A 72089-nucleotide genomic window follows, 5' to 3' on the forward strand; every position below is an offset into this window, starting at 1 on the left:
ATACTAGGGAAGTAACATACAACATGATCAATAGAGTGAACACCGCTGTATATGAAAGTTATTAAGAGAGTAAATCCTCAAATTTCTCATACAAGTTAAAAATACCTTTTTTCTTTTGTTTTGTATCTGTATGAGAAGATGAATCTTCACTAAACTTCATCATGCTGTACACCTTATACTTATGCAGTGCTGTATGTCAACTAATCTCAATACAATGAGAATAAAATAAAGATTAAAAAAAAAATTAGCACAACTTCCCTAGAAGGAAAACTGATAAAGGACCGTAATGTTAAGGATGTACTTGGTAGTTACTGTATGTATACAGTAAGTACACACACACACACACACACACACACAGGTAATGATTCTCTTGTTTGTCAGATCTAAACTCTCTTTTTGTAACAAAATCACCCTCTTTTTAATTTCAGACAAAAGTCAGTATAATGCCATTATCTAAACATAAAAGAGAAATATCATCATAAAATATGTATTTTAATATATAGGTGTTTGGGAATAATGAAGAAGTACATACTTGCATAGGGCTTCCCAGATGGTGCAGTGGTAAAGAATCTGCCTGTCAATGCAGGAGACGCTGGAGATGCTGGTTCCATCCCTGGGTAGGGAAGAACCCCTGGAGGAGGAAATGACAACCCAGTCTAGTATTCTTGCCTGGAAAATCCCATGAACAGAGGAGCCTGATGGGCTGTAGTCCACAGGGTCACAAACGGTTGGATGTGATTTAGCAGCTGAGCACACATACATATACCTTCATAGATTATGTGAATGGGACTCTAAAAACACAGACTGTTGTTTTAGCCGCTCAAAAGTTAAGTTACTGTTGGTGATGTAATTTTCCAAAATTGGCAAGTTTTCTCAAATTAACAAAATTGTGAATAAAATATAATCTTTGCTCAATTTACAGTTATATGGAACATCCGGAGTATATGACAATAGTTTGTGTTTATATGTATAAAATGGAGTAAGGTTCTAGGTTTGGATTACTTACAAACAGGTTTTTCACTTACACAGAAGCCCTACTGGAGGATACAGGACAAGTCACTGTGCTTTTGACTTCAGCACAGGAAATGCCAAGAGTGCCACCCGATCATTGTGACAAAGTCTCCCCCACAAAATGCTGAATTGTTTACTAAGGGCTGATCCTGCCCCATTGGGAGCCACTGCTTGAGAAAACGTCTTATGTAGGCACAGGAAGAAATGTGAAGGCATTTTCGTTGCTACATTCTTTGTAATAGCAAATAATTGTAAACATCTGCTGACACAACAATAGTTTCTATATGTATGTATGTATCTATTTATCTATCATCTCTCTCTGGATGTGTGTGTGTATACTTTGGTATACTCATATAATGAAATTTCAGATATTGAAATAATAAATTAGAGTTTCATTAGCAAAATGGATATAGCTCCAAAATACAATGTGGTAAGAAAAAACAGGTTGCAGAGTACTGCAAATAATATGACACCACTTAAATAGAGTTTTAAAACATGTATAACAATAGTGTTTTTTAATATATCCTCTATATTGAGCAAAATCATAAAAAATGTGTATGAGAATTAGAAACATCCAGTTTTGGGTAGTGGTTACATCAGGGGAGGGAGGAAGAGAAATGTGATGGGTGGATAAGCAGTGGAATTTAGCTACATTCTCTATTCTTAGCAAATAAGATATTTAAAGAAAATACTGCAAAACATATCTCTCTATATTTGTCAATATACTAGTGCTATTTATTAGTGCTATTTTTTTCTATGATTTTTTGTTGGTGTGAAAATCATTCATAATACCAATTTTAATTGTCCTTTGATGGTAGCCTTTGATGTTTTATAGGACTTCCCTCATGGCTCAGACGGTAAAGCGTCTGCCTACAATGTGGGAGACCCGGGTGTGATCCCTGGGTTGGGAAGATCCCCTGGAGAAGGAAATGGCAACCCACTCCAGTACTCTTGCCTGGAAAATCCCATGGGCGAAGGAGCCTGGTAGGCTACAGTCCATAGGGTTGCAAAGAGTCAGACACGATTGAGCGACTTCACTTTCACTTTGATGTTTTATAGGGCATAACCATGTCTTGTTATTTCTTTGTGCAAAGAATGATGATGATCCAGAGTCTCTTTCAGACATTATTCCTTACTGAACCTCCAGCTTGAGAATGAGACAAAAGAACACTAAGAATCTCACCACCTCCCATAACTTGGTGAGGTTTGGGACCATTTGGCTGTCTTAAGCCATATGAGGGCATCTCACGGGACTGCGACACTTGGGTGTCCAGTGGCTGGGACTGCACTCTTCTCTGGTTCCCTTACTATTGCTGGGATGGAAGCCTTGTCCTGAATCCAGCTTTTGTGGCCCAACCCTGATGCTGCAGTGTCTGTTCCCTCTGCTCCTCACTGTTTTACAGAAAACCGAACAGCTCTCCTGTCATTGCATCATCATGACTGCCTCTACTAAGAAACCCTTCTGCCCCACCGTTAAGATGGGCTATCTTGTGCTCCAACACCAGCCAGGATCAGGTCTGATTTGTCACATACCTCAGCCCTCTGCAGCAGGTCATGCTTTTGGAACCCCCTTGCCACCTTGTTATTCCCTGAGTCTATTCTTATCACATTCCATGACTAGGCTACTGGGACCCTCCTTGTTTATGTTCGTTATTACAACATTGTTATTAGATCACCCTCTTAAAATGTCTTAGCTTGGATGACGAATTATATGATCACTCAATTCATAAGTCTTGACTTATGAAGCATCTTTACCAAAACACACTCAGTGCTCTCCAAAGTAGCTTCCAGTTAAAACAACAGCTTAAAATAAACTTGTGATTGGGGAATGCAGAATGCTCGTTTATTCTTTAGGTCTCCAAATAAAGAGCGTGCAGAAAAATCTAAATGTGGCATTATGTACACTGGAATTACAATGATCAGTGGTGAGGAATGTCACACATACTATAATAGTGTTTTATAGTCAAGAAATAATTTTAAAATGTTATTTTATAAATTAGAATTAACTGCAGATTAATTATCATCATAGCAAATACTCACTTGCATTACAGTGTCATTTTTTTGTTGGAATATAATTGTGTTACAATGTTGTGTTCGTTTCTGCTGTACAACAACATGAATCAGCTATATGTATATATATATCCACTTCCTCTTGAACCTCACTCCCACTCACCCCTCTAGGCCATCACAGAGCACTGAGCTGAGCTCCCTGTGCTATACAACAGCTTCCCACTAGCTATGTATTTTATACATGGTTTTCTAATGTTCATTGCAGCACTATTTATAATAGCCAGGTCATAGAAGCAACCTAAATGTCCATTGACAGATAAATGGATAAAGAGGGTGTGGTACATATATACAATGAAATATTACTCAGCCATAAAAAGGAATGAAATCAGGTCATTTGTCATGTTGTGGATGGACCTAGAGTCTGTCATAAAGTGTCATCTCTTTATAAAGGAGGAGAAGTTGCAGAATTACAGTGTTTGGCAATTCTGTTCTTCTAGCTCTTTGGGCTAAAAACTTGGAGTCATCCTTGACAGTTCTGTTCTTCCTATGCCTCAAATCTAATTCATTAGAAAATTCACCAGATTACATCCCAAATCTGACTACACCTCACCATGGCCGTGATGGCTGCCCTGGTGCAAGCTGCCATCATCTTTCTCGAAGGCTACTGCAGCAGCCTTCCCTTAGGAGTGCCCCTACCTCAGCCTTTGGTCTCCTCCAGGTTTTTCTCCTGGGTGAATAAATCGCAACACTCCTTGCTGTGACTACTCCATTGGATTCTTACTTTAATCACACTTCAAAGAAATCTCAAACCTCATCTCCTCCCACTGTTCTCTAGCAAGACTGGCTTCCTTGTTCTTCCTCAAACACATGAAGCTCCCACCGCAGACCCTTTGCTCTTGCTCCTCGCGAATACATCCCTGCAGATGTCTGTGTGACTGCTTCCTTACCTCCTTCCAGTCTCTTAACAATTTTCACACCATCAGAATGGGTGTCCATGGTGACTCTACCTGAAGTAGGACCCTGTCCCATTGTTCCCTCTAACTCCCACCACTGCTTAATTTTTTTTATAGTGCTTCCAACTCCTCACATGTTTGTTGTTGTTCAGTTGCGTAGTTATGTCTGACGCTGGGACCCCATGGACTGTAGCTCGCTAGGCTCCTCTGTCCAAAGGTTTTCCCAGGCAAGAATATTAGAGTGGGTTGTCATTTCCTTCTCCACCTGACATGTTACATTTTTATGTATTTATGTCTTGTCCCATTAGACAGAGACATTACCTCTTACAGAGCTTCCCTTGTGGCTCAGACAGTCAAGAATTGGCCTGCAATGTGCAAGACCCAGGTTTGATCCCTGGGTTGGGAAGATCCCCTGGAGTAGTGAATGGCAACCTACTCCAGTATTCTTGCCTGGAGAATCCCATGGACAGAGGAGCCTGGTGGGCTACAGTCTATGGGGTCACAAAGAGTCAGACATGATTGAGCGACTAACATTTAACCTCCCAAAGCAGAACGTAATAGCATAATAGCAGTGAGTGAAGTTGGCGAGTTGAGTATAATCCTGGTTGTGTCATTGAGTCAGTTCAGTGTCTCCCACATCTAATTTGTGTGTGTGTGTGTGCGCGCGTGTGCAACATTATAAGGTAGTATGCAGCAGGTGCTTCATTTGACCCCAGAAAATCCATGACTCATCTTGGTTTTGAAGTGACAGTATGGCAGGTGGATTTCTTGGCTCTGACGGCAGATAGCTGATCTGCCCTTCCTGCCATGCACACTGAATACTCTTGGAAGCATAAAAACTGATGTAGAGTTCCAGCAATGCTGGAAACTAGGAATATCAAATAATGAATTGCCAGACACTGGGAAGAATTTCAGTAACCACAACAGAGATGAGGCTGGATTGACCACCATCAAAGTATAACCACCATACTTTGAAATTGCTGAAACAGAACAGCAGAGTCAAGCAGGAAAAGGTCAGGACACCCAGGTGTCCAGCTTGGAAGCTGACAGTCTGTGTGCGCTTGCTGCTGATGGATTAAAAATGAGATATAAAAATGCGCATTTAAAAAATTAAGACCATTTCATTATAATCTGACTTATATTCAGTGCCATGCAACATATTGTTTTATTTTGTCTAATATTTATAAGTATAAAAGATATATTTATGATGTGTAATATGTAATATTTTATGCATAAGCTGTAATATGGGCTTCTCTTAAAATCATTTTCAGATTGTGTAGTTTTGATCTATACATTTTTATGAATGCATTTCAGCATACATATTCTTATCAGGTATGTCGGTATTTTTGCCAAAACCACATGACAATTCTAAGAAAGATGAGAAAAGATTGCCAGCCCTGGCATGTCTTGGGCCAATTCAGAGGTGAAACAAAGCAGAGACCACCACAGAGTACCACATCGCAGTGCCTTCTGTGGGTGGCCGCATCTGTGTTCAAGGCTAGCTTCATGAGTATACAACCTGTACTGTTACACGGGATGTCTTGCTCAGAAGCTCTTGATTTGCTCCTCTGCTGTTGCTATCTTGAAATTCTTAATACTCTAAAATTTGAGATTTTACATTTAAACTTGTGTTTTACAAGAAACAATGGAGTGGAACTTCCCTGGTGGTCCAGGGACTAAGACTAAACACTCCCAATGCAGGGGGTGTGGGTTCAATCCCTAGTCAGGGAACTAGATCCCACATGCTGCAGCTAAGAGTTTGCATGCCACAACTATGCAAGATCCTGCATACTGCAAAGAAGATAAAAGATCCCACATGCTGCAACTAAGAACCAGCATAGGCAATAAATAAATTTATATATATATATATATATATATATAATGAAACAATGGAGCAAGCGTATGTGTGAAGAGAGGAGATTCATGTGGTATGTCTGCTATTTACTGCCATGCCATCCTTATACAAAATCACATCCTCATCCAAAATCACTGTGGATGGTGACTTCAGCCATGAATTAAAAGATGCTTTCTCCTTTGAAAAAAAGCTATGACACACCTAGACAGTGTATTAAATAGCAGAGACATCACTTTACCAGCCAGGGTCTGTGTAGTCAAAGCTATGGCTTTTCCAGTAGTCATGTATGGATGTGAGAGTTGGATCATAAAGAAGGCTGAGCACTGAAGAATTGATGCTTTCAAATTGTGGTGCTGGAGAAGACTCTTGAAAGTCCCTTGGACTGTAAGGAGATCAAGCCAGTTGATACTAAAGGAAAGCTGAAGCTGAAGCTCCAATACTCCAATACCTGATGCCAAGAGTTGACTCATTCAAAAAGACCCTGATGCTGGAAAAGATTAAGGGGAGGAAGAGAAGAGAGCAAAAGAGGATGAGATGGTTGGATGGCATCACAACTCAATGGACAATGGATCTGAGGAAACTGGGAGATAGTGAAGGACAGGAAAGCCTGGTGTGCTGCAGTCCATGGAGTCACAAAGAGTTGGACACAGCTTAGCTACTGAACAACAACAACATCCTCCTACAGCCTGCTTCATGCTCCAGGAGCACAGAACTCCAGCGGGCTCAGTGTGTAAGAGCTCAGTGAGACTCAAAGAGCACAAGTATGTTATATTGAGTAAGTGGAGAATACAGCAGCTCCAGAGGCAACACCCTCCACTGGAACTTGCTTTGACTGCAGAGAGAAGGCCATGCTGGTCTAAGAAGCATGAACACTTAGAGACCTTGATCATATCCCTTTTGACTGTTCATGGGCTGCACTGTGACCCTTCCAAATTCATATGTTGAAGTCCTAATCCCTAGTACTGCAAAACGTGACTGTATTTGGAAATAGGTCCTTTGAAGAGATAATTAAGTTAGATGAGGTCATTAGAGTAGGCCATCATCCAAAAACCTTATAAGGAGAGAACATTTAATGCAAACATCAAAAGACATAGGGAATACCATCTAAAGATAAAGAGAGAAAGCACCTACGAGCCAAGGAAAGAGGTCCAAGAAGAAGTCAGCACTGCCATCTTGGTCTTGAACTTCTAGAACTGTGGGAAAAAAAGTATCAATTGCTTAAGCCACCTCATCTGTAGGACTTTGTTATGTTGGCCCTGGCAAACTGATATATTTACCATGTTACTTCCCTGTATTAGCCAGTAACTTATGTGAAAATGATGACATAGATGAAAAAGGAACATAAAGCAACCCATAGTTCCTTTTCCTTTAAGTTCTTTTTAACTCAATGAGAAGTCAAAAGGAGAAAGTGCTAGTTGAATGTGCATGAATCAAAGAGTGAAAGAAAATAGCTGAGTTAATTTTGTGCTACACGTCCACTGTTTTGATATATATACACTATCATGTGTAAAATAAATAGCTAGTGGGACTCTGCTGTATAGCATAGGGAGCTCAGCTCAGTGCTGTGTGGTGATCTGGAGGAGTGGGATGGGTGTGTGTGGGGGTGGTGCAGGAGGTCCAAAATGGAGGGGATATATGTAAACATGCAGCTGATTCACTTCCTTGTAGAGCAGAAATTAACACAACATTGTAAAGCAACAATACCTTAATTAACACATACATAATAACATGCATGTATTGTTTTGTTAATGTTAAGCATTCAATGATACAGTAAATGTAAAAACACTTCCTTCAGTGTCTAGATAAAATTGATGATAACTAAAACTATTTTGGTCTTGGGTCTAGTCAATAAGAATTAATATAAATAGAAAAAAATCTCCCTTAAAAGCAATTATATATCATGTTAAATATTGCAATATTAGGTATAAAGTCATGTATTAATGAAAATTTGGAACTTAATGGAAGGAATAGGTTAAAGAAAAGGTCTAACGTCTCTTCTTGTGTTGGGACTATCAGAGAAACTTTTTTCAAACTTGATTCAGATAAACAGCAAATCTTACCTCTTTCGCTCTGGATCCAAATCCTCTTGCCTTTCTAAGTATGTTAATTGATTTCCTTCTCTCCTAAGTCATCAGTGGTGTTCTTTATACCGGATCATTTCCATCAGCATGTATATACATTCTAGCGCTTCCATTTCAGAAAGCAGACACAAACTCAAGACAAACAAAGTCCTCTCTTGACCCAGCATCCCTTATCAGTATCCTTCGATGGCTTGTTCTCCTCTACTGGCCTTTAAAGTTTAAGGCATCTGGTCCTGAACCCTCTCATCTTCCCTCCTTTCCCCCTACTCCCTCACCCTCTTCTTCCTTCTCCTTTTGGTTTCCTCCTCCAGATGGTTTCAGATAGTACATGGGCTTTGAATGGCATCTAAAGCTGATGATGCCCAAGTTCTGTATCTGCAGTGTGGGCTTCCTCCCTGGTATCTGACTGATAGTGGGTAAGCTGCTCATGTGTCACATGGGCGTAACATGTTCAGGGCAGAGCTCTGCCTTCCATCCCAGTCCTCCTCTCTCCCTCTTCCCGTGCATGCATGCTAAGTCTCTTAAGTTGTGTCTGACTCTGTGCAACCTTATGGACTATAGCCCTCCAGGCTCCTCAGTCCATGGGATTCCCCAGGAAAGAATACTGGTGTGGGTTGCCATGCCCTCCTCCAGGGAATCTTCCCAACCCAGGGATCAAATCCGTGTCTCTATGCCTCCTGCATTGGGAGGCGAGTTCTTTACCACAAGAGCCACATGGGAAGCCCACCCCCTCTCTTCCAGTGGTCTTCACAAAAACTAGTGGCACCAGGCTACCTCTTTCTTTTTCCTCTCATTTGTTGTTTTGAAAATCCTCCCCTTTCTTTCCATTTTCACTGTCACCATTTTAATCAAAGCCACTATCATCCCTTAACTGAGAAACTGAAATTCTCAGCTCTGGTTTTCCTCTTCCACTCTTGCCTCTCCCCATCCCATGAGAATAACTTTTTAAAAGAGAAATTAGATTATGTCATCTTTACCTGAAACACTTTGGTGCCTTCCTATCCTCTATGGTGGTGGTAGTGGTTTAGTCACTAAGTCGTGTCTGACTCTCTTACAACCCCATGGACTGTAGCCTGCCAGGCTCCTCTGTCCATGGAATTTCCCAGGCACTGGGAGTGGGTTGCTGGAGTGGGTTGCCATTCCCTTCTCCAGGGGATCTTCCCAACCCAGGGATGAAACCCAGGGTCTTTTGTATTGCAGGTAAAATTTTCAATCTGGCATTAAAATATAAAAGAGAGAGATATAGTTAATTTTCACCTGGAGTCTCTTGAAAATTGAGAAAGAGTTTACTCCTTGGGCACTTGAATGGTCAAAATAAACACTCTTGCTTTAACTTTTTATTTTTTCTTTTTGGGTAGCTGGTTTCCTAAAGGATAAAAAAATGATGAAGGAAGCAGATATTATGCAAGTTGTCTCCAGAGAACATATTATGTGCATATCATTTTAGGAGCAAGAAGGAAAACTGGATAACCCACCCCCTCAGGACCACGTGTGACCCATGGACCAGCTGGAACTCTATTTGAAGAGTTCTTCAGAGGAAAATCACATAGCTCCTCTTGTAACTCAGGGGATTCTATCCTAATGTGCCTTTCCTGCTTCAAAGTGTGAGTAAACATGTTTTAAATTTCTCCTAGGTACCATAAATTGCACCCCAGGGGACTTCTAGCAATAAAAGGTCATGCTTAATTAGAGCAGCACAGAACTGCTATTAGCTGTGGTTTCTTTGAAAAAAAGAGATAAAATAATTCACCTGTAATTTTTAAAAAATTGAAGTATAGTTGATTTAAAATGTTGTATTAGATTCAGGTATACAGCAAAGTGATTCAGTTTGCTTTTTCAGATTCTTTCCCATTATAGGCTATTACAAAATATTGAATATAGTTTCTTGTGTTGTATAGTAGGACCATGTTGGTTATCTCTTTTATATATAATTGGGAGGTTTAAAACTTTAGGTTTGAGCTGGTGGGCACAATGTAGTCAGGGGAAGTTCTTGAATGAAGAAGTGATGAAGTGGAAGGTTTTAAGGACAGTCATCTCTGAGGGAAAGAAAAACAGCTGAGTTTTTGTCATAAGCTAGGCTTGAAAATCTGAAAAGGGAAGGGAAATGACTGAGAATGGAAAAAAAAACTGAACATTTTGGTTGAATTTGAGAGAGCTTATGGAAAAATACTTGAAAAGACTTTATTAAAGAATTATTTTGAAGTATGTGGGAAACCATTTTCAATTTTACTGTGATACTATTTCAAACATAACATTTTAAAGGTTATATTTTTGCTTCTCTTTGAAAATTAACTTGTGCTATGATTCCTCGAATAGTATCACTTTTTTTTTTTTACTTGAATGAAAGATCCTTTAAATTCTATAGCGCTTTACAAATTTCAAGTTTCACACACAAGATTTCATACAATCCTAAATTAACTCTTTTTTTCTTGCTACCTGTAGCCCTTCTCTTCATTGGTAACCATGGGTTTGTTCTCTATATGTCAGTCTGCTTTTTTTGCTGTTGTTGCATTCAGTAGTTTGTTGTAGTATTTTAGATTTCATATATAAGTGATAACATGCAGTATTTTTGTGATATCACTTTCTCTGTCTAATGTCACTTAGCATAATACCCTCCACATTCATTCATGTCATTGCAAATGGCAGAATCTCACTCTTTTTATGACTAAGTAATATTCAGTTGTATGTATATACCATATCTTCATTATTCATTCATCTGTTGATGGACTCTTAGTTTGCTTCCTTACCTTGACAACTGTAAATAATACTGCTGTGAACATTGGAGTGCCTATATCTTTTTGACATAGTGATTTTGGTATTTTTTCAGGTATATACCCAGAATTGGAATTGCAGGTCATATAGTAGTTCTATTTTTAGATTTTTGAGAAACCTCTGTGCTATTTTCCACAGTGGCTATACCAATTACATTCCCACCAACAGTGTATGAGGGTTCCCTTTTCACTACATCCTCGCCAATATTTGTTATTGGTGCACCTTTTGATGATAGCCATTCTGACTGGTTTGAAGTGGTACCTCAAGCAGCTTTGATTTTCTTTTCCCAGATTAGTAGCAATATTGAGCATATTTTCATGTGCCAGTTGGCCATCAAGCATCATTTTTCAAGATCTCCAAATTTTGAATTTAAACAATAAAATCATCAGTAAATAGTGGTGAGGAAGAATGCTGACTAGGGAAGTATAATGGTATTTTGAGTTTCCCACCTGCTGAGCTCCATATATTGGTACATACCATTTATTTAAAGTGTGACGCAGCTGCAAAAAAGCATGAGAAATACAGGTTTGTATTGCATGAAAACACCCAGCCTTATCTAATCATTGTTGAAGAAAAGACTTGGAAACAGAATTGTTTGGCCAGCCTCAGTTAGATGCTATAATGAAGAAGAGAAGCCAACAATGGAAAAACAGAGTAATCAGAGAAAGACAGCATAGTGAAAAGAAGATTGGATTTGGGGTTAATCCTGATTCTGCCCTCTTTGGGGCAGTTCTCTTAGGCTATCATTGGGAAATTTTCTTCCAAGTCCATGGAGTTGGACATGAGGAATTCTCATTCTCTTAGGGCATGAAGATTTGATGTTCTCAGTTAGAAAGTGTGAGAGAGTTTCAAGAATAAAATATTGGCTACAATTGTCAAAAACAAGGACTTCCTTCATGGTCCAGTGGTTGAAAATCTGCCTGCCAATGCAGAGGACACAGGTTTGATTCCTGTTTGTGGAACTAAGATCCCACATGCTTTGGGGCAACTAAGCCTATGTGCCTCAGCTCAAGAAAAGCCCACTGCCACAATGGAGACCAATCACAGTCAAAAATCTTTTAAAAATTGTCAAATACAGACATTCCATCTATCCACTCCCCACACTTCAAAATTAGAGTACCATAAAAAGACATTGATGATCATGTCACTAAAAGTAACTGCATAACAAATAATGTGGTATGCTCCATTAGAATTGATGAAAGAATTAAGTTTTATAGTCTGGCAAATTTTTCTTCTGTCATTTGCTTCCCAACTTTAAGGTGCCTGAGTCTCAGTTGGGCAGACATAATATTCCAAGTGCAAAAATAAATAAGGAAGACATATTTTCTGTGTACAGAGTACTGCCCTCTTGGAGATATTGCAGAAGGTTGTAGGTGGGAGGCAGTTTGACACAATAGTACCTTTGTTTTTTTTTTAATTTTAATTTTTTTTTTTAAATGCTTGGGTTTAATTTGGCTTTGGATGAATAACCATAATTAATTTTAATTTTAATTTTTTAAATTAGTTTATTTATCTATTTTTTAACTTTACAATATTGTATTTGTTTTGCCATACATTGACATGAATCCACCATGGGTGTACATGTTTTCCCCTTCCAGAACCCCCCTCCCACCTCCTACCCTATCCCATCCCTCCGGATCATCCCAGTGCACCAGCCCCGAGCACCCTGTATCATGCATCGAAACTGGACTGGCGATTCATTTCACATATGATAATTTACACGCTTCAGTGCCATTCTCCCATATCCTCCCACCCTTGCCCTCTCCCATAGAGTCCGTAATACTGTTCTATTTATCTGTGTCTCTTTTGATGTCTCGCATATAGGGTTATCTTTACCGATTAACTGGTGTTTATTGGAAGGACTGATGTTGAAGCTGAAACTCCAATACTTTGGCAACCTCATGCGAAGAGTTGACTCATTGGAAAAGACCCTGATGCTGGGAAGGATTGGGGGCGGGAGGAAAAGGGGACGACAGAGGATGAGATGGTGGATGGCATCACCGACTCGATGGACATGGGTTTGGGTGAACTCCGGGAGTTGGTGATGGACAGAAAGGCCTGGCGTGCTGCAATTCATGGGGTCGCAAAGAGTCGGACACAACTGAGCGACAGAACTGACTGAACTGAAATACCATATATATGTGTTAGTATACTGCATTGGTGTTTTACTTTCTGGCTTACTTCACTCTGTATAATAGGCTCCAGTTTCATCCACACAATAGTACCTTTGAAAACTTAAAATAATATCTTTTGACTATAGAGGATTTTATTTTCCTATGAATGGATTTGATTTTGCTAGACAGTCTCTGCTTGCAGGAGTTTTCCAAATCTAAATGCTCTGGATTTTTTCCCTCTGTTTCAAAATGATATTCAAGGGCCTAGTGTGTAAACATGATATTGAATCTACCTACTACCTAACCCTAGGGCTCCAACATATTAATCCAATTCCCTTACCAAAGGAAACAATTCAAACCTAATTAACATTGGTGTTTGACGGAAAAATGAATTTTTTTCTCAGCTGAATTAAAAAACATCTTGTTAGCAGCCTATTTAACAGTGTATTAATAAAGTTCTTAAGAGTCATTTATTTTTAATCTTTCAGTTCAGTTCAGTTCAGTCGCTCAGTTGCGTCCAACTCTTTGCGACCCCATGAATCTCAGCATGCCAGGCCTCCCTGTCCATCACCAACTCCCAGAGTTTACCCAAACTCATCTCCATCGAGTCGGTGATGCCATCCAACCATCTCATCCTCTGTCGTCCTCTTCTCCTCCTGCCCCCAATTCTTCCCAGCATCAGGGTCTTTTCCAATGAGTCAACTCTTCGCATGAGGTGGCCAAAGTATTGGAGTTTCAGCTTCAACATCAGCCCTTCCAATGAACACCCAGGGCTGATCTCCTTTAGGATAGACTGGTTGGATCTCCTTGTAGTCCAAGGGACTCTCAAGAGTCTTCTCTAACACCAAGGTTCAAAAGCATCAGTTCTTCAGTGCTCAGCTATCTTCAAAGTCCAACTCTCACATCCATACATGACCACTGGAAAAATCATAGCCTTGACTAGACAGACCTTTGTTGGCAAAGCAATGTATTAAAAAGTATTAAAAATAGCTTTTTAATATGCTATCTAGGTTGGTCATAACTTTCCTTCCAAGGAGTAAGCGTCTTTTAATTTCATGGCTGCAATCACCATCAGCAGTGATTTTGGAGCCCCCCAAAATAAAGTCTGACACTGTTTCCACTGTTTTCCCATCAATTTCCCATGAAGTGATGCGACCAGATGCCATGATCTTAGTTTTCTGAATGTTGAGATTTAAGTCAACTTTTTCACTCTCCTCTCTCACTTTCATCAAGAGGCTCTTTAGTTCTTCACTTTCTGCCATAAGGGTGGTGTCATCTGCATATCTGAGGTTATTGATATTTCTCCCAGCAATCTGGATTCCAGCTTGTGCTTCCTCCAGCCCAGCGTTTCTCATGATGTACTCTGCATATGAGTTAAATAAGCAGGGCAACAATATACAGTATTGATGTACTCCTTTCCCTATTTGGAACCAGTCTGTTGTTCCATGTCCAGTTCTAACTGTTGCTTCCTGACCTGCATACAGGTTTCTCAAGAGTCAGGTCAGGTGGTCTGGTATTCCCATCTCTTTCAAAATTTTCCACAGTTTATTGTGATCCACACAGTCAAAGGCTTTGGAATAGTCAATAAAGTAGAAATAGATGTTTTTCTGGAACTCTCTTGCTTTTTCGATGATCCAGTGGATGTTGGCAATTTAATCTCTGGTTCCTCTGCCTTTTCTAAAACCAGCTTGAACATCTGGAAGTTCACAGTTCACATATTGCTGAAGCCTGGCTTGGAGAATTTTGAGCATTACTTAACTAGCGTGTGAGATGAGTGCAATTGTGTGGTAGTTTGAGCATTCTTTGGCATTGCCTTTCTTTGCGATTGGAATGAAAACGGACCTATTCCAGTCTTGTGGCCACTGCTGAGTTTTCCAAATTTGCTGGCATATCAAGTGCAGCACTTTCACAGCATCATCTTTCAGGATTTGAAATAGCTCAATTGGAATTCCATCACCTCCACTAGCTTTGTTCATAGTGATGCTTCCTAAGGCCCACTTGACTTCACATTCCAGGATGTCTGGCTCTAGGTGAGTGATCACACCATCGTGATTATCTGGGTCGTGAAGATCTTTTTTGCACAGTTCTTCTGTGTATTCTTGCCACCTCTTCTTAATATCTTCTGCTTCTGTTAGGTCCATACCATTTTTGTCCTTTATCGAGCCCATCTTTGCATGAAATGTTCCCTTGGTGTCTTTAAATTTCTTGAAGAGATCTCTAGTCTTTCCCATTCTGTTGTTTTCCTCTATTTCTTTGCATTGATCGCTGAGGACGGCTTTCTTATCTCTCTTTGCTATTCTTTGGAACTCTGCATTCAAATGGGAATATCTTTCCTTTTTGCCTTCGCTTTTAGCCTCTCTTCTTTTCACAGCTATTTTTAAGGCCTCCTCAGACAGCCATTTTCCTTTTTTGCATTTCTTTTCCATGGGGATGGTCTTGATCCCTGTCTCCTGTACAATGTCATGAACCTCCATCCATAATTCGTCAGGCACTCTGTCTATCAGATCGAGTCCCTTAAATCTATTTCTCACTTCCACTATATAATCATAAGGGATTTGATTTAGGTCATACCTGAATGGTTTAGTGGTTTCCCCTACTTTCGTCCATTTAAGTCTGAATTTGGCAATAAGGAGTTCATGATCTGAGCCACAGTCAGCTCCCGGTCTTGTTTTCGCTTACTGTATAGAGTTTCTCCATCTTTGGCTCCAAAGAATATAATCAATCTGATTTCGGTGTTGACCATCTGGTGATGTCCATGTATAGAGGCTTCTCTTGTGTTGTTGGAAAAGGGTATTTGCTATGGCCAGTGCATTCTCTTGGCAAAACTCTATTAGCCTTTGCCCTGCTTCATTCTGTACTCCAAGGCCAAATTTGCCTGTTACTCCAGGTGTTTTTTGAGTTCCTACTTTTGCATTCCAGTCCCCTATAATGAAAAGGACATCTTTTTGGGGTGTTAGTTCTAAAAGGTCTTGTAGGTCTTCATAGAACTGTTCAATTTTAGCTTCTTCAGCATTACTGGTTGGGGCATAGGCTTGGGTTACCATGATATTGAATGGTTTGCCTTGGAAACGAACAGAGATCATTCTGTCATTTTTGAGATTGCATCCAAGTACTGCAGTTCAGAGTCTTTTATTGACCATGATGGCTACGCCATTTCTTCTAAGGGATTCCTAACCACAGTAGTAGATATAATGGTCATCTGAGTTAAATTCACCCATTCCAGTCCATCTTAGTTCGCTGATTGCTAGAATGTTGACGTTCACTCTTGCCATCTCCTGTTTGACCACTTCCAGTTTGCCTTGATTCATGGACCTTACAGTCCAGGTTACTATGCAATATTGCTCTTTATAGCATTGGACCTTGCTTCTATCACAAGTCACATCCACAACTAAGTATTGTTTTTGCTTTGGCTCCATCCCGTCATTCTTTCTGGAGTTATTTCTCCACTGATCTTCAGTAGCATATTGGGCACCAGGGTAATTTTTCAATTTAGTTACTTTTTTATTTGCGAAGAGAAATTTGACTTTGTTGTCTCTGTTTAGTGAAAGAATCTTGCTAATTAAAGCAGTCGGTTTCCTTAAAATTTTTAAATATTAAATGGTTTTATTCATTTTTTTAGGAAACAAGAGTCCTACTTTTGAGACAGTAAAAATTAAACTTATCAGCATCTCCTTTAAAGCATTATTTGAAAAGTATAGCATGAATCTGTATAAAATATTACTTTTTTGTGGGAAAAATTTTTTAATTGATGTATAGTTGATTTACAAAATTGTATTAGTTTCTGATGTACATCAAAGTGATTCAATTATACACACATGTATTATTTTTTATCATGATTTATTATAGGATATTAAATATAATTTCCTGTGCTATACAGTAGTGAACACTACAGTACAGTAGTGCTTTCTATATAGCATTATTTATCTATTTTATGTATAGTAATATAGCTGCTAGTCCTAAACTCCTAATTTATCCCAACCCTTCTTTTAAGGTTATTATTATATACTTTGGAGTCAGAGATTCAAATCCCGGCCCCAGGAACTTTCAAGTTGAGTGACATAGGGAAAGTTACTTAAATTCTCATGGTCCCATTTTTCCTGTGTATAAAATAAGAAAAATAGCATCTATCTCATCAGCTTGTTGAGAGAATACATGTATGCCATTGGCATAAAAAGTACCTCTCTAGTGATACTCTCATGATATTGTTATTATTAATACTGTCTTACATAAGCAGAAAATTAATAAGGAACAGCATAAAATCCAGAAAGTCAAAACTCAAAACAATCTCTTCAAACTAAACTGAACATACACTAGACATAGTAGTTTGTTTGCTTTTTTTCCTTATAAAATATCTGGAATCGTCACAGATGAATAAATGTTTCACATTTAAATTTCTTATTATATTTGTCATTATATTCTTGTGAATTTCTAGAGAACACTTGAAAAAAATGTATCACATATCTTGGACAGAGAAACAAGTGTGGCTTCACAATTGGCTGGGTAATGTTTTAATAAGAAAATATTTAAGAATATATACCTGTTCTTCTGTTTATTTATATACCTATTTATGTCTAGCCTCATTCTAAAAATAATGTGAGGTAGTTATTAGAAGATTAAAATTTGGCTAGTTAAACTTAATAACCAATCGAAATAGAAATTAGATGTTGCTCCAAAAAATTCTATAAGGAAAATATATTACACATGGAAACATGAAGAGTTTTAATTTACTTAGGATAAAATATGTTGAATTACTCTATGGAAAAACAAAACTTAAAATCTGAAGAAAACGTCTTACCAAAGTTCTCTTAGCTTTGTAGCTGTAAAGATTAATTTGGAATAAGACAGTTTTTCTGGGTACCAAGGAAATTCAGCAAAATACCTCCCTATAAAGTACACAATAGCAAAGATCCTCAGATAAGTGAGATGGCAATATGATAAATGTTTCTGAAAAACAAGCTTTCCTTACCAGATGAATAAAAACAGATCTAACAAGAACGCAAACTTAGTTGTATATTTAGTGAAGATTTGTGTCATCTTTAACTGTACCAAATGGTACTATTTTTTAAAAAACAAACAACCAACAAGGATTAAGGATCTTATTTGCCTTAAAAATGCTTGTGAGATTCTAGGCATATCCATCTAATGTACAGCCAGGCTTTGTACTCGAGTGTTCCAAATGTGGATTCAACCAACCATGGTTGGAAAATATTGGAAAAAAAATTCCAGAAAGTTCTGAGGAGCAAAATCTGAATTTGCCACATTACATTGTATTTGTATTGTGCTTATGGGACTTCCCTGGTTGTCCAGTGGTTAAGACTCACACTTTTGGCATGGTTCCATTCTTGATGGGGGAAGTGAGATCCCACATGCCACACAGTGCTGCCAAAAATAGTTTAAAAAAATTACACTTATGACTATATACGTATCATTTACATTGTATCAGAAGTAATCTAGAGATAATTTAAAGTATAAAGGAGGATGGGCTAGGCTATATGCAAATGCTAGCCATTTTATATAAGGGACTTGAGCATCCTCAGATTCTGGTGACTATACGGGGTCCTGGAACCAATTCTTCATGGATACAGAGAAATAACTATATGTGCTTTTGCAGAAGATGCTGTTGGAAGTTCTGCGGAATGCCAAGATGAAAAAAAAAAATCTATTTTAGAGTTGTAGGAAACAACAAAATAGGAACAATCAGTATGGTAAGTTATCTTCCCAGAAAGAGAAGTCATCTGTAGTTACCACATGAAGAATTAATTGTTTAGCTTTGTATTTAAAAAGATTCTCCTCACAAATTATTCTGCTAATATTAACAGCTATATGTAGGACAGTAATTGACTGAAAGTATTAAGATGTGAAATTCACAAAGGAAGTCAGAGTCAGACTTAATATTATTTATTGTACGTATATGCACGTGTGTGTGTGTGTGTGTGTGACAGCTGCCTGTAACTGGTTTAGTTTTGTAGCACTTACCATACTGATTGCTCCTATTTTGTTGTTTCCAACAACTCTAGAATAGATTTTTTTTCCTCATCACTAACCTAGTAGTGGTTGGGAAATTAAAGTCATTTAAACTGTTTATGAATAACTTTAATATGCCAAGCCCTATTAAGACCATTTTCACATTGTCCTAACCAAGCCTAATCCACTGGTTTCTCAACTGTCTTCCACCGTCAAGTCAACTGGTAAACATCCTCCATAACCTATCTCTCCAGCCCTGAAGATGTGCAGTGCACATTAAAATATTAAATGCTTTTATAAATATTTACTTCAAAAACTTGTTTAGCTTGGGGTTTCCCAAGCTTAATAAAGAAACAGCTTTCAAAGAATAGCTATTAAAGTATTATTGGACTTGGAGCTTTTGTGGAATAGAATCCAGATACTCTTGGCAAAGAAAATCAGTGCAAAAACAGCTATGCTGCAAAGTCAAATGTAAATGACCTTTGGCTAACATGTCTTTCTGTCATATGGGCACTCCCGCCCTTCAATGGTTGCAGTTAATCAAATTTAAAGAAGCTCATTTCAGGAGAAATAGCACTGTAGCTTCAGACCAAAGAGGAGGTATCTGTATTACAGGAGGCTGGTAGAACCCTACCAAAGGAAAGTTCTTTGAGGGATTTTGTAAAGGACAGAGAATGTCTATCCAGAAGGTGGTTTGCTATGCTTGCCTGGAGAATTCCATGAACAGAGAAGCCTGGCAGGCTACAGTCCACAGGCTACAGTCCAAAGAGTCAGATTCTGAAGCAACTTAGCACATTCTTGCTCTTGAGGGAACAATTGAGAGTTCAAATGGACAGTTTGGAGAAGGAGAGGGGCACTATTACTATTTGCACAGACCCAGGACTGCCCAATGCAAGCGTAGCCTCACTCCTCTCTGTACATAGAAGGACCACCACTTTCCTGGTCCCCTCAGGCAATTAAAAGGTTCAAGAGTGCTCCTGTTTTTTAGTTCCATCAGTGTATTAATGAAAGAAAAGTCAAAGAATAAACTATGAAAGAACATTTACAAGTGCATGCCTCTTCTCAGTTCACTAAAATTTGTGGTTTCCACAGAGATTTCTTTGATACAGTGACAACATTTTAGACGAAGAATGTGAATGTGGCATGAGAACAGGGAAGTGAAAAGATGAACAACTAATGGAATAATAAAACAGAAGTTTTTTTTTTTTTTAAAAAACTAATGGATGTATAGTTGATTTTCAGTGTTGTACTGATTTCTGCTCTACACCAGAGTGATTCAGTTATACACATAGACAACTGAGCGACCAAGCACATACATTCTTTTAAAATATTCTTTTCCATGATGGTTTATCCCAGGATATTGAATAAGAGTTCCTTGTGCTATACAGTAGGACTTTGTTGTTTATCCATTCTATAAATAACAGTTTGCATATGCTAATCCCAAACTTCCAGTCTATTCCCCTCACACCGCCCCCATTCCTCCTTGGCAACCGCAAGTCTGTTCTCTACGTCTGTGATTCTGTTTCTGTTTCATAGATAAGTTCATTTGTGAAAAAGAGAAGTTTTAAAGTTGATTTAAAAATGGAAAACAGCGCCAGGAGCCAAAGCTCCTGGGAGCTCCTAAATTAAAGGATGACTTGGGTTTTCTACATGTGCTATCACAATATGGCAGAAAATCTGCAAACTGGGAAACCCAGAAACTAGGCTTGAATTCTATTAGTTGCATTGCTTATGCAAATCACTTCTTCAAGTCTCTCTCTTCTTCTCTATGAAATAGAACCTTGATACCCCATAGGGTTGTTGTGAGGACTCAATAAGGCAATGTAGGTGGAAATGCATTGTGGATCACATAGGTGCAATATCAGTACTTGCAGTTTAATCTAACATTTTACACTAAGTAATGACATGACCACCTCTGAGGATTCCCTAGAGGTCCTTCTAGATTATTTTTATAAGCCAAGCAAGGAGGTTGAGAGTAAGTATTCCACCAAGTTCCCATTTCTGTTCCTGGTTATCACCAGAGAGGAACTTTTTTAAGGTTTTCTGTGCCTAGGGATTTGAAGCAATCTCTAAAAAATAAGCTATAACAGGGATACCAAACAAAGAATTGTTCCTGGGGCAGACCACTAGACTGGCAAATAGGTTGTGTGGACAGAAGAGCCACAGTCTAGATGGTGAACATAGTATTTTCACTCCATATGAGAGCTCCATTCAGAGGACTCAGTGTGATCCTGTTAGAAGACACTCTACTCCCCATGACATTAATGGCTCAATTCCTTGCCAAAATTCTGTGGCTCCTTGTGCAGAGTAAACCAGAGATTGTCTTCAATGTCTGTCTTAAATAGCTTGAAAAAGCCACATGAAAGAAAATACAAAGCAGGATTTAATATTTGAGTTTAAATTAACTGGTTTTAAACATGTTGGCTTTTTCTGTAACATATGTGTCTAATGAACAGAGCCTCCCCTACACCACAGCTTCCCTGCTTTCCATTCCACCCACATCCTCCTCACCAAGACAAAGATGCTTTGCCTTGACCTCATTTATTTTTATCATTTTCCACTTTTGCAATTTTCCAGATCCTGGCAGATATTCTATAGCTCATATTTGTCATTTTCCTGTTTGATGTGCATTTCAATCCAGAATGAGAGTCAGTGTGATGAGTGAGGATGAAGACTTATTTCCTATAACTTCTTTTTATGACTTTGGAAGGAAGGAACTGAGTTATAGTGGTTGTAGCATGGGATCAAAAATAAAGAGTATGAGAGAGTCATTTTGGTTTGAGATACAGGTAAATACTGGGCTTCCCTGGTGGCTTAGAGGTAAAGAATCTGTCTGCAATGCTGGAGACCCAGGTTTGATATCTGGGTCAGATCCCCTCGAGAAGGGCATGGCAAACCACTCCGGTATTCTTACCTGGAGAATCCCATGGACAGAGGAGACTGAGGCTACAGTCCTTAGGGTCCCAAATTGTTGGACACGACTGAGCACACATGCATTGGTAAATACTATGACTTCCAAAGTGTAATTTTTAAAAAAAATTTCAGCGTTACCAAATGTGCAAATTCTGTACCATAAGCTATTTGCAGTTGCTGTCTGTAAATACCCTAGAGCTAGTTTTCCCAAAATGTTAGCAAAATCTCTTCTTTGCCTCAGTTTTAGTTTCTACCAGCCTCTGGTACTATTGTTCTCAGATCCCCACAAAGAAAAAATTTTTTGTTTTGCAAAGACCTTAGGATTACTTTTGTAATAAAAGAAGACCATAGAAAGGAAATCTCAAAGTAATTAAATTCTACTGATAAAATGTGAGACATTGTGGAACTGGGATTCTGTAAAAAACTGGATTACTTCAATCACATCACATCACATGGGTAAACATTTATTCTCACTGCGTGTAGTTTAGGTGTTTCAAGTTCCACACCAAAAGCGTGTAGCATAGCATTTATGTTTAAGTTGTTGACATTGTCTAATGCTGGGAAATGTACCTGGTCTCAAGTCTAGGGTTAGGGATTTAAAAATGAATGAGGCATAGTCTCTGTCTTCCAAGGATCAAAATCTAATTAAATAGTAACATGGGACGATAAACATGGGTTAAATGATTGCCATAGAAACTATATTTTAGAGAGGGTGATGCAAGAAACATTTAGTGACAGTCCAGCTTGTGTTACATTCTGCAGCATGTCTTCTTGCAAAACACCCAAAACTACAAGGTACATATGATATATATGTACCGTCCTTAATTCTTACTTCAGGTACTTAAGACTCAAGGAGGTTCAATTTTCAGTTCCCGTGTTATAGCACACTCATGAATGTCTTGGGCTTCCCTTGTGGCTCAGCTGGTAAAGAATCCACCTGCAATGCAGGAGACCTGGGTTTGATCCCTGGGTTGGGAAGATACCCTGGAGAAGGGAAAGGCTACCCACTCCAGTATTTTGGCCTAGAGAATTCCATGGACTGTATAGTCCATGGGGTCACAAAGAGTCAGACATGACTAAGTGACTTTCACTTTCAAGAATGACTTAGGTTCATATAAGAAAATCCATAGTCCTTGGACAAAAAAATGTTGGGCTTTCAGAAAACTTTTGAAGAAAATAAAAATACTGCTTACTGCCTTCAAAATTTTTAATCTGGTTCCAGACAGCAGAGGGCTTCCCCGGGAGCTCAGCTGTTAAAGAATCCACCTGCAATGTCAGAGACCCTGGTTTGATTCCTGGATTAGAAAGATCCCCTGGAGAAGAAATAGGCTACCCACTTCAGTGTTCTTGGGCTTCCCTCGTGTCTCAGATGGTAAAGAATCTGCCTGCAATGTGGGAGACCTGGGTTCGATCCCTGGATTGGGAAAATCCCCTGGAGGAGGGCATGGCAACCCACTCCAGTATTCTTGCTTGGAGAATCCGCATGGACAGAAGAGCCTGGTGGGCTACAGTCCATGGGGTCACAAAGAATTGGACACGACTGAGCGACTAAGCACAGCACAGACAGCAGAATGTTATCCGTGTAAATGCTTAAATAACTGCATTGATAGTCAATAACTGTGCTTACTTTTTGTAAGCTTGCTTTAAAAATTCAAATCCAAAATTTTAACTCATATTCCCATACTACTTGATAAGGATTAACTTGTCCTTTTGCATAGCAAGTATAATATTGAATGTGATAATACTGAATCGCAATTTTCGCAAATAACATAATTAATTAGTAATGTCCAAATACTTAAAGTTATAAGTCAAGTTGTTAAGCTGTTAAGTATATTCTTCCTTTCTACCTTGACAAATAGGATTTAACATAACAAAATAAACTTTGTGTGATGTTACATTATTAATATGAAATTTGGAAAAATACACTTATTTTGTCATATTATAAATGATGCCATTTATTCTTGACTAAATATTCTATTGATAGGCTAGTGGTTTCTGGCTAAGTGATCAAATAAAAAGAAACACAATTCATAAAGTATTAAAATTTAATCCACAATTTATTTTTTGAGCAAAATCACTGATTTATTTTATTTTTTGCTCCACCTACGAAATTCCTTTATGCAAGAATCCATTACATTTAAGTTATCAGAGAGGAAGACTTTGAGAAACTAATTAACTTGTCCTTTTTCTTTCCTAAAAGTTTCTGCCTCTCAAATCTTGCCCGCACTCTAAAGTCAAGGTCTATCTCTGATGCCATCAGAAACCCAACACAGAAAACTTCATGGCATTTGGACACAGTCATCTTTTGTTTAGCAGACAGAGGGCAAGAGATATGGAGATAACCTGGCTGTATTAACCCTGAGATAACCCTGTCACAAGAGGGTATGGTCAGAGGCACAGCCACTGTGGGCTGGAGCCAGCACATATGATTTGAGAGAATCCATTCACGGCATCTTTCCCAGTTCTGAAATCGGTGACATCACATTGGGAGTCTGAAACCCGCCGTGGTTGGAGAATTTACACCTTGGGGATCAGCACATACTACAAATCAGGACGGTGAGCTGGCTCTTAAACATCTTACAGAACTGGTTATGGTTGCTCTGAATATTGGTTTGTGAGTGACAGAGATGTGCATGTGCCCATTAATAAACTTATTTTGTGCCTAAGTTTGTGATATACAGGGTCCTCTAAAATACTCCTATTTCTGTCATTTGGGTCTAAGGGCAGCTCTGATTTCCCTAGGTTGTTCTTTTTGAAGCTGACGTTTTCTAAACCAAAAATAATTTCGAGAGATCTTGACTTTTTTCTCCTCAAAGGAGATTACATTTTACCTGTTTGATACTCACCTTGTAGCTAAATGAAGTTATAAAGTATTGAGTTGGGCACCACATTGTGAAATAAGTATCTCTTTTCTTAGTCTAAATTGACATAATGCTCTCAATCTGTTTCTTCTTTTTCATGGTTACTAGAGCAAATTTTATCTTACAAGCATTGATCTAGTTAAGAAAATGAAATATTTCTGGATAAAAATACCTAAGGAAGTTGTGTACATATGTGCATGTGTATGTCTGTTACTAAAGTGACATTAATTGTTTACCTCTTAAAGACAGATTTAAAATTGAAAAAAATCTTGATTAGTGAAAAGAAAGATATCAATAAAAAGATGGAACATTGTAGGAAAAATAGGACTTATCAGATTAATTTTGTTAAATTACACCAATGTAGTACATTAAAAAAGTGAAAAAGTTCACCATATAATTCTTGTTCTAGATAACATAAAAAAGACAAAATATCTTGGGTTGCCAGCAATTCAGCATGGTAATTAAGAAGCTGATATATAATGCAGAGAGGAATTCATTTAACTACCCAACACAAAGCAGATCTTCCAATGTAGAATTATTTCCATCTTGTTCTTTATATGATAAGTATGCTTAGACCAGAGCCCTGTCAACCCTTATAACAAACTCAACTATTCATGCATTTCCCTCCAAGGCAAAAAGATTAGTCATTCATACTTGGGCTTTATGAAAATGCTATCATGAAAATACCCTGCCATCTGTTGACTATCAAAGCCAGGTACTGTATCTTTTCCTCTTAGAATGAATTCAGCTTGGTGGATTAAATATGTTTAATATATTGTAGGGTTTACATTTATAAATTAATTTAATTTCAGAATGCTTTTCTGTGCATATTTTTGTTTACAAAAACAAGCTTGGATAAAATTGTGCTTTATATTTAAAAATTGGATATGAAGTGAGCATTTTCTCAGTTTGAATTGGGGATTTGTTTTCATAGTTGAGCTGGAAGTTATTGCTGTTCTATGAGAAGCAGGGCAACCTAGGAGAAATACAGATGCTAAGAAACATACCAGAATGTGCATTTGTTCCTTGCTTTCTGGTGTAGAAGAATGCAAGAGACTATTTAGCTATAAACTTAATAATGCCTATTTACCTAAGCTTTTTTTCCAATGCATATTTATTCAGGCTTCCGTCTATGGGTTCAATTTTTGCTGGGAATTTCTTGGGCTAGAGACCAGGGACTTCAGGAGGACTTTCCATGGGCAGCATAGCATTGAGTTCCCATCAGAGCTCCCCAGATGGCACCCCTTTCACTCTCTTGCACTCATGCTCACTCAGTTGTGTCCTACACTTTGCAACTTATTTACATAAACGACTACTTTTCTGAACCTTTCCTCACAACCTTCTATTTCCCTGACTCTATTCATGAGCTATCTTTACACTGCATAGATATTATTATGATGGCAACTTTCCCTTGCATAATAATAATCACAGTGATAGTGATTATTATTATTTCACTAATTTTTACTTTTTTCCTAATAGACTTCAGGATTCTTGAAACCACAATCTATGTAGTAGTTATCTTTGTATTTCTCTTCTCTAACCTAGTGCAGAGTATAGATAAGGTGATCAGTGAATGTTGTTGAAATCTTAAGTAAAGGCATTTGTCTTATTAAGGTGGTGAATGAGACTACTTTCTATTACCTGGCAATTTTCAAGATGGGTTAAATTCGCATGATTGCAAAGGCACATAAGTAGAAAGAAATCACTCTGAATTAGTTGATGATAAATATTCTTATATTAAAAATACCATTCAGAAGCCTAGCTGATTGAAAAATAGTAGTTTCACTGTTATAAATAAACCAACATTTTGTACTGCATTTACTATTGGTGACTCCTGTCTACAGAAACAATGACTACAGAAAACATCAATTTTGTAAAAACTACAAAAAGAGAATTGGAAAATCAAGGAAGAGTGGACAAAAATCTAAAATCCCACACTCCACATGGGATACTTTTAATTCAGAAGTTATCTAAGAGGGACTACATTTACATTTCTATAGATGTTAATGTGTTCCTATGCTCAGAAGTAACAGATTTGTGCATATGATGGCCTTTGTCTTCTCAGGTTAAGTTCTGTACTCTGCTTTGGTTTGCTTTCCTGCTCTTTCAAAAGGAAGACTGCTCTCAGCAGGAGAATTTGATGCTGAGAAGCCAACAACACTAACTTGTCTTTCAGTGGAGTCCTATTCCATTAAAAATAAACCAGGGATTCATCCTTGTTGCAGTTCTCCACATGGGCCGTAGACCACAGGTCCAACCATACTCATCTTTAGTTTTAGTGAGACGGTGTTGTTGTAACTTATGGAAAGATTCAGAAAATTCTTTCTTCCCTGCTAAGTTTATTCTAACTGAATAAATCAACTTTTCATGTCATTAAACATCACTGTCTTGTGACAGATGAGAAACCAGAAATCTAAAACCATTTAATAACTGACTCAAGATTGTCGAGATGGAACTAATGTCAGTGCTGTCTCTACTACACCAAGTTGACTGGATCGTGTAAACTTTTATCTCCCTTTAAACACTGAGATCTTTTGAATTGTGATGCTGGAGAAGACTCTGAAGAGCCCCTTGGATTGCAAGGAGAACAAATCAATTCTAAATGAAATCAACCCTGAATATTCATTGGAAGGATTAATGCTGAAGCTGAGGCTCCAATACTGTGACCACCTGATGTGAAGAGCTGACTCATTGGAAAAGATGCTGATGCTGGGAAAGATTGAAGGCAGGAGGAGAAGGGGGTGACAGAAGATGAGATGAATTTGAGCAAGCTCTGGGAGATAACGAAGGACAGGGAAGCCTGGCATGCTGCAGTCCATGGGGTCGCAAAGAGCTGGACACAAATTAGCACCTGAACAGCAACGAACATCAAAACCAAAAACAATGTCATTGGTGGCATCTTGTTTCCAGTGTCCCTTGACGGTTGGTGTACGTCTTGGGGCTGAATCCATTTCCGAGGGGAGAGTAACAAAGCAGACTTTGGTGGTTTCTCCCAGTTTGGAAAATAAGTGAGATGTGAGAACTCTTCACCTAGATGAGGACACAGCCAGCCCACGACTGGCGGGGAAGCTTGAATCTGGATGGTGGAGGACCCTGGTCTTGCTCTTGCAGCATTGAAGTCCGTTCAGCGCCACAGCGCAGAACCACCACTTAAAGGAACACACTGCCAGAAATGTCAGGCCCATGAATGCATTACAAAGGCTAAAAGTGGAAAATGTGCTTTTCCTATTGACTTGCTTGTATAAATAGCTTAGAGATGTTTTCCAAGTGCAAATCCCTAACACTTAAAAATTTCACTTCACCCAGTGGGAAGAAAATACTCATTAAAGAACCACAAACCTCAGCTTCTTGGCAGGAATTTTCAGCTCATTACGTGATAATTAATACTAATCTATATGCTAAAAAAGTTAAAAAAAAAACCCAAACCTTTTTCCTTTGTTCCAATTTTTCTACTGCTGCACTGCCAGAAAAGTTAAAACAGAATCCTTCATTTTTTTTTAAAAGAAATTATATTGCAAATGAAAGTTTTCAGACTTTGGCTGAAGAGATCTTTACCTTTTTAGATTCCTGATGATAAAAGGTTGTTTTTTAAAATACTAACATTGCTGTAGGACATTGCTACAACTCTAGGCACCACAACCAGTAGAAATCATGCAACTACTAGCAGGAATCTGAAAGCTCTTTAAACCCACTTTTCAGATATGGCTTTATCTGGATTAGATAACTCACTCACGTGATCTTACTAAGCTTATATTTCATATCTGTCTTATATTCCAGATAAACATGGCTCATTATAGAACTTGAAAGCATGGTCTCTGATTATTATTCCAAACTAAACCATACAGAGTAAAATGAGAGACACATAGCTGGCTTCTTAAAAGTGTGAAATACAAAATGTTTTTGCCTGCGTTCCTGCCCTTATATTTTTTGAAAAAAATGTAATAACTTGGAAGAGAGGAGAGAAGGGATATATTTTTCATGTGATCTCAGGAAATAATACTTGGTGGTGACTATGGCAATGACTAAGAAAGTAAACAAAATATAATGATAAGAGGACTGGTTGGGAAGGAAATAAGCATTAAGAATATACTATAAATAAGGTGCTAGATGTGGGCATTGCATTTACTGTGAATTTGAATTATGTAAATTTGAAATGCCATGATATACATATTAAATTTCCAATTTATGCAAAGTTGAAATGATGCAAATTCTCCCAAATTAAAAATTCTTTCAAATATTGTATTCTTATTAAAGTTAAGGGTTGGGCAAATGTATTTATGCTGTTGACACCTTGTCTGGAAATAAAAATATCTGTCATCCTTTGTTAAGATTACTTTGGTTATTATGCCAGTTTTGATTTGTGCTCTTCAGAAATCTTTTTCATGGATTATGACGGCCATCCACTGAGTTTAGGGGATGCTAACTTGAACACACATCAGTCAATGCCGCTGAAGTTCTCCCTGTACAGTGAGAAAGGCAGAGAAATATACAGATGAATGAAATAACATGAGATATGGAATGACTGAGGCACACACAATATGTTTCCAAAGTCCAGAGAAAAGACACTTGACCCAACTTTAAAGGCAGGGAAGACATTCTAAAGCAACTGTCACCTGAGTTGATTCCTGTACAAAAGTGCAATTTCTCCTGGAGAATAGTTAACTGGATGTTGAGTGGACTGTATGAGGAAAAGCAAATTCAGATGGCGAGAACAGTATATGTAAAGGTATGCAGACAAAGAAACACTGTGGTTAGTCCAGAACACAATAAGCGATGAGTCTGGAGAGGTAATTGGCAGCTGTATTATCCAGGGCTATGCTAAGGAATGTAGACAAAATACTCACTTCATGGGCTTAGAGTATGACACAGCCCAATTTCTATTTTATAGGAATCATTCTGAAAGCAATATGCAAGATGATTGACAGGATGCTGAGCAAGGGCAATGTAAGATATGATGAAGGACAAAACTAAGCCCGTAGAGACAAGAAAGAAAAAAATGATTAAGCTGAGTGACCTCTATACAAAAAATGAATAAGTTTTGGCAATTGATTAGTTTGAGGATGGGATAGAAACTCTTGGGGATGAATATAACTGTATGGAGATATGGATGTATATACATGGATAGAATAAACAGAACTTAGAGACCAGCTGGATATGGGTGCTGGGGAGGAGGAAAAAGGGAAAGGTTATCCTACCCAGCAAATTTGGGGCTGGAATAGTGCGCAGTAAGCGCTTCCCTGGTGGCTCAGAAGGTAAAAAATCCTCCTGCAATGCAGGAGACCTGAGTTTGATCCCTGGGTTGAGAAGATCCACTAGAAAAGGGAATGGCTACTCACTCTAGTATTCTTGCCTGGAGAATCCCATGGACAGAGGAGCCTGGTGGGCTACAGTCTATGGGGTTGCAAAGAGTCAGACATGACTGAGTGACTAAGCATGAGCACAAGTGTGCAGTAAAGGATTGATTCAGTGGATCTGAACTGTTCAAACTCGGTATATTCCAAACAAAAGTTTGGCTCTTGTTCACCTCCTGGGAGATAACCTCTAAACCCTTGGAATATCTTGACTGTTAAGAGTGTCTTTGTTTACCTGAGGCCTTGGGCCATGCTAGGTATTGTAAGATGACAACTTGATCTATGGTGGGAACATTGGGGCATGTAGGATCAGTTTGAGCTCTGGAAGGAATGGACATTAAGTAACTAAGATCAGCCATGTGGGTGATCAGCATGCCTATGTGACCAATCTCCTACAAACACCCTGGACAGGCAGGCTTGGATGCCTCCCTGGAGGATAATATTTTGTGTGTGTTGTCACACAGCATCACCAAGAGAATTAAGTGCTGTCTGGAAGAATTCCCGGTAAAGAACAACAGGAAGCTCATTGCCTGGTCTCTCTCGGTCTCTGATCTGTGTCTTTTACCTCTGAGGATTTTAATCCATATCCTTTCACTACCATAAACTATAACAGTAAAAGTAACTAACAGCTTTTCCAAGTTCTATGAGTCATTCTAGAGAACTGTTGAAGCTGAGGGTAGTTTTGCGGACATCTGAAAGCAAGTAACCAATTGAATAAATAATGGCATGACTTAAAGAGCTAAGGAATACATGAGGAGAAAGAGATTTGAAAATATAAATCCAGTTTTGAATATGTTGAGTTAAAGTGCTTGGATTAAAGTGCTTGTTGAGTTAAAGACTGTATCCATGAAATTAAAAGACGCTTGCTCCTTGGAAGAAAAGCTATGACCAACCTAGACAGCATGTTAAAAAGCAGACACATTACTTTACCAACAAAGGTCCATCTAGTCAAAGCTATGGTTTTTCCAGCCGTCTTGTATGGATGTGAGGGTTAGACTATAAAGAAAGCTGAGCACCTAAGAATTGATGCTTTTGAACTGTGGTGTTGGAGAGGATTCTTGAGAGTCCCTTGGACTGCAAGGAGATCCAACCAGTCCATCCTAAAGGAAATCAGTCCTGAATATTCACTGAAAGGACTGATGCTGAAGCTGAAACTCCAATACTTTGGCCACCTGATGTGAAGAACTGACTCATTTGAAAAGACCCTGATGCTGGGAAAGATTGAAGGCGGGATGAGAAAGGGACGACAGAGGATGAGATGGTTGGATGGCATCACCAACTCAAAGGACTTGAGTTTGAGTAAACTCGGGGAGTTGGTGATGGACAAGGAAGCCTGGAATGCTGCAGTCCATGGGGTCACAAAGAGTTGGACGCGAATGAGCAAGTAAACTGAACTGAACTGAAAGTGCTTGGGGAATATAGAGGTGGAAATGTCCAGTAATAATCATGTATAAATATGGGTAGAGGAGAGAGGACTAAGTCAGAGCTAGGAACCTGGGAACCATAGCTAGAGGTGCTATTTAAATCCACGGTTAAGGACAAGATTACTCTGGGAATTTCTTTTTTTAAAGGGAGTTAAAAGAAAAATTTTGGGAAACTCTGACCTTTAAGGGAAAGAGAAGACACCGTCTAAGAACCAGAAAGAAACTAAGAAATCAGTGGTATCTCAAAAGCCAACAGTAAAGAATATTCCAAGCAGAAGATTTCTCTTTTTGATATAACAATATCAAAAGTCACAGAAAGACCAAGTAATACCAGGAGTGAAGAGCATCACCTAGATTTTATTTTATTATGTTGTATTTTTAAGTATTCTTTTTAAGATATTCTTCTCCATTATGGTTTATCTCAGCAGATTAGATATAGTTCCCTGTGCTGTACTGTGGGACTTTGTCATTTATCCATTCTAAATGCAATAGTTTGCATCTACCAACCCTGAACTCCCAGTCCATTCGTCTCCTTCCGCTCTTTGCTTTGGTGACAACAATTCTGTTGCCTATGTCTGTGAGTCTGTTTCTGTTTTATAGATAGCTTCATTTGTGCCATATTTTAGATTCCATGTATAAGTGATATCATATGATGTTAGTCTTTTTCTTTTTGACTTACTTCACTTAGTATGATAATCTCTACTTGTGTCCATGTTGCTGCAAATGGGATTATCGTGGCCGAGTAGTATTCCATTATATTTTAAAATGGTGACATTGATACTGTACTTTACACTTGACAGATGAAGAAACAGATGCTCAAAAATCATATGGTGATTTGGCAAAAGTCACATGGAGGGTAGCTTAGAATTTAGATCTGTGTGACAGGCTATACTGTTCCTACTAAACCCCACTACTGGCCAGTCTCACGAGAGGCAGATATCACTCTAGACCAGATCTGAGTCTCACTTATTCTTCCAGAGTCACTTCTTTCTGCATGAAGCATTCTCTAACCATGCCAACCCTCTCTGCTCCCTCTGTCACCTTCACTTCCAGTATTAGACACACTCCTGCACATCTCCTTAGGATGGAGGCTTGGTGTCTCCCACGGTGAGATTGTAAGTTGTCAAAGGCAGAGAATTACATTTCAAAGTATAGCTATACAAAGCTTTGAGTTATGGCATAAGATCTAACTTCCTATTCTCGTGATGTTGCTCCAGATATAAAAAGATGAATCGCACCCCAGGGGATGTATATTCTGTAAAAGAAACAAGAATCAGTCTGCACAGGTTTTATCATGCATTCAACCCATAGATCAGGGTAACATTTTATTTTTTCCCTCATTGCAGATGTGAGTAGGAATGTATAGCTAGACAACAAAACTGGTAAGGAAGTGAACAAGGAGTGAAGGCTCCACTTGCTTCCTCTGGAGGAGGGAGTGGAGCCTAAGGGGTGGTAAGGGGTTTATAGGAGATTAGCCTGAAGGAAGTTCATAGGACAATCAAGGTAGACAGTAGACAAAATAATATATTAAAAATTTAAAAGATGGCGATAAAATTATAAAGATTCTCTGTGAGATAAATAGAAAAATTTGTTCCTGGGAAATAAGTTATTTTCCTTTGTTAATGTTGTTTGTTGTTGGAAACCCTGAGTGTTTGTAGTTTGAGCTGGTGAAGTCCCTCTCATCCATAATGAAGGCACTTGTTCAGAAGTGGTTTCTAGGACTGAAAATATTCCCTGTTCTTGCTGGCCCATACTTCCTCATTTCTCTAAGCTGAGTTTTAAAGTTCTGAATGCATCCAGAGAAAATGGTGAAGTGTGTTACTCTCAATATATTTTTATTGTTGTTCAGTCGCTTTGAGACCCCATGAACTGCAATGCACCAGGCTTCCCTGTCCATCTCCTGGAGTTTGCTCAAACTCATGTCCATTGAGTCAGTGATGCCATCCACCATCTCATCTTCTGTCGCCCCCTTCTCCCTCCTGCCTTCTATCTTTCCCAGGATCAGGGTCTTTTCCAATGAGTTGGCTTTTCGCATTAGGTGGTCAAAATATTGGGGCTTCAGGTTCAGCATCAGTCCTTCCAATAAATATTTAGGGTTGATTTCTTTAGGATTGACTGGTTTGATCTCTTCGCTGGCAAGACTAAATATCAGTCATTACTGGGATACTTACCCAGCAGTCAAAGTCAAGTGAAGGTTTCAACCATCTTAAGTAATGCAGAATGTTAATGGAAGTTCTCTTAATTTGCAAGACTCCTCTCACTACCCCTTCCCCTTAATGGCCTTTGAGAGGCAGTATACTGGGCTGGTTTGGAGACCAAAGGTCCTGGAGGCAGTCTGCTTGGATTTGAATTCCAACTCCATTTCTTGAAAATAGTTTTAATGGGTTGAGTGGTGACCACCAAAAGGATTCAGATCAATCAGTTCAGTTCAATCACTCAGTCGTGTCCAACTCTTTGTGACCCCATGGATTGCAGCATGCCAGGCTTCCCTGTCCATCACCAACTCCCCGAGTTTACTCAAACTCAAGTCCTTTGAGTTGGTGATGCCATCCAACCATCTCATGCTCTGTCATCCCTTTCTCGTCCCGCCTTCAATCTTTCCCAGCATCAGGGTCTTTTCAAATGAGTCAGTTCTTCACATCAGGTGGCCAAAGTATTGGAGTTTCAGCTTCAGCATCAGTCCTTCCAGTGAATATTCAGGACTGATTTCCTTTAGGATGGACTGGTTGGATCTCCTTGCAGTCCAAGGGACTCTCAAGAGTCCACTTGTCCTCTCTCAAGAGTCCACAGTACCCAGTGGGGTAACTGGGCAAGTCAGTTACCTTCTCTGTGTCATTTTATTCCTCATGTATATTATAAAGATAATATTAGTGCTCACCCGATAGGGTAATGAGGATAAATAAGTCAGTCGACTGCTTAGAATAATACTGCAGCATAGTAAGACCTGGTAAACATTTGGTCTTGTGTTATTAGTCCACGCTGATCACCACTGATAAGTTCATTTTCCAAGGTTATGTGGACTCTTGAGGGCCTGAGTGTCTGCTTCTGCTATGCAAAGCTTAAGCAAAAGGTGGTTTGTGGATGAAAGGCCCTGACACCCTGCACCCACCTTCCCTAGGTGCTCCCTGCAGCCTGCCTGTCTGAGTAGGTGGGGGTCTCTTCTGACAAGACACAACCGCAGGCAGCAAGTTAGAGTTACAAAGCTGACATCTTGTTCCCTTATCCACTGTAAAATCATAGCGCTCGTCTTTCTTTCCTGGGGCAAAAATATTAACATTCATCAGTTTTTCTTACTAACTCACTATGAAAAACATTTTAAAGTAACACATTAACCAGTCCCCTATAAAACTTGGTGATCTTTTTACTTCTCATAGAAAAGGGTGGTTTCTTTTTAATTTGTCATGTGGTTGTGGATGGCTTATTTAAATTGTGACTTGACAGAAGGCAGTGGCTGTATCATGCATCTTTGTATCTCTTTGCTGTTTGTCTTGTACATGATAAGACAATCAGTATGCAATATGTGATTAGCTATGGAGTTATTGCTTCTTAGGTGGCTCAGTGGTAAAGAATCTACCTACCAAGCAGGAGACGTGGGTTTGATCCCTGGTTCGGGAAGATCCCCTGCAGTAGGAAATGGCAACCCTCTCCAGTATTCTTGCCTGGAAAAGTCTGTGGACAGAGGAGCCTGGTGGGCCACAGTCCACAGGATTACAAAGAGTTGAACATGACTTAGCAACTAAACAACAATAAACAATGGAGTTATTACATTGCAATGCTCCTGGGCTGTAAGACCTAAAAAGTTTCAGAGCACTGAGAACGAGACTGATTTTTCCCTGTAACTTGAAGCAGAGACTACCATTACCACTAAAAAAGAAAAGGTTTTAAAAGAATCTCTTCCTTTTTCGCCACTAAGTCATGGTTAACTTTGCAAGACTCTGACTTTTACGTTTTCTAATGTCATTCCCTCTGCTCACAATGATCCTCTCCTCCTTGGCTACCCATTCAACCTTCACATCCCAAGTCAAATGTCACTTCCTCAGTGAAGTCTTCTGGGCTATTCCTACTGTTAATCCTTGTTCCCACCACTTTCGTGGCACTTGTCATGTGGAATTGTAATTATTGAATTGCATTTCCATCTTTTAGGCTGAGAGCTTCCAGAGGGTCCTCCACCATTTCCATCTCTGTACACCTAGGGTAGATAGACCATAGTGCCTGGATGTACACTTGCTCAAAAATCATTAGTTGACTGACAATTTAACTGACTACCTCAATGAATATATTAATGCACAGTATTCTAGTGGGATTTGCCCTGTCTACCCGTTAAGCAATTGCCACGTGACAGACTGGATCAGAGTTAGAGAGATGCCTTCATGTCTGTGACTGTCTCCCTTTGGTTGACTCCTCTTGTTTTAGTAAAATTATTCTGCTTCCTTAGTGATGATTGAATTACCAATTGCCCATATTTTCCTTGTGCCTCCTAAATTGTCCTGTATCACAGTGGAATCCTCTTATTCAGCTAATTCACTTTAACAACTGTATACGTCTGTTCAAGTATCTTCAGTTGGTTCCTTAGTCTTAGGGAATACTGTCCAAGTCCTTTTCCTTGCACCAAGCACAAGCAGAGAAGCAGGAGATCCTTCAAGGAGTCAAAGAAAGATAACGATGCTTTGGAGTGAGAAGGAAGAGAACTGGGACAAAGTGGTATATGTTACAGATGGAGGGCCAACAGGTCTTGCTGAATGGATTATACATGGAAGGTGAGAGGAAGAGAATAATTATGGGGAATTTCTAGGTTTTGATCTGAGCAATTGGGAAAAAGGTGAGATGGGGAAGATTGAGATAGAAATAGCTTTGTTTTTATTTATTTATTTATACTTTATTTTCCTTCATTTGTATGTGTGTGCACGTGCATGTAGTGAAGCTGGAAATTTAAAGTTCTGTTTTAGACAAGTTAGCCTTGGGCTGCATGATAAATTAGACATTAGGGATGTTGGTTGGCAACTGAACTTGGAGCTCATCGGGGCTCAGAGGTAGGATATTAGGTTTGGAATTCACTAGCGTATACATGATCTTTGAGGACTGGGTGTGTTTGAGCTCACCTGGGGAAAGACTGTAGACAGAGAGGAGAGAATCCAGGACTTAGTCCTGGATAAGTTCCAACGCAGGCAGTATTTATTATCAGTTATTGCCAACGCGTTTCTTTTCGTATTAGTAATCACTTCCCAGAACCCAAAGCTTCTGTCTTATAGGATTCCCATTCTCAGAGAGTTCAAAAGAATTATGTGTTCCATATAATTTAGCACTGCTTATTTTGCCAAAAAAAAATTCCGTTAAGATGTGCAGTTATTCCTTGCCATTGCTTTATGAGAAGCCTTAACTTCTTAAGAGACCTGTAATTTTCCTTTTAATTTCTGATGTGAAGAGTCTGTCGATAGATCTTAATCTGTTAATTACTGAAACTTTATACTGGTTTCAACTTGCTAAAAAACATTTCAATTGGATACCATTGGGGAAATGCTTTTATGTCTTTTTACACTTTCCTGTTCTCGAGACATTTATAAACACAGCAATTGAAGTTTTTTACCCAGGGAATAGCACAGATTTTACAAAACAAGGTATAACTTGGATTTCCAAAGCACTATCAGCATCTACCCAAGAACCAGCATGGTACAACTTAATAAACCCTAGCCATCTCAACTCTGCACTGATTTCTTGTTGAGACACGAAAATGCAGTTTGTAAAAAATTGGCAGAATCCTACAATGCTTTTACACACATTCATTTGACAGAGACCCTCGGGGGAAAACACACACATACACAAAACAAAAACAACATATGCACAAGTGGTTAAGTGCTTTGTTTCCCATGCCTGTTTTTTTTTTCCCCCTACCATATAATAAGTCTATTTACAGGACATCTATAGGAAAGAACATACACTTAGTTTATATCCTTGACAGCTAAGCCTACACTGGAATTTCATCACACTCTCACTGACACCCACAATGTGTAGGAGCAAAAAAGAACTGGATCTGGCTGAAGTCCTACTCTCAGCTGCTAATACAGAAGACACTTAATGCTTGGTGGTGCTTTCTCCTTACCAGGAATGAAGGCCGGGCTGGGGTTGTGCCAGTGCTATTCGCTCCCACTGTAAATCTCCTAATGCCACGATAATGCTTTATTTTTCAGGGTTCCTCCTGATCTTCTTCCCACTGTGATTTAGCAGAAAAATCCACACACTGCCAAATGATCCTATACAATTACAGGATTTATGGGGTGCTAAAACAGCCCTTGGGCAAGGCTAGCAAAGGAAAGGAGCTATTCATTTATTCTGTAGTTTGTGGGTCTACACAAAAGGAAGTGGTCAAAATGGCAACTGTTTATTACCAAAGCCAAGGAATTCAGGCCATGCCCTGGGACAATCTGCTGAGCAGGAGGAAACACAGGACTACACACAAGTGTGAGGTGTGGTGTACAGTTTTTCTCTCAGGGGATGGACTCTTTCTAAGACATTTGGTCCACTGGAGCCAGGGTACCCTTGTTCTGCAGATGAAGAGCTATTCCTTTATCCTGTCTCAAATTCTCTACTTGGGAGAAGATGTGAATGAAATGCAGATGTTTAGAAATATAAAAATCTCATTTGCTGTGAGTATTTAGCCTGGGAAGAAAGTCAGTGAAATCACTAATTCTGTTTTCTATTTGTCTTGTTTACTGAGAGGTTTTAGAGGTAAGAATATAAAACCTTATTAAAGAAGACTTGATAAATTTATTTTTCTTAGCAGAATTGGTTTTTGTTTCATAGTAGAATGGAAAACTACCATCCTTAACCAAATCAAGAGCTGCCTAACTACATAAGTCAGAATCCATCTTAATTGGGAACTGTCCTACTTTAAAAGTATTTTTGTATCGAAATATGAGTGCTTGGAATCACTTGGTCTAACTTTCATAGTCGGGGGAAGCTAGGATTTTCATTTTCAAATTCCCCCCCTCTCCATCACAATGATGCATGAAGAATTGCATCATTAAGGTAAGCCTTGTACCCATAACACCCAAGAACATGCTCTAGTCTAGTGGAGCTAGGCATGGCTCATTGCTCTTTCAGTGCATGACCTGGGTCTGCTGGTCAATATCTTGCCCACTCTTCTAACACTACAACTTATTCTAATGCCTTGGTTATGTGAAAATTTAAAGGCAACTAATACCTTCTGCAAGATTAGTAAGAAAATGTCAAAAGTCAATATTTACAATGATCTCCAAGGTAGGTGGCATTATGCTAGCCCCCTCTATTGGTCTCTATCCCACTGTTCTTTTAAGTCTAAAAATCCCAAGGAAGAGTGGACAGTTATGTACACCCTAAGTCACTTAGTAGTGTCCAGCTCTTTGCAACCCCATGGACTGTAGCCCACCAGGCTCCTCTGTCCATGGAATTTTCCAGGCAAGAATACTGGAGTGGGCTGCCATTTCCTTCTCCAAGAGATCTTCCTGACCCAGGGATTAAACCCATGTCTCTTGCATTGCAGGCAGATTCTTTACCATCTGAACCACCAGAGAAGCCCAGTAAAGGCCTGGGAAAAGGACATTCAGATGGGATCTAAGGCAACACTATCAGGCCAAGGGAGATGTTATGGATAACATTTATGGGCTGATATATTGGAGGGGACACCAAGGAGTAACCCAGTCCTATTGAATCTTATTTTTAAATTAAAAAAAAGTTTTCAAAAAGTATTTTGGCTGCTCTGGGTCTCATTGTGGCACATGGACTTCTCTAGTTGCACTGATCCGGCTTAGTTGCCCCTTGGAATGTGGGATCTTAGTTCCCTGACCAGCGATGGAATCTATGTCCCCTGCATTGGAAGGCAGATTCTTAACCACCAGACCACCAGGGAAGTCCCCTTACTGAATCTTTTCAGGGAACTTTATTCAAACTGGTACAGAAAGATCTATGTCTAGCTTTCTTGTCAAAAATCTGTGTAGAAGGTTATTTAAAACCTTCACCTGTGGAAGCATTGCAATCTCTCCAATGAAAATGCTGAACTCCAATTTTTAATGTACCATCCAAAAGAAATACCGTGTCTGAAAAGCACTCATGTATATCTTACCGTGATCTTGAGTATTTCTTCCCAGTCTTTGTGGCTAGCGATGGAGAGTGGCTGGATCTAAAGGAACAAAGTCCAGGTGTCAGCTTGTGTTCATTCCCAGGATCCTTAGTGTCTGCAAAAGCCTGTGAGATTGGGAGAAGGGGATAGCCTTTCAAGCAACTTCTATGATTTACATAAATGTCCTTCTTCAACCTAAAATTGAGAGACTTTTTTGAGAGAATTTTCCCAAGGGTCTTTAGGTGGTCATTAGACAAGTAGCTGAAATACATTCTTTTGTTTCCCATTTAAGTCAGTTCCCATTTAAGTCAGTTCATACACAAGAAAATGACGTTAATTTCAACCCCAATTGAGGGTACTTAAATCAAGAAGTTGAAAAACTTCTTAAACCTGTAGTGATTATCAAGGCTCTCACATATTAAGTCCAGCAGTCTGTTTTTCTCTCACCAGCACTTTAAGAATTAGGTGTTGCTTACTCCACTTTATGGCCTTCCCAGGTGGTGCTAGTGGTAAAGGACCTGCCTGCCAATGCAGGAGACGTAGGAGACGTAAGAGATGCGGGTTCCATCTCTGGGTCTGGAAGATCCCCTGGAGGAGGAAATGGCAACCCACTCCTGTGTTCTTGCCTGGAGAATCCTGTGAACAGAGGAGCCTGGCAGACTACAGTCCAAGAGGTTGCACAGAGATGGACACGACTGAACCTGGAGGAGGTCAAGGCAACCTGCTCCAGTATTCTTTCCTGGAGAATCCTACAGACAGAGGAGCCTGGCAGGCTACAGTCCATACAGTCACAAAGGGTCAGCCATGATGGAAGCAACGTAACACACCCACACGTACTCCATTTGGTAGATAAGAAAATTGAGGCTCAGAGACCCACAGCTGGGGTTCCACAGTCTTTAGGATATGGAGCCTGTGTTCTTCTTGTTTCTCTAAGGCTTCCTATCTGACCCAAACTCCAAATGAGAAAGAAAATCAAACAAAGAAATCAATATCTAGATAAAAATAGGTAGACAAGATGGGATTTTCAGATTGCAAGACTCTTTGGCTAGGTTTCTGTTGGTTTAATTATCTATACAATCATCTTAATTCATTACGCATTTCTGCCTGTGTAAAATTTAGTTTCTGTGAAAGTGGCCTCTGCTGCCTTTGAGGGTATTGCGGTTAGCGGTGAGCTCATAATTGAAGCAGCTAATGGGAATTGGTTAGTGACTCTCCCTGGCGCCATTTATACTCTAGAGTGGGTATTTTTAGATAACTGATGTTGCAAACTAAAAAGGCTTTTTATCAATACACTAATATATCTGAATGTATATTTTTGTATACTTTTTCCTTTCTCTCTCTTTTGGTAATGGCTCTTGGAGTCTCCTGCTGAACATCAATGTTTTCAGGGATGGTTCCAGCTTCCTTTTGGGTCCCTTGGAGAATGCACAAATGGGCCATGATCTCAGCTGCTCTCCCTCCAAAGATGGTAATGAGTTTCAGTTGAAAGAAGTGTAGAGCGTGTCTCTCTGCCAAAGCAAACAAACCCAATATCTCTCTTATGGGTTTGTTTTGCCAAACTCCAAAAGGAAGACTGTATTAAAATGGTGTCTGTCACCTCAAGGTTTCAAACACTGCTAGAATTACAGGAATGATAAACTTTCCTATTTCTTTGGATCTTGTAACTCATCTGGGAGATGTGTGAAGACATGTCAGAAGACTCTTCTGTGGCCACCTCAGTGTCACAGGCACAGGCAAGCATGTCTCCCCTGCCCCTCACATCCTTTATTCTAAGGAACTTGGTCTTTCAAGGAATAGGTTTTTGCTTTTGTGCTCTGAAGTCAAATGCTATCCATAGGATTCTAACAAATGTTTTAGATTTACCATGGGCAAATTTTCATCTATTTTGGATTATCAATGTTTTCATTTTTTATTGTAGTTCTTAGAAGCCAGTGAAATTATGATGAAAACTGGAAAGTTAAAAGAGAAGTTTAGGTTTTTAAAATCCATATCCTTCAAGAGTTCCATTTACAGTAAGGCCTTCACTGAGCACCCCAAGAGGAATTGATGGCTCATAGATTTGCTCCTTTTACACTTTTTATTCTTCCTTGTATCATGTATTAGTTTCTTACATTTCTCTGTTTCCTTTTTCCTCTACAGTGATCTGTATAAAATAATTCAATAGTGGCTGTACTAGTTTGCATTCCCACCAACAGTGTAAGAGGGTTCCCTTTTCTCTACACCCTCTCCAGCACTTATTGTTTGTAATCTTTTGGATAGCAGCCATTCTGATTGGCGTGAAATGGTACCTCATTGTGGTTTTGATGATACAGGGCGCTCGGGGCTGGTGCACCGGGATGACCCGGAGGGATGAGATGGGGAGGGAGGTGGGAGGGGGGTTCTGGAAGGGGATGTACACCCATGGTGGATTCATGTCAATGTATGGCAAAACAAATACAATATTGTAAAGTTAAAAAAATAGATAAATAAACTAATTTAAAATTAAAAAAAGTAATTCAATAGATGCTTTCTGGATGAATGCACAATGAATGAATTTTAGGGGCATGAAATAGTGCATATAAATAAAGTTAATGTACTAGTAGTTGATATTATGTGGAACATGGAATTACTTTCTGAAATTTATCAAAAGGTACTTAATTTCTACAGAAATCATGGAGCTCTTAATATGTGGTCACACATATTAAGTCAGCATTCATACAAGTTAATTACTCTATAACTTTCAGATGTCTACACTGAAGAATCAGGAGCTCAAAATTCAAAACACAAATGTCCAGGCTTCTAGGGATTTCAGTTATTAAATGAATAATACTTGGAGGTAGTCATGGGGCTGAAAAGTAATCCAGCAATTAAAGCTTTCTTTGTCCAGTAGCTAAATTTAAATTCCATGTCCCTATACTGAACAACTGAGATATAAAGAGTGGGCTTGAAGGCAGTTCAGGATTCAAAATATGCAAAAAATTTTCTTTTATTTGCAAAAGACTTCTCTGAGATAAAAAAATTTCATCTTTTAACAGATTTATCTGATATAATGAAAACCTATCTATCATTTATCACCGACTAAGTGGACATGAGTTTGAGCAAACTCCAGGAGATAGTGAAGGGCAGGGAAGCCTGGTGTGGTGCACTCCATGGGGTTGCAAAGAGCAGACATGACTGAGCAACTGAACAACAAGTCTTAATGTTAGTAATGGTTGGTAAGTTACAGCAGGAGAAAAGAAACAACTGTGTATTGAATGCCATCCATGGGTTAGGTACAATGGTAGGTCTTTTACATATTCATGCATATAATAAAAGTTTATGTAAACTTTCAGTTCAGTTCAGTTCATTCACTCAGTTCTGTCCGACCCTTTGCGACCCCATGGACTGCAGCCCGGTGAAGCAGCTAACATTTTTCCAACTGGTTCACATATATTCACTCTTTAATCTTGACTACTATCCTATTAGGGTTTCCCTGATAGCTCAGCTGGTAAAGAATCTGCCTGCAATGCAGGAGACTCCAGTTCAATTTCTGGGTCGGGAAGATCCCCTGGAGAAGGGCTACGCTATCCACTCCAGTATTCTTGGGCTTCCCTGTTGGCTCATACGGTAAAGAATCTGGCTTGGGTTGGGAAGATCCCCTGGAGGAGGGCATGGCAACCCACTCCAGTATTCTTGTCTGGAGAATCCCCATGGACAGGAGATCCTGGCAGGCTACAGTCCATGGGGTAGCAAAGAATTGGACACAACTGAGTGACTGAGCATGCCCGATCCTATTTAATATCATTTCTATCATTCCTATTTCACATCACAAGAGACTGAGGTATAGAGAAGTAAAGAGACTTCCCAGGGTCACAGTGTAGTCAGTGCCAGAGTCGTGGTTGTGTTAGTCACCCAGGGCTGCTGTACCAAAGTAACACAAACTGCATGGTGTAAAGCAGGATGAATTTATTGCTCACAGCTCTGAGGGATGGAAGTTCAAAACCAAGGTGTCTATAGGGCCTGCTCTCTGGGAAACCAGCAGGGAAAATCCCTCTTCCTCTCATCTAGCCTCTGGTTTGCCTCCAGTCCTTGTTGTTTCTTGGCTTAAGGATGCAACACTCCAAGCCCTGCCTCCACTGTCATGTGTGTGTCTTCTCCCTGTTGTCTCTCTTCTTTCTTGATAAGGACATTAGTCACATTGGATTAAAGTCTCACCCAGCTCTGGTATGACCTCATCTTAACTAATTCCATCTGCAATGACCCTATTTCCAAATCAGGTCTCCTTATGAGGTGGTGGGAGTTCGGACTTCAACACATCTTTTTGGGGACACTCTTCAACCCATAACATCCCCCACATCCACATTTGTTTGTTTATTTTAAACACTACACTCTGCTATATCTTTTTCCATGAGGTAAAATTTTCCATTTCAATGATTCTTTATTGAATTTTGTTGTATATTGTGTACCATGAAAACAGAGTAGGTGGGTAAGAGTTTTCAAAATACTTTCTATCCTGAAATGAAATACAAAGTAAGAACATAGTGACTCTATTATAACTTCGTTATTCTTATAAAAAAATTTAAATCCATTTCCCCTAGAGCATCTCTGTACATTTAAAAATAGGTACCAAAGGAGGCTTCATTATTTTTTAATGCCCAAAGGTAGAGGTTATCAACTGTTTTCCACTTTAACCCACTTGATGGATGTGGCATGCTCCAACAAATAATAGCAACTTCAGCGATTCACAGGCAGCGGGGCGAGAGATGAAGTGTCTGAGTCTTTAGTAAGAGAAGCATATGGAAGAGAAATCTGCTCCCTGTGTGATCTGGAGATGCTTCCAGAGGAAAAATCCAGTGTACTTCACTCATTCGCTGACTCAGGAGACAACGATTGCTTTAAGCTTGGTGCAGTAGGACACGATTCAATTCTCATTTCATGTGAAAAAGAAAAAAACAGGAAACCATCCACTCTTCTTCTTAGAACTGCTTTCTCTTTTCTTATGTTTAACTATATGAATTGCTTTTAAATGTATACAATTTTTGGAGAATATGTTTCAAAAGGAATCTTTCATAAAATTTAAAGTATCAACTATATATAAATGAAAAGGCACCTTGAATAAAAGATGAAATAGCAATATGTGATGAACACGTAAGGAACACTTTTAATTTAGCAAAATACTTCAAGTTGTTTAGTATTCTGTATCCCTCCCCCAGTATTTAGCTAATTTTTGCTTATAATGAAACCCCTTCTCCTTGTTATTGTTCATCCTTTCATGTCTTTCCCGTTTCTGCCCAACAGATATTCATAGCAGAATCACACTAGGATCTCTTTTCCTCTTGATCTGTATAGTTTCTCTCTGGATTGTCACCCATTCCCATGATATAAATTACCTGTGTGCTAAGTCACTTCAGTTGTGTCTGACTTATGCGACCCCCTGGACTGTAGCCCACCAGGCTCCTTTGTCCATGGGATATCCAGGCAAGAATACTGGAGTGGGTTGCCATTCCCTTCTCCAGGGGTTCTCCCCTACCCAGGGGTCTTCTGCCTCTCCTGCTTGGCAGGTGGACGCTTTACCACTGCACCACCTGGGAAACCCATAAAATACTTATATATGCCAATTTCTCTCCAATACTTTTCTTTAGCCTTGAGCTGTCTCCTGGTCACCAGACTGGTATATGACACTTCCTTCTTGGTATTTCTGCTTGTTGAACAGACTTTTCAGATTTAAAGCAGGATTCTTGTTTTTCACCTTCTCTCATATGGTTTATTCCTCCAGTTTTCCCATCTCAGAAAATGGCACACTGCCTCTCATCTGGACAGCAGCCGTAGTCTCCTAAATGCTCTCTTGCTTCCACTAAGGATTCGTCTTCAATTCATTCTCCCTCAACAGCTAATGAGACCTCTCAATAAATCATTGGTGTTCTTCTCTGGAGTAAAACTTTGCAAAGGATGGTTCTCTATTGCATTTACAAGAAAAATCCTCTAAAATCCTACAGGATCGGGTCTCTCTCTACCTACATACTTGCTCTCATTTTCTACTCTGTTTCTCTTGTCATTACTCTCCAGGTCATTGACTTTTATTCAGTAAACACTAAGCTACTTCCTGCCTATGAGCATTTATACTAAATCTTCTGGATCTTCCTATGGGTGGGTTTTGCTTGTCATTTGGTTCTCAGTTTGAATATGATCTCAGTCAAGTCAAAGTAGCCACACAATTACTTTCTGTCTCATCACCAAATTTGGATTCTCTGCTCAGCACTTTTTTAATACCTGGTAACTTCTTGCTTATTTACTTAGTGGTGTGTTGCTTCTTTCTTCCTTATGCCCCCAGAGCAGAATCCTGTCTGACTTCTTATTATAGTAAGAATTCTTCAATGTGTCTACCCTGTCCTAGGCACTCTATTGAGAACTAGGATTCAGCGGTCAACAAGATCCAGTTCCTGCCTTCTCAAAGGGCTAGAACTTAATGAGAGAGACAAATGAACATATAATTATGATGCAGTGTGAATGCTATAGTAGCACAACCATAGATGTCCTTTTCATAAGTCAAAATTGATAGTCTAGAGTCTGTCGTCTTGTCAGTGTGATTGGGAACATACTTCCCTAAGCGCATTGCTATGCTCAGTTGCTCAGTTGGGTCCGACTCTTTGCAACTCTATAGACTGTAGCCCGCGAGGCTCCTCTGTCCATGAGAATTTTCTGGCAAGAATATTGGAGTGGGTTGCCATTTCTACCTCCATGAGATCTTCCGACCCAGGGATCAAACCCACATCTCCGGCATTGTAAGGGGATTCTTTACCATTGAGCTACCTGGGAAGTCTCTCTTCATTGTATAGTCTGGGGATAATCAGTCTCTGCATCAACTGGTTAGAAATGTGCAATCTGAGACCCCACCCCACACCCGCTACACCCAACCTGCATGAAACAAGATAACTTTCTTAAGTCTAGAAGACCTCAGTCTTCTAAACTTGTAGATCTCACTATACACTCATTTATAAACATGATAACTGAGAAGTCTCCAAATCTGTTTTTAGATCTGGTTGTCAACACTTTTACCCAGAGAACTGCTCTTTTCTACCATCTATCACTTATTATCTTTAAACCAGATTGCTGTACGTGGCCAATATTTTTTCTTTCACAGTTTCAAAGAGTATTTATTTTAAAACAAGCTTTTCCGTGGAAACATGTAGGTAGCTTTATGAAATTTTAAATAAAATATTCCCAGCATCTTCTTTTCATGCATAAACATCCTCATATTTATACACATACCATCGAAGATGCAGAGAAATAATTAAATCCATAAATTAGGAAATAGTGAATAAGGTAAAGGAATATTATACACATGTTACGATATAAAGTTTTAGGTTTAAAACACACTTTACGCTCAGACAGTAAAGAATCTTCCTGCAATGCAAGAGACCCAGGTTCGATCCCTGGGTCAAGAAGATCCCCTGGAGAGGGGAATGGCTACCCACTCCTGCATTCTTGCCTGGAGAATCCCATGGACAGAGGAGCCTGGCGGACTACAAACTATGGGGTCGCAAAGAGTCAGACAACACTGAGTGACTCACACTTCCACTTTTTCACAAGGGAATAAGGTAAAGGAATATTATATACATGCTACAATAGAAAGTTTTAAGTTTAAAATACACTTTAAAAAATTCCAGAGAGCTCTTTGGTAATGTGAAGCAAACTATAATGTTACAAGTTTTTGTCTTACATTTTCTATTTCTCGTAAAGTTGTATAACACATTTTATTTCTATAGGTCTAAACTTTAAAAAAAATTCACTTTGTGTTTCACTTTGTATCTTTGTTCCTACTACTGCATGTTGAAGCCATCAATGAAATTCTCAATTCTGAAATCCCCATAAACATTATCCTATCCTTCTTGTTTATTTAGCTAATTTTATTATAAAGAGGTTGCATAATTTATGCACATATGCATTGGAAATGATTTCTATAATCAAGCTTATTAACATAACTTCTTACACAGTTGTCATTTTTTTGTGTGAGTGATTAGAGCACATGAAACCTACTTTTGGCAAATTTCCAGTATTAAGCACAGTTTTTGTCCTTTATGGTCCAGCAAGGGAGATTTAAAAAATGGTTGGCTCAAAAGAGATTAAGGTGTTCTTTAGTATTTCATCCTCAATAAGAGCCAAGATTCAAGCAAAACCTCTTTTCTTTTTTTCCAGTCACACCCCATGTGGAAGGTCTGTATACTTATATACACCTATTATAAAAAATTTAACCACTGAGGTGCAATAAAAAGACATGTCCTGTTTTATCCAAATCTCCTTAGATTGGCTTTTCCAATTACAGATGAGAGTTAGGAAGGAGCATCTGGGAGTAGATGGCTGTCATTTCTGAGACATGCAGATTGTTAGACTCTATAAATTTTAATTCTGTGTCTGAAGGCAAAGGGATATTTATATTTAAAAAAGAAAACATCTGAACAAATGGTTCAAGCCCATTGACATTGAAAAAAGGATGTTAAATATTCCAGGGAAAATGATTAATAATGAGGTAGTTAAGTATACTGAAAGAAACTGTCTCTGAAGCCTTAGGGAAGAAATTGAAACCACATCTAAAACCCACAGCAAAAAAAAAAAAAAGTTAGCTGGGAAAAGCACCTGGCCCCAACAATGCTATGACTGAGCTCATAAAAGCAGAAGGCAATTATGTAGCTAGTACCCTGTAAAATGTGTCAGAGCACATGGAAAAACAGAGGGATAGCCAGCAGCCTGGTACAAATCAAACGGTAAAGACTGCTAAATAAGGGAGAACCGAGAGCAAGAAAGGTGCACAGATCAGGCCCGGGAAAGTTCCCTGATTTCCCATCAATCCGGCCACATGCCTCAAATGCTTCAGTAAACTATTTTAAGCACAAGATGTACAAGATACTCCCAGGAGGAGAGAGGAGAAGCAGGGAACTTTAAGAAAGAAAGCCCTAATTAACCGCAGCAATGGAAGCGGAGTCATCTTAATGTCTTGATTATCTTTATATGATTGAGTTTCAAGGTCACCATCAAGAGGACAGTTTCATAATGAAGAAATAGTTCTGAAACTACACCATTTATTAAGCCCACTCTTCCTCTCATAATGGAGTCAGCATAGAAGCCGTGGGTCATAAGCTGTACATTGGGAATTGAAATAGACTTCAGGCAGGTTATACCAATCATCACTATCGTATGGGAATCCAAAACTGTTTCATGAGAAACAACACAGGAGGGGTGGCAGTGACTGGAACAATTTATTGATTAAATGGATGAAATGAATAAATTTCCTTTACTTGTGTGCTTAGCTCACTTTCAAGTTGACATTATTATAATTAATGCTACCATAAATTTGCCCTAAAATCTGTTTCCCCACACTTAAGATCCTGTTTTAAGGCATAAATTTCAAGGAGTGGGATTTATAGACTAAAAGACATTAAACTTTTGAAATCTTTTACTAAATTCTCTTTAGTAGGTCTGTTCAGTTCAGTTCAGTCGCTCAGTCGTGTCCGACTCTTTGTGACCCCATGAATTGCAGCACACCAGGCCTCTCTGTCCATCACCAACTCCCGGAGTCTAACCAAACCCTTGTCCATTGAGTCAGTGATGCCATCCAACCATCTCATCCTCTGTCGTCCCCTTTTCCTCCTGCCCCCAATCCTACCCAGCATTAGGGTCTTTTCCAATGAGTCAACTCTTCGCATGAGGTGGCCAAAGTATTGGAGTTTCAGCTTCAACATCAGTCCTTCCAATGAACACCCAGGATTGATCTCCTTTAGGATGGATTGATTGGATCTCCTTGCAGTCCAAGGGACTCTCAAGAGTATTCTCCAACACCACAGTTCAAAAGCATCAGTTCTTCGGCACTCAGCTTTCTTCACAGTCCAACTCTCACATCCATACATGACTACTGGAAAAACCATAGCCTTGACTACACGAACTTTTGTTGGCAAAGTAATGTCTCTGCTTTTATATATGCTATCTAGGTTGGCCATAACCTTCCTTTCAAGGAGTAAGCGTCTTTTAATTTCATGGCTGCAATCACCATCAGCAGTGATTTTGGAGCCCCAAAAAATAAAGTCTGACACTGTTTCCACTGTTTCCCCATCTATTTCCCATGAAGTGATGGGACCAGAGGCCATGATCTTAGTTTTTTGAATGTTGAGTTTTAAGCCAACTTTTTCACTCTCCTCTCTCACTTTCTTCAAGAGGCTCTTTAGTTCTTCTTCACTTTCTGCCATAAGGGTGGTGTCATCTGCATATCTGAGGTTATTGATATTTCTCCCGGCAATCTTGATTCCAGCTTGTGTTTCTTCCAGCCCAACATTTCTCATGATGTACTCTGCATAGAAGTTAAATAAGCAAGGTGACAGTATATAGCCTTGACGTACTCCTTTTCCTATTTGGAACCAGTCTGTTGTTCCATGTCCAGTTCTAACTGTTGCTTCCTGACCTGCATACAGGCTTCTCAAGAGACAGGTCAGATGGTCTGGCATTCCCATCTCTTTCAGAATTTTCCACAGTTTATTGTGCTCCACACAGTCAAAGGCTTTGGCATAGTCAATAAAGCAGAAATAGATGTTTTTCTGGAACTCTCTTGCTTTTTCAATGATCCAGCGGATATTGGCAATTTGATCTCTGGTTCCTCTGCCTTTTCTAAAACCAGCTTGAACATCTGGAAGTTCACGGTTCACGTATTGCTGAAGCCTGGCTTGGAGAATTTTGAGCATTACTTTACTAGCATGTGAGATGAGTGCAATTGTACGGTAGTTTGAGCATTCTTTGGCATTGCCTTTCTATTGATAATTCTCCAGTGTCAAAGATTTCCCTTTCCCTCGCATCCTTGTAAACACTGCACTTATAACCATTTGGAAAAATGCATTTTTCAGATGCAAAACATATACAGTATTGCATTTTAATTTAGTTTGCCTCCCTTTTGTTACTTGTGAAATTGGACATTTATTTTCTGTGTGAGTTGGCCCATTTTTTAAAATATAGCAGAAATTTTTCTTTTACTTATTCATTTGTAAGTTCTGTTTATGTGAACAGTAAGTGCTCTACATACGAACCTTCAAACTGCCAACTTTCAAAGATGTGAATGTGCGTTCCATCAACATCAAGATGTCACCATGGGTGAAATGGCAGCTTGCCTTCTGTCGCCTGTTACTGACGATCCTTCAGCTCTACCATTTCCCACCCTCTCTCCATCCTCCAGTAATTTTTCTTGCCTGTTCACTGGATGCCAGCCCCTCTATGCCAGCTGCTGTTCTGAACTACTGTACTTCTCAAGGTACTGTGTTTGTTTGTTTAGTCACTAAGTTTTATCTGACTGGTCGCTCCGGTATCTGACTAATACTGGAGTGGGTTGCCATTTCCTTCTCCATCAAGGTACTGTACTATAAAATTAAATATATTTTATTAATTTTTTATATTTGGTTTTTATGTCTTATTTGCATGAAAGGTATTATAAACCTATTATAGTACAGTACTCTATAGTTGATGGTGTTAGTTGGGTACTTAGGCTAACTTTGTTGGACTTAGGAACAAATTGGACACAATGAATGTGCTTTTGGAATAGAATTTGTTTGTATGTAGGGGACTTATTATACTTGAAGTGCCTGAAATTTGTGAGGGCTTTGGTGCGTCTACTGAAACCACAATAATCTAACGTTTGTGATATGAGTGCCCTTCTCACGGAGTCCTTTATGTGTTAGTTGGGTACTTGTCATTGCACCAAGGGACAATCATGATGGTGTCTGTTATAATAAAACCCGTTTTTTCAAACACAGTAGTTGAAAATTACTGAAATGCTTGATTATAGCATTAATCCATTAGGTGAATGAATATTGCTATTTTTTAACTTCTTCTGAGAAAACGTAGCTGTGAGAATTGCAAAGAATTAAAATTATCAAAGAATTAACAAAGAAAGGCTCTGATCTCTCAGAAATCATTTTCATGGATAAACAAAAATGAATTGTGGTATTGGAGAAGACTTTTGAGAGTCCCTTGGACAACAAGGAGATCAAACCAGTCAATCCTAAAGAAAATCAACTGAATATTCATTGGAAGGACTGATGCTGAAACTGAAGTGCCAATACTTTGGTCACCTAATGGGGAGAGCTGACTCAATGGAAAAGACTCTTGATTCTGGGAAAGACTGAGGTCAGGAGGAGAAGGGAGTGACAAAGGATGAGATGGTTGGATAGCATCACCAACTCAAAGGATATGAGTCTGAGCAAATGCCAGGAGATAGTGAAGGACAGGGAAGCCTGGCATGCTGCAAAGAGTTGGACACAACTTAGAGAAAGAAAAACAATCAAGTCTTAACTAGCATAAGCTCCATGTTTTATTCTTCTGTTAATTTCCTTAGTAAATTTTTTTCATAGGTACCTCAAAGACAAAATTCAGCATTCAGACAGAATCCCGGATTAGGATGTGAGGAAGATTGACAGAAATTATTTATGTTTTATCATCCCGATGGAGTGATAATTTGAGATTTAAATCATTACAGAGAAAAAAAAGCAATTATTTAAAAAATAATTACATGATTAATTATAATTTCATGAGAACCAAAGACGAGAGGCTTCACTTGAATCTTATTACTGTAGCAAATGTAGAATAAGTGATTTTGATTTGTCAGCATTATGTCTCATTCTAGAGTTCTAGTGGGCCGAACAGTGTGTTTGTTCTATGAGGCAAGGTTTACTAAAATGTCACAGAAGTGGGGCACCACCAAGCTATAAGAACAAGTAGTAGGATGAGTCAGTGATTATTAGGATGTGATTTAAACATGTGGTTCCCTCTAAGAGAAGTGGAGATAAAAATATACTTCTTATCTTAGAATTATTTTCTGAATTCCTTTTGTATGAGAAAACAGATATCTACTTCAAAACACTGATGGTCTGTATCATCTGTGAAAATTAAAGTTTAATTCCTTTTGCCAGAGGATGGTCATCAATAAGCAAATTGGCATCCTTTGCCTATGCTGTCACTTCTGGTTGTAACAGCATGAATTGTTTTTTTAACCAGTTAGATGATACTGGCCCATCAGCCGTACATACTTGTTAGTCTTGCCAGAAGGTGTTGTTTTCTCTTAGTGGAAATAGCTATGAGTAGCCATCATTTAAGAGGACTTAAATTTGAGTTCAGATTCATCCTAATAGAAAAGAGAATTCTCAGATACCTTCAATACATGTGTTAGCTTCTTCATCACCCTTGCCATATGATAATTTCAACCAGGTAATGAAATATATCTTTGAAGAACCCCATTCTCTCCTTGGACATCTTTTATAAACACACCTGACTGTAAATTCCCACTTATTGATTCTCTTTCTACCTCTTGACATTACAGAAAAATTCCAGTCTTTACCCATGAAGAGATTTTGTATGTCTCTCTGAGTCTTTTCTTGTAGCATTTTTCATTTCTTTAGTCATCTACTGGAGGGTTTTTAGAGATCCTTACTGTTTCAGTTGTTCTCTGAATGTACACTAAATAATCTTTACACCTTTCTAAGATAGCATCCGCTATTTTATATAGTAATCTGCCCATTTCACCAATGAGAAGCATCTGTCTCACCTGTTATAGTATACGTCATACTTGTAACATAGCCTGGTGGCTCAGCAGGGACTCAGCTACCTGTCAATTCAGGAGATGGAGGTTCAATCCTTACTTCGGGAAGGTCTCCAGGAGAAGGATATGGCAACCCACTCCAGTATTCTTGCCTGGAGAGTCCCATGGACAGAGGAACCTGGCAGGCTACAGTCCATAGTGTTGCAAAGAGTTGGACAAGGCTGAAATGACTTAGCATGCACGCACATACATATATCCACTCTACTTTTTAGATTCTTCCCCCATATAGGCCATTACAGTGTATTGAGTAAAGTTCCCTGCTATATAGTAGATTCTTATTAGTTATCTATTTCATATATAGTAACACTTATATGTCAATCCCAATCTGCCAATTTATCCCTCTCCCCCTTATGCCCTGGTAACCATAAGTTTGTTTTCTACATCTGCAACTCTACTTCTGTTTTGTAAATAAGTTCATTTGTATCCCTTTTTTGGGTTCCACATATAAGCGATATCATATGATATTTGTCTTTCTGTGTCTGATTACAACCAGAAAACCATCAGTGGGTGCCAGAAACCACCCTGCTGTCTGGGAAGCAGATAACTCCTCTTCAGTAGGAAATCTTTCTGTGTATTTTGAAAGTATCCAGCAAGTCAAGTTGGCTCTAGATAATTCTCCCAACTCTCCACAATTGCAGACAGCTCTTGTTTATGGGGAGAGCTGGTCAGGTTGTGCCACTGCAGTTGGCCTTGGGTACAGAGCTCAAGGATGATAACACAATCCCTCTGATGCTGTGGGGGACTCTTGGGTCATATGTATTCTGATAGTGTCTCTCAGTCCTGCCAAACAGGTAGGAGTGAACTGGATGTGAACACCATGGAGACAAATATCAATTAGGTTGGTCTTTTGGAGGATTCTCAATGGTTGAGTTTTGTGACGGTGTGGTGGGGGTGGTGGTGTGTGCAATGGTAGAGGCTTTTTGACCCTTTATGGAAGAAATACTTTCCTTCAATTTCATCTCAAATATTAATTGTGTGGCAAAGGAAACAAAACATAGTAATACCATGATTTAATGGAATGATTTAACTAATGGTGAAGCATGTAATTGGTCATTTTCATTCTGATTCCTTAACTGGGATGATACCAAGAGAAAAATCTATCAATATATCTGTGGTTAAAACATGCTTTTTATTTTTATAGTATTTTATAATGGACTTAATTATGCTCATAGCACAAACTTGTAAACTGTAGAAAAGTATAAGTGAGAAACTGAAAATCTCCAAATCTAACTCTCAGGAAGTTCTTTCGAGGCTATTTCCATGAGACTTTGAACACTGTAGGACCCAACACACTTTAACTTTAGAATATAACTTTATAACAAATATTTCAAAGCAAACTATTGCTAGAAATGGTATAGCTTTGTTTCTTTAAAAAAAAAAGTTAATTAGACTCATTGTTTTCACCCTTTAGTGATTTGACTGCCTGATTTTGAATTTCCATCATATGGAAAGTTTTATACTATTACATAAAAGCATCACAGCTTTTCCATTCTCAGCATTGTCCCACGGTTACTATATGACACTCCTGAATAATACACTTTTAAGTTAGAAGCATTTAGTCACCCATGAAATCCTGCTGACGATGTCTGCAAAAATGATAAACAAATGTTTTGGTAGGAAAGAATCATGTGGAATCTTGATGTACAAAGTATTTTCCAATGACCTCATGTAGTGTGAGAGTAGTTCTGGTAAGCACTGTGTATGTTGTCCTATATTGGCCTAGAAATTGTCTTACAATGATATGGATGATGAAATTCATGGGGGAAGATCAAGTAATTATAATTTTCCCCAGGGCCAGTAGCTAATTGATGTGGTGGCCCTATGTGTGTGCGAGGACGTTGGTCCTAGTCCTCAGGGTGCCCAAAGAGGCTCTGTGGGAAATCCTTGGGGCAAACTCAGGCTTTGCAGTGGCACAGACCTTCATTTTATTCTCATATTACTAACTAGCTTGAATTAATTTAACATAGTGTGTTTCAATCTAAGCTGAAAAGTGGAGTCAATCTGAGAGATTTTAAAAGATGCTGTTGCCTAGGTTTCACTCTCAGAGCTTGTGATGTAGTTCTGAGTTGAGACTCAGATATTGGTATTTTTAAAAGCTCCCCAGTGATTCCAACATGTAGCCAAGGCAGTTGTTCAGTCACTCAGTCATCTCTTTGCAGCCCCAAGGACTGGAGCACGCCAGGTTCCCTGTCCTTCACTATCTCCTGGAGTTTGTTCAGACTCATGTCCTTTGAGTTGGTGATGCCATTCAACCATCTCATCCTTTGTCACCCACTTCTCCTTTTACCCTCAATCTTTCCCAGCATCAGGTCTTTTCTAGTGAGTCAGCTCTTTGCCTCATGTGGCCAAAGTATTAGAATTTCAGCTTCAGTATCAGTCCTTCCAATGAATATTCAGGGTTGATTTCCTTTAGGATTAACTGGTTTGATCTCCATGCTGTCCAAGGGACTCTCAAGAGTCTTCTCCAGCACCACAATTTGAAAGCATCAATTCTTTGGCGCTCAGCCTTCTTTATGGTCCAACTCTCTGAATGTATTCCCTCATCAGCTACCACTACATCTAACAACTTCCCAATAACTTCTAGATATTGTTCTCATTTAAAAACAATGATGGCTAAGAATCTAGCCCAAAGTATATACTAAGTTAGGAGGTCATAGCAAACACTTTCTTCCAACAACACTAGAGATGACTCGACACATGGACATCACCAGATGGTCAATACTGAAATCAGATTGATTATATTCTTTGTAGCCAAAGATAGAGAAGCTCTATACAGTCAGCAAAACAAGACCAGGACCTGACTGTGGCTCAGATCGTGAACTCCTTATTGCAAATTTCAGACTTAATTTGAAGAAAATAGGGAAAACCACTAGACCATTCAGGTATGACCTGAATCAAATCCCTTATGATCAGACAGTAGAAGTGACAAGTAAATTCAAGGGATTAGATCTGACATACAGAGTGCCTGAAGAACTAGGGATGGAGGTTTGTGCCATTGTACAGGAAGCAGTGAGCAAAACCATCCCCAAGAAAAAGAAATGCAAAAAGGCAAAATGGTTGTCTGAGGAGGCCTTACAAACAGCTGAGAAAAAAAGAGAAGCAAAAGGCAAAGGAGAAAAGGAAAGATATATCCATATGAATGCAGAGTTTCAAAGAATAGCAAGGAGAGAAAAGAAAGACTTCCTAAGTGATCAATGCAAAAAAATAGAGGAAAACAATAGAATGGGAAAGAATAGAAATCTCTTCAAGAAAATTAGAGATTCCAAGGGAACATTTCATACAAAGATGGGCACAATAAAGTTAGGAGGAGGGATCCCCAAAGTGTTTCAGATCCTGTACCCTAAACCTATATAGGAATGAGATGCTATTACGTTTTAATTTTTAAAAATTTTGGCCACATTGGGTCTTCATTGCAATGTGCAGTCTTCTCTAGTTATAGCGTGAGGTCTTATTTGCCCCATTGTGTGCGGGATCTTCGCCCAACCAGGGATTGAACCCAAGTCCCCTGCATTTCAAGGGACATTCTTAACCACTGGACTACCAGGAAAGTCCTGAAATACTGTTACTTTTAAGAGAGAAGCACCAAATGAGATTTCTGAATGTACACACTTACTCTTAATACTTTTATTTGCTTTCTGCTGTTCTACCCTATGCATCATTTTACTGATTATCTTATACTGCAATTGTGTTTCAGATCTCAAAATTCTATTCCTTATTTATTGCCTTACTAAAGGAAAGCAAAGAGAGTATATATTAATATTTAGTTTCCAAAATATTTTATATTTGGTGAGAAAATACTAAGCTCACTTGGGCAGAAGCCATTTATTTAATTCCTGTTCCAACTGATGATGGTTTGAAGAAAGGCTCAAATTCCTGAAATTCTAAGTAACCTGCCACAAGTCAACCATGAGATATTTGATCAAGAGATGTAACATCTCCTAAAACTCACCAACTTCACTACATATCAGGATTGCAGGCATGAAGTCAATGCAAGCATGAAATCTGCAGCTATTTCTTTATTTATAATCATCTATATGACCCCTCGATATTTCAACCCTTCTGCCACTGTGCTTATTAAAAAAAAATTCTGAAATGATTCAAATGCAGTGACTTTCTACACATATATATTATAATGATAAAAGACATATTGCTGGATCCTTTTCCATATGGTGCTAACAATTTGGATTTTAGTAGCAGTTTTTATAACTTGCAGCTCACCACTAAAATGTCAGAACCTGTGAGAATAAAATAACTTCTATTTTAGGTTTTAGATTCATTTGCTCTGATCGCTCAACCAGAAAAAAGGACTCTAAAGACCTCTTTATTCTGAATGAATTTAACTTTCAGTTCACTACTACCTTCTCAGTCTATTAAGGCTAAGAATGTTCCACTATCTCTTCTCTTTGTTCATTTCCTGACATATATTGAACCTGTGCCCTGAGAGGCAGGCTGTCACCACAGTTAACAAATTGACCTTTATGCAATGGACACCAGTATAAGGGAAACCATATTTTTTAAAAACATCACAGTTCTAGAAGTCCATGTGCTGAAGCCAAGCAAAGACCCTCCAAACTTTTAAACCAAGTCAAGAAATATGAGAAGAAGCAGAGTAGATTAACTTGTTCTGAGAAAATTAAGAAATTTGACTTGGAGCTGACTCTTAAATTAGAGACACATTTTATAATCACTGGGTGGTTTTGAAATGCCTGAAAACTCACTAGGGAAACTTAACTTTCCAACATTTTCACACAGCAGTGCTTCTTTCAAAGACATCAGTGTTTTTCCTCTGACATCCCTTTTGATATCTTATAATATTATTTGGGGGTTTCCTTGTTGGCTTTGGTAAAGAATCTGCCTGCAATGTAGGGGAATCTAGGTTTGATCCCTGAGTTGGAAAGATCCTCTGGAGAATGAAATGGCAACCTCTTCTAGTATTCTTGCCTGGAGAATTCCATGGACAGAGGAGCCTGGCAAGCTACAGTCCATGGGGTTACATAGGTCATATAGAGTGGGACACAACTGAGCAATTAACACAACAACAATATCATTATTTATGTCTCATTTTGACAGATAGCTAATTGTCCCAGGAGGGGTGGTTCTAGAGGGTATTTTGGTAACTGCTCATTTGAGTAAAGACATTGCTTGACTAAATATTAACTTTTTTAATGATCTTTTCCAACTTTATTGTGATACAATTAATAAATACCACTAAGTTTATAGTATACAGCAGGATAGCATGACTTAAAGATATTGTGAAATGATTGCTACAATAATGTTAATCATCCATCATCTCATACAGATAATTAAAAGAAAAAGCAAAAAGAATTTTTTTCCTCATGATGAAAACTCTTAGAATCTATTCTCCTAACTTTCATACATATCACACAGCAGTATTAATTACAACCATCACATTATACATTAAAAATAATAACCTTTTACAGCAATTTGTTATTTCAGTTCAGTATAAGGAGGAGAAATGTAGCTCTGAAATGTTCAGTAAAGCATTGCATTGACTTCAGATAGTGACAGAATTCAGGGACCAAACACTAAGGTTCTTGGCAATCTTGCTTTGTTGGTTTGACTGGGTATGTGGTCTTGGCTTCAGATGTGGTGGACTGGAATCTAGACATAATCTGGTAAGATGACATTCATTCAGAGCTTCTCTCAATTTGGAAGATCCAGTTCAGCTCACATGGTCCTGACAGATCTCTCATCCTGAGTATTTAGATAGGTTGGTGGCCTGTGAGAATCAGTGGATCTTGAAGCATTGCTTCCTTTTTACCACAAGCACATAAAGCCTTCTGTCTTTAATTGTGAGTAATTTGCTCAAACTGGAATGCTGTGTGGTAATTTAGATTTTATGGTATGAATTCCTAAACCCAGAGCTGGGCTAGGAAATAAGACACACTGTAAGGGGCTAAGATACGCCACATTTTATTCAAAACACAGCTACCTATGGAATGAAGAATTGATGCTTTTGAACTGTGGTGTTGGAAAAGACTCTGGAGAGTCCCTTGGACTGCAAGGAGGTCCAACCAGTCCATCTTAAAGGAAATCAGTCCTGATGGTTCATTGGAAGGACTGATGTTGAAGCTGAAACTCCAATACTTTGGCCACCTGATGCGAAGAGTTGACTCATTTGAAAAGACCCTGATGCTGGGAAAGATTGAGGGCAGGAGGAGAAGGGGACGACAGAGGATGAGATGATTGGATGGCACCATCAACTCAATGGACATGAGTTTGGGTAGACTCCGGAAGTTGGTGATGGATAGGGAGGCCTGGTGTGCTGCGGTCCATGGGGTTGCAGAGTCGGATGTGACTGAGCGACTGAACTGAACTGAACTGAACCTATGAAATGAGGGTTAATGATTTTTCAAAGTAATAAGACCTTTCATTCTATCAGGTTTATTCATGGCATGTATGTGACAAATTCCCAACAATTTGCTATCTATTTTTCAGAGTTCAGAAAAACATCAGTTGCTGTGAACTAGTCGCAGGTTCAACATAACTGTGATTCAGTGAACTCTGGGGTCTGGTTGATTTTCCACTTCATGTAAGTGGGGCAGAGATGGGTGACTCCATTTCCTTCTGATATAGGTGTGAAGGTCTCTGTCTCTCTTTCTTCCTGATAATTACCAACTGATTCCTTAAAACAAGAATATTTGCAATATTCACTCTGTCTCATTCTGACACTGTACTCTTGTAGTTTCAGCTTCTCATTAAACTTTGAAATTAAGTTAAACATCTTCAGAAATGTTTCTGTGCCAATCTCTTTAGAGGTCTTTACTTTCTCATGCTACCTGGCAGAAGGTAGAAGAGAGAAAAGTCATGTTCTGTATTTTCCTTTCAATGTGAATCATATGGATGTCTTTTTCCAATCAGAAGTAAGTAATTTCTACCCCTCTACTTATGACTGCCATTTATTTATTTATTTTTTAAGGAAATCTTATTCCTGTCTACATAAAACTGCCTTAATAAATTCTAACTCTGTGTTATTCAAAACACAGAGTGTTTGAAATGTGGTTAGCCTGAACTGAGATGATCAGTGAGTGGAAAAAATATTTTTGAAGACAGTATGAACAAAAGAATGTAAAAGATCTCAATAACTTTTTATACTAATTACATGTTCAAATAATACCTTGGATATATTTGGTTAAATAAATATATATTAGGAAAATTAACTTTATTTTACAATTTAAAAAATTTTTTAATTTGAATACTAGAAAATTTTAAATTATGTTTCTCTCTTGAAATATATTTCTGTTGGACAGTACTGTTTTAACATAGAAATTGTTTTTCCTTAAAGACACAGAAACCTATAAATTCTCAAAAGGTATTTTCTAGTTAAACCAAACTTGCTTAGAATTTCACATTTTTCTTAATTATAAAAATAGATTTAAAAAATTTGACAAAATGGAAATTTTAAAGCCAGAATGCAAGTTGCTAATAATATAGAGATTAAAACATTTTACTTGTTTATTCATACAGCTAATATTTATTGACTATATCCTACATGCCAGACATTAGACATGTAAGTATACACAGTAGTGAACAAGATCTTTGTCTTCAAGGAGTTTTCTCATGATGCTATAAATATTTCTAACAGAGTAATTACAACTTGGTAGAGGAGATGATAGTAAAATTATGAAGCCCAGAGTGATGGTGGGGATAGTTTGGAACAGGCAGTCAGCAGAGACTCCATGGTGGAAGTCACACCATTTTAAGAGGCAAGGTTTCTCACTTCTGTTTTAAATTAACCCAATATTTTACATAAAAACATATGGGACTAAAATATCCTCACTCGGCAATTCCTGAAAATTTATAAATGATAAACTAAGTAGAGTTTATTTACCATCAGACAAGTCCTATAGTTTGAAGCATAGCAGATTGGTTCACCAACTGATAAATATTCCCTCTGAAATTCTCTGTCCCCCCATCCCCCAGCCCCCACCCCGGTTTGAACATTCTTTGGCATTGCCTTTCTTTGGGATTGGGATGAAAACTGAACTTTTCCAGTCCTGTGGCCATTGCTGAGTTTTCCAAATTTGCTGGCATATCGAGTGCAGCACTTTCACAGCATCATCTTTCAGGATCTGAAATAGCTCAACTGGAATTTCATCACCTCCACTGGCTTTGTTCGTGGTGATGCTTTCTAACGTCCACTTGACTTCACATTCCAGGATGTCTGGCTCTAGGTGAGTGATCACACCATCGTGATTATCTGGGTCGTGAAGATCTTTTTTTGTACAGTTCTTTGTGTATTCTTGCCACCTCTTCTTAATATCTTCTGCTTCTGTTAGGTCCATACCATTTCTGTCCCTTATCAAGCCCATCTTTGCATGAGATGTTCCCTTGGTATCTTCGATTTTCTTGAAGAGATCTCTAGTCTTTCCCATTCTATTGTTTTCCTCTATTTCTTTGCACTGATCACTGAGGGAGGCTTTCTTATCTCTCCTTGCTATTCTTTGGAACTCTGCATTCAGATGGGAATATCTTTCCTTTTCTCCTTTGCTTTTTGCTTCTCTTGTTTTCACAGCTATTTGTAAGTCTTCCTCAGACAGCCATTTTGCTGTTTTGCATTTCTTTTTCTGGGGGATGGTGTTGCTCCCTGTCTCCTGTACAATGTCACAAGCCTCTGTCCATAGTTCATCAGACACTCTGTCTATCAGATCAAGTCCCTTAAATCTATTTCTCACTTCCACTGTATAATTGTTAGGGATTTGATTTAGGCCATACTTGAATGATCTAGTGGTCTTCCCTACTTTCTTCAATTTATGTCTGAATTTGGCAATAAGGAGTTCATGATCTGAGCCATAGTCAGCTCCCAGTCTCATTTTTGCTGACTGTATAGAGCTTCTCCATCTTTGTCTGCAAAGAATATAATCAGTCTGATTTTGGTGTTGACCATCTGGTGATGTCCATGTGTAGAGTCTTCTCTTGTGTTGTTGGAAGAGGGTGTTTGCTATAACCAGTGCATTCTCGTGGCAAAACTCTATTAGCCTTTGCCCTGCTTCATTCTGTACTCCAAGGCCAAATTTGCCTGTTACTCCAGGTGTTTCTTACAGTAAGTAGCAAATCATTAACATTGTAACTTGGGAATGCAATAGACTTATTTGAAAGGAAATGTTAAGTGTATGAGATGAGACTTTGGTAGATAAAATGCAAAAGTGTAAATCTGGTCATGAAATGGAGGGGAAAGGTAAAGAAAAAAAGCATAAGAATGTACAGATGAATTTTGAGTTGACAGTCTAGAAGTGGAGATACTTTGTTTTCCTGAAAGTAGTCTTTTTGAAATTGTTCTCCCCCTCTCCTCCTCTGTCTCTCCCCTCCCACCCCACTTTATTTCTCAAAGGGTTTAGCATTATTTCTACCATTTGCACCTGGAGTTGTCTTTGAAGGAAGTTTGAAGTAGTGAATTCAACTTCCTTAATAGGCATAAAACTGTTCACATTTTTTATTTCTTCTAATGTCTGCTTTGCAAGTTATGGTTTATAAGAAATTCATCCTTATTTCTAAGTTGTCAAATATATTGTGATAAAGTTATTCATAATATTTTTTCTCCTTTTGAAGTCTTTATTGTCTATAATAATATCTCCCTTTTAATTCCTCATATTGGTGATTCATCTCTTTAGATTAAAAAATTGTATTATTATTTTCAAAGATCCATTTTGCAGTTTCATTGCTATTTCCTTATTGTTCATGATTTTTATATCATCAATTTCTATTTATTGTTTCCTTACTTCTACTTTATTTGTATGTCATTTTCTCTTCTTTTTCCAGCTTCCTAAGCAGGAAACTTTGATTATTGATTTTTATTTTTATCTAATATAAATTTTTATATATTTAACATTTCCCTCTATACAGTTTTACCCGTGTCCTGCAAATTTTAATGTTGTGCTTTCATTATTATTCAGTTTGAAATATTTTATAATTTCCATTATGATTTCCCCAGTGACATATAGATTATTTACAAAAGTGTTGCTCTATTTCCAATATTGGGAATTTTTAAAAATTCTTTTTGTTATTGATTTCTAGCTTAATTTTATTGTGGTCATAAGTATCATTCCAGTTTTTAAAAATTTATTGAGCCTAGTTTTGACATAATATGTGGTACATTTTAGTGATTGCTCTATGTCTACTTTAAATATATGGATTTTCTTTAATTGTTGGGTGACATGTAGTTTAATTGGTTAGTAATATTACTCATTGTTCTATGTTCTCACTGATTAATTTTTCAATTTTCCCATCATTTACTGAAAAAGGTAAGTTAAAATTTCCATGATTGTAAATGTTTTCATTTCTCAATTTAGTTTGTCAATTTTTGCCTTATAAAATTTGATGCTATTTTACAAGGTGCACACCAGTTTATTATTTTTTATCTTCCTGATGAATTGACTTTTTTGTTATTACAAATATCTTAATTTATCTCTGGCAGTATGCCTTTCTTAAAATTGACTTTGTCTCATGTCAGTAAGGGAGAAGGCAATGGCAACCCACTCCAGTACTCTTGCCTGGAAAATCCCATGGACAGAGGAGCCTGGTAGGCTATAGTACATGGGGTCGCGAAGAGTCGGACACAACTGAGCGACTTCACTTTCACTTTTCACTTTCATGCATTGGAGAAGGAAATGGCAACCCACTCCAGTGTTCTTGCCTGGAGAATCTTGGGGACGGGGAAGCCTAGTGGGCTGCTGTCTATGGGGTCGCACAGAGTCATGCACGACTGAAGTGATGCAGCAGCAGCAGCAGCAGCAGCAGCAGCAGCAGCAGCAGCATGTCAATAAAGTGTGTAAAAAATAAACATTTTCTTTCTTATGTTAGTTTTGGTGGATTACAATCTTTTCTATCTTTTTAATTTCAATCTTTCTCAATTTTTATATTTAAAATATATTTTTAACATCTTATGATTGAATCTTATTTTTTTATCTACTCTTTAAAAAAGAGATTAACTGATCTATTTAAATTTAATGCAGTTATTGTTATGATTAGGCTTAAATCTGTAACTTGCTATTTGTTTTCTTTGAGTGACAAATTCTCTAGCTTTTATTTGTTTAAGATGTCCAATTTTACTTTCCTCTGTGAAGGATATTTCTATTAGGCATAGAATACTAGGTTGACAGATTTTTTTTCTTTTAGCTCATTAAAGATTTTTTTTGGCTTTCATTATTTTCCATAAGCATCTAACCATCACTGCTAACATTATTCCCTTGAATGTAATGTGTACTTTTCCTCTTCCTGCTTTTAAGATTTTCCCTTCATCTTTGATTCTTAATAGTTTGAATATGAGATGACTACACATGGTTTTCTTTGTACTCGATGTGTCTAGGGTGTCTAGGGTTTACTGAGATTCTTAAATCTGCAGGCTGATATTCTTCATCAGTTTTGAAAAATATTAGCCTTCATCTTTTCACATATCACCACATCCATTTTCACTTTTCTTTGAGATTCCATTTATAGATATCTGTAGACAGATAATGTTCTACAGGTGTCTGTTATACTTTTCATATTTTCAGGTATCAGATTATATTATTAAGTATTCTCAAAGCCCTATCCAGAATTGGAGCTCCCTTTTTCAAAAAATTTCTTTGTTTTGGAGGAAAGAATTTGTAAAGTCAAGTGTAACCTGTGAAAGAAAGCTTCTTGAGGGCAATAGTACACAGTTGAATGTCTTGTCACATTGGATACTTGATAATTATTGTGGATTGACCCAGTTTGACCAATTCACTGCCCAGTTGTTCAATAACTTGAGTTTATGAATTGTGTTTCTATCAGTCTATCTTTAGGATCCAAAATTATACTGAAAGTTTTCAGTATGAGTACATTTAAAATTATATTTGTCAATAATTATTAATTGGCTCCTTAAATTTAGAGGAATGGAGCTCATGATGTTGTAAAATCAAGGAGTGAGTTTTAAAATATGAATAATATGAATGGTTAATATTTATTGGATGCATATTTTGTGATGAGTTTGGGCTCCATTCTCTGCTTACCTATTTTATGAAAACAGCCACCATACATAGATCTACCCTTTGATGGATAAGGAAAATAGGACTTGCTCATAGTCACCTGAGTAACACCTGGCATATCTGGGACTTTAGCTCACGCCAATCTGATTACAAAACCCTTGCTTTTAACTTATAATGCTTATAAGGCTTAATTGTCTGGTTCTCAATCCTTCTTTGTCTCTCACTGACTGTTTGCCTTGGGACAAATCATTTAAGCTCTATGAATATCAGTTATACAGTGAAAGTCAAAATTTAAAATTCCATCTGTAGCAGCATATTTTAGCTGGGTCATTTAGATTGTGGAGGTGGGGAACACTCTCCATTAGAGGTACCCCATATTCTGTGTAAGTTATTCCCCTGTTATATTGTGTTTAGGGTATTTGATCTGTTCGGGGAATTCTAGTGCATTTTAAAAAGACTGTCATGCACTTTTCCAAAGAGGAAATGCAGGTGGTCAACAGGCACAAGAAAAGATGCTTAACATTGATAACCATCAGGGAAATGCAAATCAAAACCACCATAAGATATCATCTCAGCTGTCAGAATGGCTATCATCAAAAAGAGCACAAATAACAAATGTTGGCAAGGTTGTGGAAAAAAGGGAACCCTCAGACATTGTTGGTAGGAATGTAAATTGGTGCAGCAACTATGGAAAATAGTATGGAGGTTTCTCAAAAAACTAAAAATGGAATTACCATACAATTCAGCAATTCCACTCCTGGGTATATATCTGAAAAAACAAAGCAAACACTATTTTGAAAAGATACACACACTCCAATGTTCATAGCAGCATTATTTACAATTGTCAAGATATGGAAGCAACCTAAGTATCCATCAACAGACAAATACTACTCAGCCATAAAAAAGAACAGAATCTCATCATTTGCAGCAATACAGACAGACTTGGAGGGCATTATGTTAAGTGAAATAAGTCAGACAGAGAAGAACAAATATTGTACAAATACTGAAATAGCAGTAGGTACCCAGGTACAGTGAAACAGGAGGGGTGGGGAGAAGTCAGGGAAATTCCTGGAATAGCAGGGGAAGTTTCTTGAAGGAAATGGGCTTCGGATGATCAGGATTAAAGTAGTTGACCTAAGCCTAGAAGGACATTTTAAAGAGAAGGAAGACCACATGCCAAGATAAAGGGAAGTCAAAGAGCATCACGTCATCAGGGTGTGCAAGGGACTTGCTGGGCCCAGGGCCTCACATAGTACCTGATACGTAGGACACAGGTGGGGATAAAGATAGTAAGAAGATGGCAGCCAGAATGTGGAATGTTTCATGTGTGTGTGTGTGTGTGTGTGTGTGTGTGTGTGTGTGTGTGTGTCCTGCAAACATTTCTAGCATAATATTTCAGGTGAGGAGACATCATTGGAGGATTCCAAGCAGGGGAGTTCCAAGGTCAGACTGCATTTCTGAGATTGTTCAGAGAGGTGTGGAGCATTCTATGCCACAGGAAGAGAAGCTGCTTTTGGGGAACTACTGTGCCCAGGGAAGGGCTCAGACCCTGCGAGATGATGATACTCCTCTTAGGACTGCTTAGAGATAGATTTCAATGAGCCTGCAGGAAGAAAATTTCAAAATGTATCTGAAGAAAAAATGAGCAGAATTATCTAAGAAAGTTTTGAGACATAGATTACAAAAATCACAATGAAGGTACAATATTTAAAATTTTATGGGAGTTGCATAAACATAAAACAATGAAATAAGTGGAACAACCTAAAGTCTTGCAAAAGACTCTTGTAAAATTGAACTTAGAATATGATACACTCACTGTGAACTGGATAGATTTTTGAATAAGTAGTGTTTTGACAATTTGGTAAAAATAAGAAAGACATCCACCCCATGCCTGCGTGTATGCTCAGTCACTTCAGTTGTGTCTGACTTTTTGCGATCCCAAGGACTGTAGACAGCCAGGCTCCTCTGTCCAAGGAATTTTCCGGCATGAAATACTGGAGTGGGTCGCCATTTTCTTCTCCAGGGGATCTTCCCAACCCGGGGGTTGAACCTGCCTCACTTGAGTTTTCTGCATTGGCAGGCAGATTCTTTACCACTTGCACCACCTGATATTCATCATAGCATTGTCTGCAATAGTAAGAAATTAGAAACAACCCGAGCTTCCTTGGAGACTCAGAGGTAAAGAATCCGCCTGCAATGCAGGAGACCCGGGTTCAATCCCTGGGTCAGGAAGATTCCCTGGAGAAGGGAACGGCAAGCCACTCCAGTATTCTTGCTTGGAGAATTCCAAGGACAGAGGAGCCTGGTGGGCTACAGTCCACAGGGTCACAGAGAATTGGATATGACTGAGTGACTGACTGTGGATGGAATGATGATTGAGTTAGCTGCAATATATTTTATACAGAGAAATAGAACACAGAAGCTGCAAAACACTGAAATGGCAACATCTTCATACTACATTGTGAGTAAAAAAGAAAGAGGGAAATATCAGAGTCACATTTCTATAGCTATAGAACATTGCTAGGGTCTGAATGTTTGTTCCTCTAAAATTTGCATGTTGAAACCTAATCCCTAAAGTGATAGTTTTGGGAGGTGAGATCATTGGGAGTGGATTGGGTCATGAGGGCTCCAGAGAAAATTCTCACTCTCTTTTGCCAAATGAAGATACAGAGTGAAATCTGCAACCTGGCAAAAGAATTTGCCTATAGTCTAACCTGACTATGATGGGACCTTGACCTTGGATTTTCAGATCCAAAACTGAGGAATAAATTTATGTTGTTTATAAGCCACCATTCTGTAGTATTTTGTTTTAGTAGCCCAAATGGATCAAGACAAATACAGATTACTTAAACATTTTAACATATAAAACATATTTAAAATATATATATACATATATATTTGAAAATGTACAGAAAAGGGTCTTAAGACACAAGCCAGAAAAAAACAAGTGGTTTTCTCTGAGGCAGAGGTTTTGAAAATGTGGGATTCTTTAAGAAAAACTTTGTTTTTCTTGTGGAATGGATATAAAATGCTGATTTATGACAAGGAAATGGAGGGCATTCCCACCTGATAGATGCAATTGTTTTTCTATGAAACAACATGAAATATAATCTGTTGACTGCAAATAAATACCATTCTTATGGTGATAAAAGCTTAGAATGGCTTCTGTGGGACCCCATATAAGGTTAAAAGCCTTAAATTGGTAGGCACCAAACCAAAGGGATTTTTAATGGTACCCAGCAGTGATCAGCAAGAAGTGATGAACTGGGAAAATGATGGATGGGTTAATAGGAAATGTGGTGATTGGTAGAGCAAATGGAGATGAGGATTTTGAAGATGCAAATAAGAGAATGGGAAGGATTTAAGTTACAAGATGAGGATGATGATCTAGAAGAAAAAGAGTCAAATAACTGGAGGCCTTCTGAGATCCTCCTGTCTAAATCGTGTGCTCTCATCATTTGCTCAATTCCTCTTGGTGGTCTGACCTTTTCTTTTTGATTTGTAGAGTATGAATTCTTTGTTATATGTCTTGTGACTATGCCTGCATTGTGAATTAAGGAGTGAGAAAGTGGAAAGGATGAGAGTTATGATTGAAAAACCGGAAACTCTAGCTGAAATCGCAGCTCAAGGGAATGGTTTGCTGAAGTGAAATGAACATGAAATTCATTAATTTCTAGAAGAACCAGAAGTTTCATGACCAGGGAAGTGAGTGAGTTGTATATAAGAATTCAGAGGTTGGTCATGATGAAACTTGAAACTTGCGGGAGCATAAGAGAAATGCCAGAGTCGTAGTTGGGTCCGTTAGGAGTCAGGGTGGGGGGAGATGAGAGACATTTGGTGGGGTTCTTTATACCCAGATGAAATATCTCTTGAACGAGGAGGGGCTTGCTTCAAGGTAGAAGCCTCATGGCTTGAAAGGGAAAAGAGAGGCTTCTAAGGAAGTATAAGCAGTTGACTTTGTAGCTCTATGGGGTTGAGACATGATGGAGAAAGAAATGGCTTCTGTTTGAAAGGTCTGCAGTGGAAAGGTGAGTCTGTAAGGCAGAGGCACGCTTCAGTGACTGTTTTCTAGAGTCTCTGTATACTCTTATGGAACAGGTGAGATGATCAGCTGAGGACAAGATGGAACACATTTCAAATTTCACTGTCAAACAATGAATTACATGAGTTCAGTTCAGTTGCTCGGTTGTGTCCAACTCTTTGCGACCCCATGGACCACAGCACGCCAGACCTCCCTGTCCATCACCAACTCCCAGAGCTCACTCAAACTCATGTCCATTGAGTCGGTGATGCCATCCAGCCATCTCATCCTCTGTCGTCCCCTTCTCCTCCCACCTTCAATCTTTCCCAGCATCAGGGTCTTTTCAAATGAGTCAGTTCTTCACATCAAGTGGCTTGATGTGGAATTTCAGCTGAAACTCTCAGTATTGGAGTTTCAGCTTCAGCATCAGTCCTTCCAGCGAATATTCAGGACTGATCTCTTTAGGATGGACTGGTTGGATCTCCTTGCAGTCCAAGGGAATCTCAAGAGTCTTCTCCAACACCACAGTTCAAAGCATCAATTCTTCGGCACTCAGCTTTCTTTATAGTCTAACTCTCACATCCATACATGACTACTGGAAAAACCATAGATTTGACTAGATAGACCTTTGTTGGCAAAGTAATGTCTCTGCTTTTTAATAGGCTGTCTAGGTTGGTCATAGCTTTTCTTCCAAGGAGCAAGCATCTTTTAATTTCATGGCTGCAGTCACCATCTGCTGTGATTTGGAGCCCAAGAAAGCAAAGTCTGTCACTGTTTCCATTGTTACCCCATATATTTACCATGAGGTGATGGGACTGGATGCCATGATCTTAGTTTTCTGAATGTTGAGTTTTAAGCCAGTTTTTTCACTCTCCTCTTTCACTTTCATCAAGAGGCTCTTTAGTTCTTTGCTTTCTGCCATAAGGGTAGTATCATCTGTGTATCTGAGGTTATTGATATTTCTCTTGGCAATCTTGATTCCAGTTTGTGCTTCATCCAGCCCAGCATTTTGTATGATGTACTCTGCATATAAGTTAAATAAGCAGGGGGACAATATACAGCCTTGATGTACTCCTTTCCCGATTGGAACCAATTGTGTGAGAACTCGTTGAAATTCAATCTCAGGTTTTAAATCCCTTAAATCTTGTCAGTATATAATTTTTCTTTATTGAAATAGAATCATCAATTTTATATTTATATAAATGCTGCCTCTTCTTTATGGTTGTGGGTTGGATGAGGTTTCAATCAGGAAAAGGAGAAAAGATGGAACTTCTCGGCACACTGCATAGTGATACAATTTAAGCCGGGAGACAGATTGCAAGGAAGTTACTTGAATTTTTACATTACAGAATTTTAGTTCCACCCAGCTAAGTGTTTCATTAAAGGTGGTTCCTGTTGAGACGGCATCACAGTTCCATTTTGAACCCTGGCTCTTCTTCCAGCTTCTGAAAGCCTGTAGGTTGCACAGCGGTGTCAGGAACTAACATTTGGGCAGCTAGGGAGAGTCGTAGGTTATCCTGCTGTATGCAATGATTAAATAGACATTGACTGATTCATTCTATTCATTTTGCTCAGTCTGGTTGACACTGACAAGCTTTCTTTGAAAGTTAAATTAGATCAAAGATGAAAATAAATCAGATTTCTTTACAGTAATATTTTAACTTATTCATAACAACACTGATGATTTCAGAAAATTAAACTTTCCCTATACTGATATAATTTTGGCTTTGGTCATAGTAAATATTATTTTTATTCAGATTGGAGACAAAAATATTTTCTAAGAGTAAACAATACCAATATTGTAAAAAAGAAAAAAAAGCTCAACAGGAAGAAAGGATTTTTAAGAAAGAGATTCACATATTTATGGGCAGTATTTCAGTCCATCTCTAATTCAGTCTTGGACATTAATCTTGGGACTTTTTTTTTCTTCAAACAAACTGCTTTTTCATTGTTTTATTGGTATCATCATTCTCTCATTGTCTAGGGTTAAATTATTACAGTCACATTTGACTTCTTACTCCACTTGCTACTCCCTTCTAAGCTGGCAAATCCTGTGTATTCTGCAGACATTATATCTTTCATAGTTTTCTTTTTCTTATTATTTCTTTTTGTATAACTTGAAATCATGATCTATTTTCTCTCTTTTAAAGTCATTGCAAATAAAACAGCAGCCCTCCTAATGATATCATTTTTCATTTTCTCTATTTTTATACCTGCTTTTCTACAAATTTAAGTCCAAATTTTAAAATATTGACTCGTTCAACAAATATTCATGAAGTTTACATTCTAGGGAAAGTGAGGCCTGATCTTTAAAAAGTAGGAAAATAAATGAAAAGTTAATTTTGGAAAGTGCTATGAAGAAAAGGAAATAGACTAAAGAAGATTGACAAGGTGGAACTAGAGGAAGACTGACTGTGTGATACTAATGAAACTAAAGCTGAAGGGTCCCTCAATTGCAAAGATCCACTCTCAAGCCTTGGGGAGCCCTACAAAGGTGTTCATGTGGCTATATTTACCAGAGTAAGATATTTTACCCAGTTGGTTAATGTACAGTCTCATTCCTCTGTCTTTAAAGAGGGGCCCTCAAACTCTATGTTTTGGAGTCAAGCTTAGGCAAGGGACTAATGAAGTGTGTCAATCAGTAAGAGCCTTACCAAGGAGAATACAGTGAACAAAATATAGTAGCCATTTCAAGACATGGAGCTTGTGTTTTCCAGGCAGAGGAAATAGCAAGACAAAAACCCTGAGCAGATCTGAGGTTGAACCAGTGTGTCTGAAGCTGAGTGAGTGAGGTGCAGAGTGGGGAGAAATGAGATAGAGAGACACCCAATGGCCCTGCCACATATGGCTTTGCAGGCTTTATAAGGAAGTAGGATTTTGTTTCAACTGCAATGTGAAGCCGATGAAAGGTTTTAATGGGTGTTCCAACAATATAATCTAACTTTGAAAAGCTTATTCTGGCTTCTGTGTAGAAGGAGATTGGAGAGGGGAAGAATGGGAGCTGGGGGACCAGTTAGCAGCCAAGGCAGTACTTCAGGCAGGAGATTAGGTCTGCTTGGACTAGACGGGTAGCATTGGAGAGAGGTATTCCGAATATATTTTCAGAGAAAAGTGGG

The 72089-nt window shown here is 38.6% G+C and overlaps 1 long non-coding RNA gene across 1 annotated transcript; it reads left to right on the forward strand.

Moving 5' to 3' along the window:
* The first annotated feature begins 1184 nt into the window (after positions 1-1184).
* On the forward strand, positions 1185-29532 carry LOC145509667 (uncharacterized). Its single transcript, XR_014056289.1, has 8 exons — positions 1185-1297; positions 1847-2210; positions 2415-2526; positions 9358-9514; positions 23874-24229; positions 25166-25249; positions 26600-29260; positions 29423-29532. It is a non-coding gene; the product is annotated as an uncharacterized LOC145509667 (long non-coding RNA).
* Positions 29533-72089: the final 42557 nt, after the last annotated feature.

Source organism: Giraffa tippelskirchi, chromosome 6 (assembly GCF_054371585.1).
Source record: "Giraffa tippelskirchi isolate mGirTip1 chromosome 6, T2T-mGirTip1v1.2.pri, whole genome shotgun sequence".
In the NCBI taxonomy this organism is placed as follows: Eukaryota; Metazoa; Chordata; class Mammalia; order Artiodactyla; family Giraffidae; genus Giraffa; species Giraffa tippelskirchi.